The sequence below is a fragment of the Purpureocillium lilacinum genome, assembly GCF_023168085.1.
Source record: "Purpureocillium lilacinum CBS 284.36 DNA, scaffold_2, whole genome shotgun sequence".
Taxonomy (NCBI): domain Eukaryota; kingdom Fungi; phylum Ascomycota; class Sordariomycetes; order Hypocreales; family Ophiocordycipitaceae; genus Purpureocillium; species Purpureocillium lilacinum.
Genome location: NW_027072112.1, coordinates 2802199 through 2868245, shown reverse-complemented (window position 1 = coordinate 2868245; position 66047 = coordinate 2802199). Strand labels below are relative to the sequence as shown.

The following is a 66047-nucleotide window of genomic DNA, read 5'->3' as shown; positions in this document are numbered from 1 at the left end:
TGGCCGTTTCCGACCGATGCCAGGCTAGGGAGACCCGCGCGCTTTGCCGAGGAACAGGCACGGCCGAGAGGCGCGACGATAGCCGTCCCCGGCGGGCAGCTATTTTCGGGACAAATCGATGCGACAAGTCTTCGTCACAGGCCCTGGATGGTCGTTTCGTCCCTGACTATTTTCGCCTCGCGCCCACATGCGCACGTCGTCGCTGCGGGGTGAGCCGTTCGTCCCCGGCCGCATCGACCAGATGCGTCTTTGGCGTTCCGATCTGCCACTTATCTGGGGCTTCCTGCGATGGGCCGTGTCGTAGCCTTGCCCGCCGCTCGGGACTTGGAGATGCTCCGGTCTCGAGCCCCTTTTGCTCGTGAATTTGCAGTATAGCCGACGGCAACTTCCCCATGCCCCGTCGCCCCAGCCCCATGTTCTCCAGGAGACTTCCGAGAAGCCATCCTCACACGCATTGCGCAGCCCAGATGCTAGTACTCTTGAGGTTGCCGCTTGTCCCCACACGGGTTGGCCTGATGACGTCTGGCTGGCCAGAGCCTTGCTAGGCCGGGCCCTGTGAGGCGTCTGGTGATGTGCAGAGACTTCGTTGACGTGATTGGTATTCCCGTGAGGCACCGACTGCCTTGAGGTACACGCCGAATGCCGCCAACGGCCGGTTCGTCTGTCGCATTTCGGGGTTGACGGCCACCACCCGCCGCCCGCCCGCAGTGGCTGGGTCTGTGCCGTACCTTGCCCGTTGGCGAATGGCTCCAGTGGACATTCGAACTGGTGTGCTGATAAGGACCAAGCTCCGACCTCGGCTCTTCCCCAGAGTCACCCAGCAAGCGTGCTAACCCAGAAACCGTCACAGTGGCCCCGGGAACAATATCCGCAACGCCTGGATTGGGAAGCAACGGCAGTGGGCAGCCCACCTGTCCCCCACGAGTCCCTGATGATGGGACTCGCAAGTCGCAACTTTTTTTTTTTTTTTTTCGAAGTTGACGTTGCGGCCATCAAAGTGGGTACAGCGATTGCAACCTGTCGGGCTTCAGTACCAGTCGCTTGTGGTTACCTTTAGGTACTTGGCGTTCACACGCACCACGTCGTCAAACGAGTGACCAATTCCTCGATGGCAGCCTCGGAAGCAGTTTGCAGTGTCCTTCGTGCAACACTTGTAATTAAGTAAGTATATGAATGCGGAATGCCTGAAATTCGTTCGACTTCAAGCTCCTTCAACGCGCCCCTCTTGTGCGCTGCGGCCCCAAGCCCGTATCCTCTCACCCCAGAGCCATAGCACCACGGGGAGCGCAATACAGAGAGCGGCCCAGATCAGACCCAGCATGGTGTTGCCCCAGCCGTAACCAAACTTCTCATACAGACGAGGCGCAAACACAGGAAATGCGAACCCCAGCACGTACGACAAGATGCGCGTGGCCGCCCCGGCAGACGCACCGTGCCCAACGAACTCGTCCAGCTGATACGCAGTGAGCATCTATATCACCATTATGCTTCCCAGCGCGAATACCGCGGCCCCGGCATCGACGACCGGCCAGGGGAGCGTGTACTCCGCCGCCCAGCCGTAGAGGATGACGCCGAAGCTGAGCAGGATGACGCCAGGCATCATGTATGGCGCCCGGTACTCCGGCTTACCCCCCTCGCCGCCGTTCCTGCGGTGGCTCAGGTATTTGTACAGACGGTCCATCAAACGGCCGCCGACCTACGCGGAGATGGTCGCCGCGACGGCGATGGTGATGTAGTGGAGTGCGCTGATGGACTGAGTCTGCCTGTACCTGTCCATGAACAGTCGCGTAAGTGCCAAGCAGAAGCGTGTATATGGCAAAGTTGAGTCCCAGTACCAGGGCGATCAGCTGGATCATGGGCCGGGTGAGCAGCAGACGGATAGGCCGCCAGATTCCAATCGCCAGGTGACGCATAAATTCGAACCAGAAGCGTCGTGTGAGTAAATCCTTGGCTGTTTCCTGCGTGCCTGAGAAGTTTCGTCGGGCACTTTCTCATTGAGATATTCTCGCAGAGACATTTCCGATGCACACAATTTCTGGTAGAGAGTTCTTCCTCTGAGAACGACTGACACCTTAAGAGACTTTCGCAGGAATAACTAGCTCGCTCTCTACAAACGACCCGGAGTGACCTCCCGTGCACCGGTGCAGCCGTGAACAAGGCATGCTGAGGACAAGAGGGCCTTCAATAACGGTCGTGGCGACTTGACATCTTGAGTAGCTTTTGACGTGCTTGCTATGACCGTACGCTTCAGTCGACTTGACCAGCTCGGTCTTTCTCGGTCTTTCTCGGTCATCGCGGTCATCGCCAGTCGACACGGTGCACACGCTTGTCTTACTTATTACTCTGTGTACCATGAGAGCTCTCAAAAGTGTGACCCAAAACAGGACGACTAGTTTCGGCGTTTGCTGATTTTGGGGAACGCCTGAGGTTGGAATGGGTGGGATGGTCGGACTCCGATGATCTGATAAGATTACAGCGCAGGATGATCGGTGCGTAGAGGCGTGAATCCCTTGGATCATGAGAGCCGAAAGAGGCTACGCTGATTGACCTCTGGGCTCACTCATTTCCACCAAGATTATACCAGCCTTGTGCACAATAAGGGTACTGCTGCCGCCCTGAACCGGGTTCAGTCTAGCAAACAAAGGACGTAGGATGCCATGAATGAAGCTTTAAACCGTTTGAGCGTAGCAGGGTGGCGGACAGATAACTGGAACGAATAGACGGAGCCAGATGGACAACTGGAGCAACTTGCACCGGTATCTGCCAGCGGTAATCGTTTCACGCGGGGAAGTGATGTATATTCGGGTACGTTGTCATATGGTAGTCGACTTCTACGGCTACTACACATGGCCACAACCTTTCATGTTGGCGTAAAGCCTCTATACCTCGCGTCACACACATGCGCGCCTCAATTGACAGCCGTTGCGCCAAGGTCGGGCGCATATGCTCCAGCGAGCGCAACTCGCATGCCCACACCATAACATTTACCACTCCTTACCCACAGTAAGATCCTTGACCAAAGCCGGCCGGCACTGTCTATGATGTTCCCGAACGGTTCTCATCTACCCGAGGTTAGCCAGGCCACCTTGGCGTCCCAGAAGAGTCGTCATGCCTTCTGGAAGCCGACCTGCCGCAACCACGCAAGCAAGCAAGCAACCAGGCGGCACGATGGCGTATTACTGAGCTGCACCCGGACGTTACGTACGAGCGTCTCCGCCGCATGTCGCGCGAGGCACGTCCTGACTCTGTGGTTGGCAAGATCGACAATTCGGTTGGGTAACAGTGTGTGGGCCGGCGTGTCATGCACTTCCAGGCGGTCGCTGCGTCTAAACTCCAAGAGGTCAACCATCACCGCCCAGCCGCCGCAAACCATGGCAGGCTCCTCCATATGTGCAGTTTTGCGCACCACATGACGGACATGACGGGGCATGCGCGCGATTATTCCCGTTGACAAAGTAGCGAGTACCTCTACACGCTTCGTCAACAGAGCGAAGGAAACCAAGGGCGCGAATCATGCACGAATCTATATTCTTCCCGCACAGTATGGCCACCCCCCTCAACGTCTGCACCGCCCCGACCAGGGCCATGATGGTGAGGTGTACAGGTAGTAATAAGGATGAAGGTGATGATACAATCGCGGGCCTAAACCCATGGCGAAGCCGGCCTCCATGCACAGCTCGCAGGAATCGACCACACTGGTCGTCCGGCCCAGCAACAGCTCAGGCACGGCTCCCCTGATCCGACATTGAGACCTCCCACTAGACGACCGGGCTCTCGGGACTGCCCTATGTCATCGGCAGTCCAGTCGCTTCCCCTTTTCAACCTCCTGGTAACGTCTCCGCTGCTTATTTGCTGAGAGCATCCTTGGCTCGGTTCTCGACCTTGGCTGCCGTGTCCTTGGCCGCCACGAGGCCCTTCTCCAGCTCCGCCTTTTCCTTTCCACCCCAGTTGTGGTACGACAGGTATCGGTATCCTTGCGTGAGCTGCGCGCACTCGTTGACGAAGTGGCAGGCGAAGAGGAGGTAGTTCTTGGGCGTCACGGCGAGGGAGTAGCGCATGAACGTAGCCGAGTAGATGCAGAGGGCACCCGTCATCTGGCCAGAGATGCTGCGAACGAAGTGCGTCAGCGACGTGCCAGCTCAAGCGATGCATGCCGGATCGGCCGGGGGGGAGGACTCACAGATCAGGGCTCTTTTGCGTGTCCAGAACAGCCGCAACGGGGATGCCAAAGTTCGACACGGGTCCCCAGAAGTCTGCGGCATCGAAAAGTCAGCATCATGCCTTCGTACGCGGCCATCCCGTAAGCTCCGATTTTCGGGGCAGAGTCGTCCTGGGGGAGAACCGCTCTCCAGCGCAGCCATTCGAGCGACAATTGCCGTCGCGAACGCGCGCGAGCAGCACCTGCAGCAGCTCTGCCTCTTCACCGCACGCGACGCCATCTATGCCGATGTCGCCGGCGAGCTGAAGCCGGCTTGATGGTTGATTGGTGCGAGATGCAAGGGGCCAAGGGGCTGGACTTACGAGTCGAGCAGACATAGTCGAGCATGGGGTTTGCCCTGATCTTCGCGTTGACCGCCTTGATGAATGCCGCCATCTTGAGAGCTGCCGAGTCCTCGGTAGGTAGATACCTGGTTCTGCGGAGGGGCGAGGGCGAGGTCGACGTCGAGGTCGGGGTTAACAGTGTCAAACTCCAGCGCTGGATCTTGAGTGACGGGCGATGCGCCGAAATTTGGCGGGTACACCAACGAAACCAGACGGGACGTCACGTGCTCTCAACGTCCAACACCTTTGTTGGCGCGCAACACCCCGTCTCATTTCTCCGCTTTGTGACGCAGAGACTCGTGGATGCAGCTTACATTTCAGGGAAACGTAACACGAATTGATTGCTTGTAACAATCAATTAGGGCTACGATTGGACTCTGGCATTCAGTGTTTCCAGGACCATTGACGCCCCGACAGGTAGGTGCGGAGCCGGCCGACCGGCGACAGCCCGTATTGTTTGTCGGGCAGTGGGGCGCGTCAAAGCTCCGTTTCTGCAATACCGTCCTTCCAGACTCCAGGTCGAGGAGTCCAGAAGAGGCCTACTATAGTCTCCTCAGCCAATTCGATATATCGATATATTTGGAGCTATTCGACCTACTTCGCATCGGAAAGTATATATGATATACTTGACATAACGCATTTCACGTACAGTCAGATGGTCATCGCCATGATGAGGCCCGTTCCAACGCTTCAATGTGCCTGCTACGGAATTAAGTATTGACATTATGACAAGCGTATGTCGATGTTCGTAAAACTTACCGAAATTGAGAAAACGTGATATCGTTTTTATATATAAAACAACAAGAAGAGTTGTTCCTCCTGGGACTGGAGTTCCATGTAATTGATCACGGGGAGATTCACTACGGCGACACACCTCACTGGCCGTAGTGCACCAACGACTACCGCAAAGATCCCTTCACCTCCATCGAAGACGTGAATGGCGGAGACGAATTTTATGATGTAAATAGGAGGACGAGGATGACCGCAATAATGACATTGTCGATCTCCTGGTCTGCGTGTAGAGCAACAGCATAAGGCACCTCGATGGACCACATCGAGTCACCACACAACCAAGAAGATCAACGCCATCATCAGCACCGCTGCGAGAGCTACACAAACGACTCCCGAAATGTCGAGGCGCGACTTCCGCGGCCAAGTCTTCGACCGTGCCATTGGCCGAGTCGTGTTAGATTGTGAGGATCCAGCAAAGGCCCAGCAGCAAGTCGAAAGAGGCAACCCGCAGCCTGTAGCAGGCGTCGTTCAATAAGCATGTGAAAGGCTCTGTGACGATGCAATTGATCATCTGGCGAGGTTCAGAGTCCGACGCGCAGTATTGGACAGTTCTTGGACGTGTCGTCTGGCGAGGTCGGTCTGGAGTTTGGCTATGTAGCCCAGCGGGAGTGCTCTGATTGATGGACGCGGTACGTGGTGGGGAGTCAAAGGATTAGGGATTGTGAAGCATGCTCGTGCGAGAGATGCAAGGGAATCCTTGTCTTCCAGTACAACTAGAACTGGCTCAAGCAGCGAACGTTCACGACTCGTGAAGAGGGAGTCTATGTAGCACTGCCAAGTGCATGCTACAGGTACCGTCAGGTAGCGTCGCAGGTAGATATGTGTGAGTGTCTTGTGTCACCGCGTCTAGGGCCTGTGGCTCTTGGTCCAAGAAACCTGTTCAATTGAAGTATGTTGCCATGAAGATTATGAATTATTTACTAAATCAAATGCCGTTCGACTGTGTAGTCGAGAAGTGTAGGATGAGTGACGAGCGCAGTCCATCTAGGTATGACCTATACACTTCTCCATCCTGTTGGCAGCCTTCCGTTCAATCGTTACGTCCCGGCCTTTCGTTCCTACACACGCCGACGTATCGCAGCTTTTCATTATAATCAAGTCGCCTCAGACGCCTGGAGTGGTGAAGCCGTCACCCTTGGGCCAGTTGCCTACTTGTGCTGGGTCACCACCGATTCGGACAAAGACGCCGACGGCAGGAATGCCTCCGTCCAGGACGAAGAATTGGTACCAGCCGGGAGGAGCAATGTACTTGCCCGGTGGTGCCGTCACCGTGCAGGCCGTACCGGTACACGACATATCCGGGAAGAGCGTTCGCGCACCCATCGAGTTTCCGTGAGTGCTCGAGACGGAGCCGAGCAACGATGCAGTGATGGCGCCGTTGCGAGCAGCGGCACCCAACGTGAACGTCACCTTCTGGCCGTACGACCAGTCAGTGTTGGACACCTTGAAAGTCGGGCGAGGCTTGTTCCTGAGCAAGTAAGGGGGCGTAAACGTCTCGACTCGGTATTCCTGAGGGTTCACGCCATCCTGGGGGTCGGAGCCAGACACCAGAACGCGGCCGTCGAGGAGGGTGATGGCCTCGGAGTGGTAGAGGCGAGCCACCGTGGTGTTGGCCATGATGGTGATGCGTTGCCCGATGGGTTTTGTCGGGTCGTAGTGCAGGGCGTTGAGGTTGGGGTTGGAGCCAAGGCCAAAGCCCGCGACACCATGCTGGGCACCATTGAGGATGATGTAGGTGCCATCGGGTAGAGGTGCTATGCATGACATGACACGTTGTGAGGGCATACGCTCCAATGTCCACTTGGGGTTCGCGGAATCCGGGTAAATGCTGACGCAGTTGTCGAGTGCGTTAGCCGGGCCTTCTGTCGAGCCACCGCAGATTAGAACTCCAAGAGGGTCACTGTACGGAGCATGCTGGGGTAACAAGACGGCAGTGCCCTCAAGAGGGTACGTGCGACCGCCCTTGGGGTCATTGACGGCGCCAGGAATGTTCGGCAATGTCTTGATCGTTGCAAAGGTGTTCTCGTCCAGGATGCGAGCCTCGTTCCAGTAAGCAACGAAGATGCCGCCTGACGGGAGAACACAGACAAAGGGGTACAGGTTGTTCGGGTCGGTCCTCTGGAGCCAGTCCATGTACAATGGCTTCGTGCCGGTCGAAGGCAGGATTTCCAGCGTGGGCACGGGAGCGCCGTTGGAGCCTTCCTCGCCGCCAATAACAAGAATGGAGCCGTTGGCCATGTTCATCGTGGACGGATACCATCGACCATCTTGGAGCTTGAGCACGTTGACGTTCTCCTGCCAGTCGTTTTTGCCTGGGACACCAGGAGAGCCATCTGGAGTGTACAGCCGGACACCATACGTCGAATCGCCTGACCACCCGCCGACGGTGAGCTGCCGGCCAGCCTTGTCGGGCAGGGTCACGCCGCCCGCGCAAAAGATGTCCGTCTTGACATGCATGGGACGCCAGGCGGCGGTGAAATCGTTGAGCAGCGAGAGGTCTAGCTCGTAGGCGCCGGTCGAGTTTGGCGGGCCAGTACCCCATTTCTCCAGGAAGGTAACCTTTCCGTTGACGGCTTGCGATGTCATGAGGGGGATGCAGACGCCGCCGATGAGGAAGTCGTACGACCCGGCTTCCGCTGTGCCCTTCTCCGGGAACGACCACTGGTAAAATGGGTCGCCCTCCCAGAAGTAGGTAGTGAGACGGCTTCCGCCACCGCAGATAGCCGATGCGTTGCCAGAGCAGGGCACGCCGCACTCCTTCTCATCAACCTTGGCGGCACCGGCGGTCTGGATGTTAGCCGGGTCACCGCAGTAGCACTCCTTGCCGTACTCCATGCCCGCAGCCATGTATCCAAAGTTGCCACAGAGGTCGAGGCAGGCCTGGGGTGTCATGTTGTCCTGGAAGAAGTTTTGCCAGAAGAAGGTGCGCTTTTGGTTGACATTGTCCTCATAGCAGCCCTTGTACGTCCAGCTACCGACGTTGGGGATAGGAGCCGGAGGTTGAAGGACCTGGGGCGGGCCCTTCGAAATGATGCTCATCCTGCCTGGTCCGCCGCAGTTCTGCGTGCTGTCACCGCCACAGGGAGTGTTGCACTCGGTATCAGAGGTAGCCTTGACGCCGCCGTTGACGATCTGCTTGCCGCAGAAGCACTGCGTGTGATACTCCGCACCCGCGATGGTGTAGCCCTGGTCAGCACAAGTCTTTGCGCAGGACGGGACAGTCAGGTCTGGGTTATCGGGGGCCTGGTAGTTAAGAATACGGCCGTTGACCCCGTCAACCCAGCAGCCATATGACTGCCAACCCTCCGGGAGGCCAGTCGGCTGGGGACCCCCTGTCGCGGTGGAAGAAGGAACACCAGGAGTCGTGTTGCTGGGATCGACACCACCCCCCAGGGTGTAGACGGACAAGCGGTTGCCTGCCCCACAGTACTCGCAGCTGGAACCCGAGCAGATCATGCTGCACTCTGAGCCCGGGCGCTGCGTGGCACCCGCATTGAGTTTGTTGCCGCAGTAGCATTCACGGGAGTACTCCACGCCGAAATACGAGTAGCCGGCGCAGAAGGTGGCGCACGTCTCAAGCGTCATGTCGTCGCTCGCCGTGGTCTTGGCTGAGAGAGCCCGCATATTAGTAGCCTCCGTGTAGCAGCCGTACGATGTCCAACTGCCAACCGTCGCCGGCTGGCCGGGACAGTTGGACGGAGTTGGCGTCGGCGTGGCTGTCCCGGTACCGCCCGTAGGGGTGCTGTTCATCGTTGTTTCAGCAGCGGTTCCACCGATCTCGAATCTGTTTCGGGCAATAACTCTCAGGTACCCGCATAAACTCACCTCGTGGGGATCTGATAGACGTTCAAGCGGCCCGGACCGCCGCAGTACTCCGAGCTGTTGCCATTGCAGGGCATGTTGCAGCCGCTGGCTGCGGGCTGACCTCCATTGGAGATTTTGTTGCCGCAGTCTATCGGCATCTCGCGTTAGTTTCCGCTGCCGCCTTTCGTAGATAGGCTACAACTTACAGCACTCGCCAGCATATTCAACGCCCGCAAAAGTGTAAGAGGCAGCCTTGCAAGCTGCCGTGCACTTGGCTACCGTCATCTGGGCATTGGGGATGGTTCCAATTCCCTGCGTGAGTGTACGGCCTGTCGTGCCCTCACTGTACGTCCTAGTCAGTCGCAAGGTACTCTCGCTAAGCTTCGTAACGCAGACTCACGAATAGCAGCCGATCGAAGCCCATCCATCAACCCCAGGGTTCACCACCGGCCCTTGGATGGCGGTAGTGAAATACAGGGTGAGACGGCTTGGTCCGCCGCAGGGCTGCGTCGCGTCTCCGCCACATGGTGTGCTGCAGTCACTTTCCGCGACCTTGACGCCGCCTGTCGCCAGTGTGTCGCCGCAGTAGCACTCGGTATTATACTCAGTTCCCGCATACGGAAAGCCCTTTCCGTAACAAAACTGCACGCACTTGGCGTTGGTCATGGCGGCATCCGCCGTAGCGGCGCTGTTGATCGTACGGCCGACGTCTCTGTTCTTCCCATCAGCATCCTTGCACACGTATCGCAGACATAGCATTGGGTATTAGTACACATAACAACCCTGGTAGTTCCAGCCATTGTCAAACCCGGCTGGAGGTGTCAACGCGCGTTTCTGTGGAACAGCAGCATGGCCAGGGGCCAGGCACGAAAGGAAAACGAGCGACAAGAATGAAGAAGCCTTGGAGGGCGCCATGATCACGGATTGGAGCACCAGAGGCGCAACAAGACCGCGAACCACGAAAATAGGGGTGACTATGAGCGAATGTGAGGCTCCAGGCTGGAGATGAGAAGCAAGACCGAAGGATTCGTGACGGCATCGAGGGCATCATTTCCATATATTGCCTGCGGGACGGGGCCGCCGACTGTGAGCCGAGTCCCGTCATGCTGGGCTGGGCCATCGTCGACGGCGTGGCGAGCCGTAGCCTCGAGGCTTGGCGTACCATTCATCCAGACCCCAGACATCAGCCCCATGACCCTCCGGGAGAACCCCCATGATGGAGGTGGAGGGGAGGGAAGCTCGTGCGCTGGCAAGTTGCCTGCATAACCGAGCGGGCAGGGGCACAATCGCACGTTGTCGACATGGGCACCTTGTGTGTGAGCGGGAAGGAGCTATACCAACAGCGGTAAGCAAAGGGGATCGAGGACTGAGGCGCCAGCGGATGCTCGAGGAGGACCACAACAGCCATCACCGTTGGGTGCTCAGCTCAAAGTCGAGACCCCCATCCCATGTGACAAGGGTCTTCTGGACGGGTGGCACAGCTCGACGCAGCAAGGTGCCATTTGAAAGAGGCCGTGATAGGCGAGGTGGTGATGGCTGTCAGGGGTCGGGCTTTGGTCCGGGTTGTGCCAGAAGAAAGTGGAACCTGGCGCCGGCGGCGACGGCGTGCTAATGCAAATGCGACTGCCTGCATCGCTGGCGGCTCCCGGAATACGAGATGCCTTTGGGCGCACCCAGGAACAAATTCTGTCAGACTTGTCGAGGCCCCGTCACGGCAGCGGCATGGCCGTCCTTCTCACCGGCCTTCGGGTCTTCTCGATCATCCAAATCTGATCAACGCGCAGAAGTCCCAGATCATGCCATGCCATGGCCGAACGGGGAAGACGCATATGTTGAAGGGCTGCCGCGGCCCTCGGTGAGCATTTGACATTCGGAGAGCATCCGTCCGACGCTACACTGCCCCGTGGTTGCCGCTCGGCGCAAATTGCCGGGGTAAACGGGGTCTCAGGTTGACGCGAATCGTCAACATCTCTTGACGACGCCTCCCACGACCAGGAAAGTACTGTAATGATGGCGCGTCTCAACGCCGAGATCTGGGCTAAGGCCGGCTGATTGGGGAGTGAGGCTGATTGTGGCGGCTACGCAATTAGTCGCTGGGCCGACGGCGCGAGAAGACGCGCCTCTGGAAGCCATCAATTCTCACCGTTGTGGCTGTCAGTATCGTGTGTCGGCAGACCCCCCGGGTCGCGATGGGCGAACAGGAAGCGTCACCGGCACACCAAGACGATAAAGCCACGGAGTGGTGGGTGACCCCTGGTCATTGTCGAGATAGGCTCAAGACAAGCTCCATGAGACCTTGTCAACTGCCAAACCCGCGTGACGACAAGCCATTATTTTTTGTCTGTTGTTGCGACAGATAGGTCGCGCCGGGAGACGTGATCATTGCTGTCCGTTGCCTCGGAAAGGGATGTGAGGGTTCAGGAGGCAGACAGCCCGACGCCCTGGGGATTGCGCGCAGCTGGCCATCTCGCTCTGGTCCAACGCGGATCGAGCCGGGGCCCCAGTCGGCTTGCGGCGGATCCGCTTGGCCGGCCGCCGAGTCTCCATTTGCTTCTTGTCACGGTTCCTGGCAACCTGGGTGGTCAATTGGTCCGCTGCGGGGAAGGCTCACTTGCAGGACGACCTCAACCATGATGCCCCTTGTAGCAAGGTGTGGGCGGCGACGGCCCTGGACTCCTGGACTCCCGGACTGGGGCTGAAAAAAAAAATCCAGGTCCCGATGACTGCGCTCTGAGAGTTGAGGGCCGGAACGTTTGTTCGAAAAATCGCACCTGCAGCGATCGGCGGGTACGTACTTGTAAGGGGCTCGACAACTCTCCCGAGGAAGGAGTCCGGGCGGACGCGCCTCCTCCGCCTTTCACGTCTGCATTGCCCGTCACGATGGCTTCCCTGGGCTCGCATCCCGCGACCGCTTCTCGATCAGTCGACTGTGCATCTTGAGAGGGGCAGGCTTACCCCTTGCGATGCGACGCAGCACCACTCTGCTTGGACCAAACCTGCGTGGCGTGCCGGCGCAAAGAAGGAATCGACAAGTCACCACAACGCGAGTGCCTTGGCGTTCCTCCTCCCCCTCTCTCGCTCGAGTCAGTCGAAATCATGGTGCTTGCAAAAAGAAACGGAGAGCATTGCCCGCGAACTGTTCCGGTTTTGATTCCAGGGGGGTTGCATGGCGCCTTGGTCTTGCATCTCGTATCCACGGCGCGAAGCCGCCCGCCCTCCAACCGGGTCGACGCGCCGAGAATTAGCTTGAGATACTGCAAAACACAGCGCCCGGACCGTTCACGGTCTTCACCTTTGTCGGCCGATAGGGAGACCCGGGCCGTCAGCGCGAGACTGCCATGGCGAGCCATCGCCTCAGCTGCATGCAGAGGCGGCGTGCGGCTGACCAGCAACCCTGCCCATGGGGCCACTCGCATCACGCCCGAAGCTGGCGCTTGCCTTGCCCATCAGTCCATGCCCGGGCCTTCTCCGAGCCGTCGTTGCATTTTTCAAGGGCGTAGGGCTGTCATGACCATCACCACGCCTTGGTGGTCCAGAGTCAACATGAGCCCCCATGCCTCGCCACACATCCATTGTCTGGTTGCATCTGTAGTTCCCCGATGGCCTGCAGCAATCGCAGCACATCTCATTTGAGGGATGGTGCTCCAGATGTTGGGCTGGGATGCCGAACATCCGATATGTCGGGCAGTCGTACCAGAGTGACCAAGTTTCTGTGGCTTTTGCCGTTGTCGCCAGTCAATGCAAGCAGCCTAGGCAATGAGTTACGTTTGCAAAGCAATGTAGATGCATCCAGTGCATACATTTTCTGACCATGATCCTCGCATGTCAACTTCAGCAAACAGACACACCATGTGTTGTCGCGCCAAGATCTGACAACTCGGCCTGTCTGTCGTGGTGTACGCGCATAATGTTCTGTTTGGCAATTGCTGCCAAACCGAGGCATTGAGTGCGACGCTCCACTTCTAACATCCTCCTGGTAAATATCACGAGCGAACCTCAACATCTGACAACGCTCATTCGCACCCTGAGAATGTCACATGGCGATGGTGAACAGTATCTATTGAGCATCATGTACGAAACCTGTGGCGGTTATTCCCTTAGGACACTCTGTGCTCTTGTGAATCAGTCTGTGATGCACGTAGGCTTTGAGTTGAATTGACGAAGTGCACGACCGGCAGCTGTTTGCGAAAGCCAACAGTCATTAACCATCACGTTGCCGTACGAAGGATACCGAAGCAAGAGTTGAGCTAATGGCCTACTAAATTGTCATGGGCAGTGCTTCTGGGCTGCGTCGACTTTGTCGTCGGAGTTGTGGTATAGGGTAGCCCAGATGCACTTGGCGTGGGCAGCCCAAACCCAGCTTGCATGAGACGCTGGACAGACAATTGTGGCCTCGAGGAATTTAGCTGCGAAAACCACAGGCATTGCGATGTAGGGTCCAAGACGTGGCAAGCAAAGAACTACCATGCGGTCCGGCATTGCTTTGCACATTTGAGAGTATGAGGCACCAGGTTGCACAGAGTGTACATAATCTTGGAGGCCTGCCCTGGTAACTCTTGACAAGGCAGTCGGCAAAGTAATTCGGGAAACGGCAGCATTTTTTTCTACTATATATTCACCACGACGTGTTCAAGGCCTGAGAGAAACACCATACTAGACTTGCCTGGCGTCCTCGAGGATGCCGATGTTTGGGCAGCAACCGCGGCGGAGTTGGACAAACGGGCCTCGGGTTGGTCGAGCAAGCAGAATTCGTTCAAATGAATGATGACAGCGTCGGATTGGGATCAGCCGCCGCGGGGCTTTGCCGGGAGGCCGTTGTTGCGAATTCCAAAGTCCGTTTCAGACCAAAACGCAGAAAAGGGAAGGTTCGCGTGTTGTATGACTCTTTTTTGCGAGCATCACTGCAGATGGTTCAGCGCAGCGACCACCGACCATTGGTCAATTGATGCTCTGGCGGCCTGTCCGCTGGCAGTGACTCATTCTGATGGGTTGGTTCAGGCCTTTGTCAGCGTGGAGCAAGGCGTTTTGCTGCTTTGCCACACTGGGGACCCACGCCAGGGAGGAACGCCCCAGACTGGGGCTCGACTCGAAGTTTCGCCGGCAGTAGGTGACATCCAATATCAAAAAGGCTTCAAAAACGTCACCTGGTGCACTTTTGGTTTCTCACCAAGCGTTCCGAACCTCTTCATTTTCGCGCCGCGGGCTCATCATCTCCAGTCCACGTACTTTCGCCAGGCTCACGGACCCTGGCCACCGCAACCCGCTGCGTCAAGCGCCTCGTAACCAACACATCGTCAGCGTGGCTGGTCCAACCACGTCGCCCCAGGCCTCGGCATCGCAGGTTATGCCCGACGCAGACACCCCGCAAGTACGGACTCAGTCCCAAGATCCAAGCAGAAGAGGGCATCATGGCCGTCGCAGAGCTCGCGGCGGCAGAGCTCGTGGTCCAGTAGATGGCTCCCATAGAGGGGGCAGCAATGCCCCCGGTGACGATGTCGCCTCTCAAGCCAGCTCACCCACACCTTCAGCCCCAAGGACCTCGAATGAACCATCTAGAGCATCGGGGGAGCAAAGGGCTCGGAGAGGCCGCGGCCAAAGAGGCGGAGGCCGTGGCGCTTCTGGCCGCGGGGCCGCACAACCTCCAGCTCACAGAGCATTTGGGGGACATTTAACCACGGGAACAGACGATGCTACGCCTTCAGCCCGGACCTTAAGCGGCGATGCCCCAGAGTTCGTCCCAGGACAGCCTCTTGCCACTAGAACGTAAGGATGTTTCCAGCTGTGGAATTTCAAACGCTGACTCTTTCCCAGTAAACGCCCGAAAGCTCCAGTCTCTCAGGAGCCACATGTGAAGCAGCCAAAGTCCACTGCTGCTGACCTTGGAACAAGGATACATGACGATATTAGCAATTGGAACTACGAATGCGCCATCTGCACGGACGATGTCTTGAGGACATCGCACGTGTGGTCCTGCACAGTCTGTTGGACCGTTGTCCATCTCAAATGCGCCAAGAGATGGTATGGCAATCAGAAGAAGCAGGATGACCTACAGTCGTCGGAGCCACAGCGAGAGTTTTTGTGGCGATGCCCCGGATGCAATTCCAAACTCGTCGACGACCCCGGCTCTTACCATTGTTGGTGCGGCAAGGAAATCAATCCATCACCAACCAGCGCAGCTTTGCCCCCTCATTCATGTGGACAAACCTGCTCGAAACCCCGGGCAACCTGTCCTCATCCCTGCTCTCTCCAATGCCACGCCGGACCCTGTCCCCCCTGTGGTTTGGTGGGACCAAACCAGTCGTGTTTCTGCGGCAAGAACGCTTCCCAGAAGCTATGTCGGGAGACGGATTATGAAAATGGTTGGAGCTGTCAGGAGACATGCGAAGACTTGCTCCCGTGCGGCGAGCATCTCTGCTCACGGCCCTGTCACTCCGGCTTGTGCGGCGAGTGTGACGTCAAAGTCGAGGCGAGATGCTACTGCGGCCGTGTAGACAAGGTGATTCCTTGCTACGAAAGGGACGAGCTTCAACAATCCTACGATACGACCAAGGGCACGTGGTTTGAGGGGTCCTTCAAGTGCGATCAGCTATGCAAGCGGCCCTTCGACTGCGGCATACACACATGCAACGAGACGTGTCACACGCAAGAAGAGCTGCCATCGCATTGTCCATATTCGCCAGACACTGTTACTCACTGTCCCTGCGGCAAGACCCCGCTTGAGGAACTCTTGGACTCACCTCGACAGTCCTGCGAAGATGATGTCCCTCATTGCGACAGACCGTGCGAGAAGCTTCTTCCGTGTGGACACTTGTGTAAAGCAAAGTGCCATGTAGGGGACTGCGGCTTTTGCGATGAGACAATCGATATTTCCTGCCGATGCGGAAGGACGACAACGAAATCGATGTGCCACCAGGGAGACCTACAGCATCCCTTGTGCATGAGGACCTGCCAAGCAAACCTCAGCTGTGGCCGTCACAAGTGCGGCGAGCACTGCTGTGCGGGTGAGAGAAAGGCCACAGAGAGACAAGCAGCGCGGCGGAAGAATAGGGCGGCCGCAGACGTCAACTCCATCGAGCCGGAGCATATCTGCATCAAGACTTGCGGCAGGCCCCTGAAGTGCGGCAGCCATGATTGTCAGCAGATCTGTCACCGGGGTCCTTGCGGGAGCTGTCCCGAGGCGGTATTTCATGAGATCAGTTGCAACTGTGGCCGCACTGTCCTGCAGCCTCCTCAGCCTTGCGGCACAAGGCCACCAGAATGTCGGTTCAACTGCCAGAGGCGTCCCGGCTGCGGCCACCCTGCTGTTGACCATCACTGCCACCCAGACGACATCAGCTGCCCGAAGTGCCCATTTTTGGTCGACAAATGGTGTGCTTGTGGGAAGGAGAAGCTCCACAGCCAGCCTTGCCATCTTCAAGAAGCCCACTGCGGCCGCCCCTGCGGGAAGAAGCTCAAGTGCGGGTACGTTGCAACCAGGCGAATCTTTTTTGGCTATGTTACTAACAGGCGGTTCCAGATTACATACTTGCCGCAAGCTTTGCCATCGTGCAGGAGAATGCGAAGATGCTAGCTTGACTGGGACTCATTGCGAGCAGGTCTGTGGCAAGACCAAGCTATTTTGTGAACACACCTGCCAAAATACTTGCCATGGACAAACCCGTGAGTAACAACACCCGGCTATTTGAAATCCAGCTACTAACTGTTTATTAGCCTGCAATGAGACCGCGGCCTGCAGTGCGAAAGCGGTAGTTAGCTGCCCTTGTGGTGGGCGGCAGCAGGAAGTCAAATGTCTTGCCAGCAGCTCGAACCCAACTCCCACAAGGCCAGAAATCAAATGCGATGATGAATGCCTCCGGTTGGAGCGTAACCGACGTCTCGCAGCCGCCCTCAACATCGACCCCTCTTCTCACACCAACGACCACATACCTTATTCGGACGCTACCTTGAAGCTGTTCAAGGAAAACCTCTCCTGGGCTGAGGCGCAGGAACGCGAGTTCCGTGTCTTTTCCAAGAGCCCTGATGAGGTAAGGATGAGGTACAAGCCAATGTCGGCTACATATCGTCAGTTCCTCCATCTACTAGCCGAAGACTACGGCCTGGAGAGTCGGAGTGAGGACTTGGAGCCATATCGGTATATCGTCGTCTTCAAAGGTCCTCGTTTCGTATCTGCGCCGAGCAAGACGCTTGGACAATGCGTCAAGATTCGGGAGACACAGGCGGCGGAGGCAGCAGCAGCCGCTGCCGCTGCTCGGCCCCCGAGCCCGCCCATGCTAGCGGCGAGCGAGCCGTTCAACGGCTTCTTATTAACGTCGCCACGGTTTGGCCTCACAATTGAGGATATAAACCAGGCTTTTGCGGCCGATTTTTCTACACAGCCCTCGGTCCACTTTGCAATCAGCTTCTTGCCGACAGAGGAGATCCTCCTCCGGGCAACCTCAAATTATTCAGCGTTCTTATCTCCTGCCGGGATGGAACAGGCCCTGACGGCGTTGAAGCCCCGTCTGGCCAAGACCGTGGAGCATGTGGACCTGGCTGGCAATATCTTGCTATGCCACATTGACGCAAACGATCATATAGGACGGCGCGAAGACCTCAGCAAGAAGGACGCCCTGGGGTGGAGTGCGGTAGCAGGACGGGCCGCGTCTCGGTCAGGGACTGCCACGCCCACGGAGGAGCCACCGACTAGGGGTGGCCGTAAGCTGCTGGGGCTCAAGAAGAAGAAGGTCGACAAGGAGATGGACAAGCCGTGGGCTGCGCTTGGTGGAGATGTCGAGTGCTGAGCTGACATGGGGTATGATGGGATTGATATCTCGTGAGGAACGGGTGATTGGCAAGCGAGCGCCTCGCCGGGGAGTTGCAAACGCGAGATTCAGCATGTTTAAGGACCGCCAGATGTTATGGCGGACTGTGCATATCGTGGAGCTTTGTTATGGCATTGCATTGAATTAAAGAAATACTAGGTTCTCGACGCATAGCTCTCATATTGAGACTAATGTTGGTACTTTCTACTACAGAGATGTCCCCTGTCCGCGAGGACCTGGTTCCGCAGAACGCGTCCATCCAGGCTGGTCAGGTCTGGAATGGTGGTGTTTATTTCTCGCCTTTGTTTGCCAAAGTCCTTGCATCGCAGTACCGCGTGAGCATAGGTAGGTACCTAGGTAGTCCAAGGGTGCTAGGTAGGTAGGCATATGGACGAGTCGCCAAAGGCACTTCTCATCTACCGCTTCCCCCAAACCACCACCCCGCTACCCGGGACTGCAGCCGCTTCGAGAACCCGTTCCCTCGTCAGTATGGGCGTCTCTACCGGCTCAACGTGGTGCAGCAGCCCACACCCCGGAGCGAAAAGGACGTCGCCGTCGTACTGCCCCCAACGTCCGGGGGGCCACACAAACCCCGCTATCCGGGCGAGGGCGGCGGTTTGACATCACCGCCCACCAGTCCATCACGCGACCCCACCCTCCATGAGCTCCGGCGCCGTCACATGGACCATCTCGAGAGTTGCTCCCCGCTTGCGATGTCGCCCTTTGTGCAAGGTTGCGAAGCATTTGTCTCACTTTGAACTGGTGGGCTGCCCGTGGGGGCCGCGCTCTGCCCGAGCATCGCTTCGCATCTGTCAGACTTTGTGGCTTCGTCTGTGGCCTCGCAGACCAACGAGCTCGCTCGTACGTATCAATATATATCGTCATTACGGAGTGGGTATCTATCAATCATGAGGGCAGAACATCATGCTTCCGCTTGCTGCAGCTGAACGCCGGACCATCGTCTCGCCTGACGATGGTTCCTGTCTAATCTATAGCCGCACCTTCTCGGCGTCCGATCCGCTGGTAACTTCGGCAACAAACTGGGCCATCGCTTCAAAGTAACCTTCTTCCAGCACGCTTGAGTTGTGGTCGCCGCCAGGCAGGGGTCTCCAGGTCTTGCTTGGCGCTTTACAGAGCTCGTAAAGTTGGCGCATGTGACTCGGTCTAGTTCATCGTCGTCAGCGAACCGTCCAAACTTTGACGCGTTGGGCACAGAAAGGCATCAGATCGGGATCTTCGTCAGACTTGAGAGATGGTGTTCAAATCAGAACCGTAAAGGCTCATATTTTGTGGGTGTGGTATTGTTCATCACGAGATCCAAAAGCAAGAGCAGGGGGCAGGGGGGCACACATACGGGACGATCTCATCCTGCAACCCGCTGAGGAATAGTACCGGCACGCTCTTGATGCTCGGCAGTATCGACTCGCTGGGCCAGACCTGGTGGCACAACAGGGTGAGGTACTTGGCAGGCGGGATGACGGACGGGATGAGCTTGCGCATGGACAGGAAGGTGTTCTCGAGTATCAGCCCAGCAATGTCGCCAGCGTCCTGGTTCTTGGCCACAAGCTTGATGCTGACAGCACCACCAAGGCTCTGGCCGTAGATGACAAGCTTGTGGTCGCGGGTCTCTGCGCGCTGTCGCAAATAATTCAGGCCGGTTTGTGCATCGATAGTAAGGCCGGCTTCGTCGGGTTCCCCCGTAGAAGTGCCGTACCCTCGATATTCGAGCATGAACACGTTGCAACCAATGAAGTTGATGATCATGCGGGCGATGGGAAGTCTGTGCCCGATGTTCCCGGCGTTGCCATGGAACATGAGCACAGTAATGTTTGAGTTTTTGTTGCCGCGCGGGCCGCGGATGTAGAAAGCGGAAAGCTTCTCGCCATCGTCGGTGGGAATGACCAGTTCCTCAAAGTCTCGGATACCAAATTGTGACGGGCGCGGAAGTTCGGTCCGGGAGTTGGGTGGCATGTGCGAAGGGTAGATCAGGGCCCTGTTCGCAGCAACGTTAGCTCCCTGACCTCGCTGCGGGACATAGGTCACATGGGACCTGCGTCGACGAAAGGGTGGCAAGGACCACGAGATATGACGACAAAGCAAGAGAAAAGCAGGCTCGGGGCCGGGGGGAGTGGTGAGGGGTGGCGTACTTTTGTTTAAAGTAGAGCAGGGAAGTGAGGGCGGCGGCAATGCCCTGCCATGCACATGGTCAGCCTCCATTCGATGGAACATTGATGGCGCGGTGTGGCGTGGAGAGGAAACTCACCGTCGACGCCAGCGCTGGGAGACGCATATAGGAGGCAGCGGAGCTCAAGACGGAGGCGGTCTGCTCCAAGTAGCCGGCGAGGGTAGACGATGGAGGAGCGTTGGAGTTGGACATGGCTAGAACGACTGGACCCTCGGTCGGCCAGGGACCGTTTGCTCCTTTTGGTCTCTGTCTTGCACGGCACAATAGTACCAGCACGCAGGGAAGACCTATCCGTGCGGCTCGAAGGGCCCGCTCGAACGCCCTGCTGTCCTTTCGTCAGGCCACCAGGGGCCGCGGGGTGGAACAGGACCAGCGCAGCGCAGTGCAGTGCAGCACAGCAGAGCGCAAGCAGGAGCGCTCGCCGAAGTGGCGAGGCGGCGGCTGCACCCAAGGTCAGACAAACGCTGCGCGGTTGACGGGTCGTTGACCGATGCGGAACGCCGGAGGAGAAGCCGGGGCGGATCGCTGGCACGAGGATCCCGGTCGTTGTCCCGTGGCCGTTTGTTGGCTTGCCGCGCTGGTTACGTGGCTGGTGCCGAACAAGACGCGCGCGCGAGATGGCGAAGCAGTCACCGGTGGCCCATGGCTGGCGATGCTGGAGCGTAGCGAGGTCCCGTAGCGTAGGAGAGGAGCCGTGCGATCTGGATGGTCAGGGCACAGGTGGTAAAACGAAGGGAGCGCAATGCGCGTGCCAGGCAGCACGTCGAGGCACAACAAGGGGGTAGGTTGTTTGGCCGCGGAGAAGGCGGTCGGACGACAGCTTGGACAGCACAAGCACAAGCAGCGCTGGCTTTTTCGGGTGGTGGAGCCGAGCCACCTGGGTGGGAATCCTAGGGCAAGCTCGGCCCACGGCCCTCCTGCCACCAGTCAGCGTCTCCGCAAGCCCCCGCTATCACTGTGATGAGATGGAACGGGGTGAATCAAACGCTCCGAGGCCTCTTGTGTTTCCCCGTCGCCTTCCATCCTGAGATGGGGCTTTCAAGCTTCTGGCGAAGCTGCAGCATCTCATCTGGAACCGGGCACCGAAAAGGTACGATGGTACCACACACCTCAACCCAAAGGCACGCAATGCCATTGTATGTCAAAGTTCACCGTCCTAAGTAGCAGCACCACCGCTGCGCCCGAACAGGGGTATCAAGCACATCCCAGCCTCGCGGCAGCCGAGGCATGACAGACTGCGATATGTGCGGCCGGAACAAGAGGCTCGACAGGCAGGGCAGGCATCATGGTTAGCCATGCAAGCGACGATGTGACTTCGACGTATCTATCCTCCCCACAACATTAGCGCCTGATGAGCCCAAAGCGTGCAATACCCGTAGATGTCTGCCTGACAGACTGAGAGTCAGGTCTTGAATCAAGCAAGAATCTTTCTTTTGCACCAGATAGCCTCTCATTCGTTCCTTGTCGTGGCAGTGCCTCCGCGGCATCTACAAATATGAGGAGTGCGGCTTCATTTATTTCCACCCGGACGCTGAACCGAGATAGACTCTCTTCAATGGCACACAATCGTACCATGCCGTGAGCATGGCACTTCTCTTATCACAGTGAAATCGTGCATTCAAAGCCCGCTCGGCATGCTTTCAGGGAACCTCGGCCTGCCACACTTTGGCGTCCTAGCACGATGGGCAACTTGCGCAAAAGCAACCACCAAGGGTGGTCTCGCCTAACCAACCGGCCTCACACAGCAGAGCTGCCCCTGTGGCGTATCGACGAGCGCAGGTACGTACGCGTGTCAGCACTGGCCCCATGGGCATTGCGACCTCACGGTCGAGATGTGCTTGGGCCTCGGGAGCATGACTAAATGTATAGTACATTACTTCAGTCCTCTTGCCTGGCGAGAGTGACGGGCCAAGCCTCGCCCGGTGCGCGGGTCGGACCTTGGAGACACCATACGTGGCTCGGCCCCAGATTTTGGGCAGGAGGATCCTTGAACCGCTAAACGGTCCGCTGCCCGTGTACCAGCTGCATGGTCATGGTACCTGGATCATTGCACACGAGTCACGATTCAAGGCTCGGACCTCAATGCTCATGCGAGACACCTCCAGACCTCAAAGGGTAGGTCGGAGGCGGGCGACGCGCACACTTGGCGATGCGGCCTGAGACCATACCTCGCCTACCCGCTCATGCCGCTGTGCAAAGTGCAAGCCTAGGCCTGGGAGCAACTGTACCATTCCTCGTGGGCAGCGGGCAATATTTGTCTCCCGCGGGATGTGTCGCAAACAAGCCGTCGTGCCCATGGGACGTCGCTGAAACATGGCTTCTCCCGCAACCCATGCTCTTGGGGGAGAGATGAGGGGCTGTCGAGGCTCCCAGGTCTCTGTCTGCAAAGTACCTACACGGGCTCTGGGATGGAATATCCGCGCAAGTCCTTGACAGAGACAAAACGGACAAGATGCGAACACGGGCCTAATGTCTCATTCTAGTCCAGCCAAAGCCTCGTACACGGAACTTTGTATTGCTCTGTTGAGAGTTTCCATAGCGAAAGGGTAAGCATCCCGTCCCAAGATCGTCGCAACACACCCTCATCACAGCTCGTGGAGGGTGGGCGCTACGGCGTCAGGCGTTTCGTTTGGCTGCCACAAGCTTTCCTCCCGCGTTGGCCCTTCCGGTTGAAAGGTGAACCAAAAAAGGGGACGTGACAGATCGTCAGGTGGTTGCGGCCTGGAGATTGGAGACACGAGCGAGCCCTCATGCAAGTGCGTAAACGCGCGTCACCATCGCAGCAGGCATTGGGCTGCCCCTGCAGCAGTTGGCAGGGCGAGGAAATGCGTGGGCATTTGCCGCCCTAGGAGACTGCGGATGGCGCGAGTGCATATGGACTACGTATGGTATTCCGATCGTGACGGCAACGTTTAGAACTGTTGGCCTCATCAATGTCAAATGTATTCATTGGGCGGCGGAAGCATGGCTGGACGACGGACCGAGTGTGTCATGTCCTCTTGCATCCCAGCCCACCAGCCCGGGCCCGATGGCGGACGCCCGCAGCCACCGCAGAGCTCGCGACACGGCCGTAACGCTCCTCGCCGTACGTGATTCGCAGCCACAACGGACTGTGGTCGGCGCGATGCCCGATAAATCGCCTGCCTTGTGCTAATGTGGCGTGTCAGAGAGCTTCGCCTGGCCCATGGGCGGACGCCGAGACGGTGCCCAGAAAAAGCAAGCATGCAGGCCTAATTTTACCATCACCAGGTAATCCTGGCATCCGAAGCGTCAGCTCGGCGCAGCATTCGCGTCGCTGGAAGGCGACAGGCGCACACACACAAGCTCGCACATGCGCGCCGCAGAGGGAGCACACCACCCTTCCCTTCGGACGTCCTGGGTTCGCCGGGCGCCAAAGAGCATCGGCGGCACTTGGTGGCCGGCCTCACATGATCAGGTACGGTCACAAGCCAATCATGGCGCCTCGCTGGGCACCGCAGGTTTGAGGATCCCGTCTCTCGCGTTTTGCGTGGTTGCCAGGGCGCGTCCGTCTGGCGTAAAGCAGCTCCGGGGGGCTGCGGCAGGCGGAGGGGCCGAGGGATGGACGGAGGGGGGGGCGTGGCCGCAGACACCGGTACGCAGAGCTACCTGAGGTGCGGCGGTCCTGTATCAACGTCCGGCGCGCGCCAACCGGTGGCATCAACACTGTTCGGGGGCGCGGGCGCGGCGCGTGGGTGCGGCGCGCCCATGGGCAGCCGAGGGAAAGGCGTTGGGTACCACCTCATGGGAGTGGGCGAGGCAGGGCAGGGCATTTGGCTGGCGCTGATGTTTGTGAGGCTGTGGTGCTGCGCTGGCGGCGAGTCCAATGGAGATTGGATTGGATGCGCGACTGCCCAAGCACATCCAGTCATTTGTTGGAGTCTGGAAGCCGTTTCTGACAGGCTCCGCATTCATAAAAGAACTGTATCAGTCTCCTGTTTGGACTGTTTCCAGCATTGGGTGGAGGGCTTGGCTGTGGAGATACACCAGTGATTAATGGTGTTCACTGTGCAAATAGTAGACCATGCCCTTTGTTCCCCTTCAATGGTCGCCCCAGCGCCGAGAATAACATCTAGGAACCGGCGCCCACCCCCCACTTTTCCATCTCCCCCAGCGCTGGCTAGCCTTTGCAGGTTTTCTTTCTTCTCGACATCCACAGACAGCGTCGCACAGAAAAACATCCATATCACACGGCAACACGGTATCGCGCTCGTTGCGCTGTCAACAACACGACCACCTAAAAGGACTCGCGGCCGCCGCTCCGTCGTCGGACCCTGCTCAACACTCGTCGCATCTTGGACCGGCGAGCACCATTTGCTGTCGCCGTTGGACCTCCCGTCGGCCCCGCGCTGCCTCGTTGCCTCGACTCGCCGCTGGCGTGTGGGAGTTTTTTTTCCTCCTGCAGAGGGACTGGACCCCCCCATTCCTTGACTCTTTGCGCCCGCCCCCCCATTCCACCCGGACGTCCTGAACGAGGGGCTCATCCTTACGCCGCGCCTGAGACGCATTCCTCCAAAACGGAACCCCTTACTGCTCGGCCCCCATAACCTCGATTCCTCCCCTTGTCTGGCCCCCTGGCTCGGCCACTTCAGGAAGCTCGACCTCCATCTGGAACTCTGCTGCAACGCCGTTGCTCTACTATTCCCCGGACGGACGCATCGCCAAACGCAGTTGACGGCCGCCCCCATCCAAGTCGCAACGGTCCCCATCGTCGCCGCTTTTGCGCGCTTCGTCGCCGTCCATTCAGCCGCTGCCTCTGCTGTGCTGCTCTCCTGCTGCTGCTACTGCTGCCGCCGCTGCTGCAAATAAGCCCCAGAAGACTCACAGACCTCTCCGTCAAATACCGCGGCCACTCAGCACCCGAGTTCTGCCCAACTCGACACCCAATCACCAAGGCCACGCCACGGGTGCCACCGTCAAGATGGTCTCCTTTTCCTGTGAGGTAATGTCGCTCCCTTTCCCTCCCAAAGCCCACCCAAGTATCCCCGGGTCACCCTGCCCCCCATTCCTCCATGCCTTGGCCCTGCTTCATTCCCTACACCCCTTCACTCCCGGCCATAAGGTACCCAGGTATCCCACCCACACCAGCAACACCACCCACCACTACCTTTGACATCACTCCCGGCGCTCTCGCCGCCCCTCTCGAACAGCCAAATACCCTGTTGATAGACTGCCCTTTTCTTGTCCGCTGATCCCATGGCCCACTCGCCCTGTCTCTCATCATCCTGCCTGCCCCCCTTGTATGAAGACCTGCTGCTTCGACTACCTCAAATACCAAGCACACTCCACCCCGCCGCCCATTGGACGTCTACTCTCTTCTGCTGCAGCATATCGTTCATCGTCAGTCTCCTAACGCGACAACACAGGCGTGCGGCGACGTCTTGACCAAGAAGAAGCTTGACCCTCACCGAAGCCGCTGCCACGGGGCCTCGTTTACCTGCATCGATTGCATGGTTCACTTTCAAGGCGTCCAATATCGCTCTCACACTGTGAGTATCATCGTCGTCGGCCCTGACTCGAGCCCTCTTTCGCTTACAAGAAGCCAGTCGTGCATAACCGAAGACCAAAAGTACCAGGGCGCCTTGTATAAAGAGAAGAACAAGAAGCAGAAACACCATCACGACAAGCCAGCCGAGCAGAAGCAAATCGAACGGCCCAAGAACATGGCTCAGCAGCCATATGTCGAAGATGTCGGGGAAGATCGGGAGTACGAGCCGTGGAACGACTCCGCGGGACACACAGAAGACGAGCGATCTCCCGCTGAGCCGCCGCCAGAGGCTCCCACCCCTCCCGCCGCGGCAACCGAAGAACACGTCAACGTCTTCGACTTTTTGGTCGCGACCGGCCAGACGCCAAATGCCTCCAACATGAACCTTCCGAGGGACCAGATGGGTCCTGACGTTGGCGACAGCACCTCGCTTGTGCGATACGAGTACAACGCGGAGGAATATCTCGACCCTACCTCGTTGATGGACGCCGACAACGAACCCCTTGTTCAATACGGCACCGGGCCGGTCCCCTCAGGTGCATTCGTCACCCCTGCTTCCAAGAGTGAGCGACGAAAGACCAAGGACAGCGAGGTCAAGAAGGACAAGAAGCGCAAGCGGCTGCACGTCGAAGTCCCCGGCGACCAGGTCATGACCGACGCCCCTCCCGTCCTGCACTCCGGCTTGACAGGCGGCCTCAAGACGCTCATGCGTCCGACGCTGCCCCCCTCTCCCGACTACTCTGGCGGAGACGTCGCCGACAATTCGCCGGCAAGCCCACTCAAGAAGACGAAGCATTCCAAGCACGCCAAGAGCACCCACGTCGGCAACAGTCTCTTCGATATGATTACCGGCGGCTCCAAGTCCAAGAGCCACAAGAAGAAGTCGACCTCGAAGAAGAAGTCTCATGGTCACAAGGAGCGCAAGGAACCCAAGCTCATTGAGTTTCGACCGCAGTCCAAGGACGGCAAGTCCGACAACCCAGACGGCCAAATGGTTGTATTCAAGCCGCGCGCCGATGCCTTCCTCAGCTTCGTCAACAAAGGCCCAGAGAGCGAGCGCGGCTGCAGCGTCAACAAGGCGCTCAAGCGCTATCACCGCGAGCGCCAGGCATCGGGCACAGGCGCCGGCAAAAGCAAGGAAGAGAAGGAGCTCTGGAAGGACTTGCGACTTCGACGGAACGAGCGAGGCGAAATTGTGCTGTTTTCGATCTCGGAATAGGAGCCGATGCCATCAGGCACAAACGAAAAACATGGGTAATTCAAACGGTCTTTGCTACGACCACCAACAATTCATCGGGGCCATCGGAACGTCAGGGATATTACAGGAGTTTTACGGTGTTTCGGGCAAATCTACGGTCTGTGCAAGGCATCTCGCTATCTGCTTCGACAATGTCTTTACTTTCTTCTTTGCCGACGGTGGGCTGGAATAGACGGGTCTTGTGGAGCTTCCTCGTTGTATAACTACATGGCAGAAGCTCTGAGCTGGACTCACGGCACGGAGGGGTGAGGACGATGTACGATGTTGGGGCGTGAGGAAGCCCTACGTGGCTGCTGACTCTGCATGCAGTGGGCGAGGCGACCACGCGCGAGGCTCGTGGATTTATGATTGGAGAGGCATAGCAGAGCGAGCGAGCAAGGCGGTAATGATTGGGAGGGGCAATGATACCACGGATAGGCATAGCATCTGCATCGAATGAAAATTTTTTAGTCGTCGCCGTCCATTGGGCCACGTTCTCGAGACCTGAAGCCAAGAGTTTGCCTTGCCTGTTGCCTCGAGACAATGACAATTCTATTGTGACATTTACGTCACTGCGTTGGTTACACCACGTGGACAGCCGCCCGCAGGGCTTCCTGATATCATACATGACGCACTCATTACATGACGCGCAGCGGGAGGATGTGCTGCACCATGGCTTCTCGGCGACACAGCGGGCACTCGGGCTTCTCCCTGACCCAGTCGCCAATACACTCCCAGCAGAAAACGTGGCCACACTGCGTGGCGGAGGGGTCCTTGAGCTCCTCGAGGCAGAGGGTGCACTTGCGCTGCTGCGAGCCCTTGATGTACCCCATGACCTTGTCGCCGTCGGCCAGGTTGTATCTTGGGGCGGTGGCCACCGGGGTGTGCGTCGTAGCGGCGAGGTCGACCCTGCTCGCCTGGGGGCCCCGGCTGCCGAGCTCGGTCAGGAGCAGGTCGCTGTTGGCCGAGTAGGAGTTTGTGTGGTCGAGGGAGACGTCGACAGTGCCGGACTGGAAAGCTGCGCGCTCGCGCGCGGGGACACTGGCGGAGGAGAGAGTAGAGCGGACGTGGAGGTACGTCTGCACGGCGAGCTGAACGATGAGCAGGACGCCGAGAACCTCGTAGCCGGCGCGATCGGGGGTGTCGGGGACTGTGCGAGTAAAGACATAGCGGAGGGAGAGAAGGCGCTTGGTGAGCTCATAGTAGGTGCCGTTGAAGTAGAAGAGGGCGAGAGTGACGGCCTGGACGGGTGCGGCCGACGTGATGCTCGACAGGTGGCGCGCAATGTACTCCCACACACGTGCCTCCTTGCTGTCCTCCTTGCCCTTGCGCTGGAGCGAGCCCAGTCGCCGCTCGATGAGTTTCCGTAGCCGCGTGCGCAGGCCCGGCAGCGCGCGGCTGACAAGGTAGGGCAGGACAATCGTGCCTGCTATGTACGCAGCGCGGGTGCGCAGGGCCGGGAGTCGGCCCGTCGGCGACTCCACCTGCACCAAGTCGCAGTATTCCTCGCCCAGAGTGCGGTTGCCGGGGAGGGTGGTGAGGGCGAAGTAGAGGATGGCGGCGAGGGAGCGCAGCTCCGGGGCGAGGGCGTGGGCGGACCGCGCACCGAGCAGGCGGCGGTGGAGGTCGGTGAGGGTATTGGCGAGGTGGCCCGTGAAGTACGCGTCCTTTTGATGGGCGCGGACAATGTCGGGCGCTGAGGCGAAGGGATACGGCGACGCGGTTGAGGATGGTCGCGGCTGTGATTGTGAGGACGAGGACGCCATTGTGTAGGTGTGTATGTGTCTGGGGCCGAGCCGCGGAGCCCGGGGGGCAAGGGCGCGAGGAGAATGCGCGCAGTCGCGCCGGATGGATCGCGAGAAGGCCTGCAGATGGGTGGACTGTTGTGCGTCGGGTTCGGCGAGCAGTCAGAGCGGCCGTTGTATTCGTGCGGTGCGGTGCGATGTGTCGAGGTGGTGGTTGATGATGAGGAAGTGAGGTTCGGCTGCGACGGGGCCGGAGGCCGGAGAGGAGCTGGACCTCGGGACGAAAGCTGGGGTCGGAGGGGCCCATGTGGCTGCCCGCTGGCCGGCAACGGCAACGCCCAGCGCTAGCGCTAGGAGCCGACAGGCGCATGGAATACTCGGCAGCGCAGTGATCTCTGCTGGCCGTGAACTTCCATGGCGAAGAGCATTTTGCGCCTGGCTGGATTTCGTACTTTATTTTGAGTTGAAAAGGTCGCTGAGACTACGAATACCGTTAGCAAGTCTGCAGGGATATTGTAATTGCAAGCACTGGGTTCTGGTGACGTACCAGTCAGTACTGCGTGCGTGCGCCTGCATCGCGAGTCGCCGACTTGTCGCAGGCCTCAAGCATGCATCTCTTACACGCTGAGTATCTAGAAACAAGGAGAATTCATCTCGAAACTGCGTAGGATGTTGGCCGATACGTGCACCTAGCCTTGGCGCAGAGCGCTGCGAGATTGCCGCGGGCTGTGACTCGCTGACGATGACGGGAACAGCAGCCTGATGGTGGAGCGGCTGGTGGGGTTGACGTAGCACGCGTAGGGAGCCAAGGGAGCTCTTGCCCCTGAAAAAAAGTCTGGAAACGGCACGCGGCCATGCGAAAGCAAGCTATCGACCTTCCACATTCCCGTCCTCGTATTGTCTGTCTGGCAACCTACGTGCTCCCTTTGCTTCGACCAGGCGCCGTCAACCCGCGTCGCTCCTTTCGATCCCTTTGTCTGTGATCTACTCACACGTGCCCGGCGCACTCTTTCTCGCCTTCCCTACCAATCGATGACGACTCGTCGCAGCGACAATGGACGGTGACCCTGCTGTCGAGCCGCAGCTCGACCCGTTCAGCCGGGTGTTTCCTTTGCCGTACCGCGTGGGCTTCATCGTGACGCTCGGTCAGTCTGCTGCGCCGTCCATGGTGTTCCTGGGCTAACTTCTGGTTGCTGTAGCTGTCTGGGGTTGGGGCCTCAACCTTCACGGGCTCTACCTGCACAAGATCGACGTGCCAGCGCTGATACGATATCCCGGACGCACCTCGCCGCATCATGTCCCGCACCACCACTCGACGTACCGGCTCGCCACAGTGCTGTCGGTCCTCTTCGGCGTCTCCATCCTCCTCTTCTGGCTCGTCACGTGGAGCGTGCCGGCGCGCGTTGTCGCCTACGACTGGATACCGATGACATACCTTGTCGCCGTCGTGGCCATCTTCGTCGTGCCCCTCAGGCACCTTCCAAGCGGCGGGCGACACCGATTCCTCGCGACTCTACGCCGGGTGAGCATTGGCGGCATAGCTGAAGCGCAAGACGGCAAGTTTGGGGACATCTTGCTTGCCGACGTGTTGACATCGTACGCCAAGGTGTGCGGCGACTTATTTGTCACCGTATGCATGTTTTTCAGTAGCGGAGGGTCGTCTACGGAACGACCTGATCGCAATTGTGGAGGCACTGTGATCGTGCCGCTCCTCATGGCGGTGCCAAGCGCGATTCGGTTCCGGCAATGCATGATCGAATACTTGCGCGTGCGACGCGCGCCATACAAGGAATCCGTTGGCTGGGGAGGGCAACACTTGGCCAATGCACTCAAATACTCTACGGCGTTCCCGGTCCTCATCACGAGCTCGTTGCAACGGAACGCACAGGGCGACGCTGCCAAGGCCGCCTACAACAGGGCGTGGCTGGTCGCGGTCCTGGCCAACTCCCTCTACTCCTTCTACTGGGACGTTGCAAAGGATTGGGACCTGACCCTCTTTTCCACGCGGCGAGCGCGCACCTCGCCGCATCACCCGTGGGGTCTGCGCGACAGGCTCGTCTTCCTATCCGCGACCATCTACTACGTGGTAATCGGCATGGACTTGATGCTGCGGTGCAGCTGGTCGATGAAGCTGAGCCCGCACCTCGACCGGTTCAGCGACTTTGAAAGCGGCATCTTCCTTATAGAGTTTCTCGAGGTGTTTCGGCGCTGGATCTGGATATTTTTCCGCGTGGAAACGGAATGGCTCCGGAACTCGTCGACGGGCCTCGGGGTCGACGACATCCTCTTGGGCAATTTTCAGGGAAAGGACGACGACGACGATTAGACCGGCGACCCGCGAACAAGACCGACCGAGGCCGAGCACGTGGCGTTTAGTGTGCGAGGGATGGGGTTGTGCTGGGTTGGTACGATTCCGCGCGCCGTCCGCCCGCGGGAGTACCCCGGAGAGTTGTCGTCATGCGTGGATTGCTGCGATCCGAATCGGTGGGAGACAAGTCAGATGGCTGACGGGAAGAGAATATTGGCCTCGCGTCAATGGTCCGTCACCCACCACCGAGAGGCCCGCGCCTGGTGGGTGGCCAAGGACTTGCTCTCCGCTTCTCATCGGCAGGCTCACCCTCTGGCCCCGGATCCGAGTCCAACAACCCAACAAACGCAGACCACGCCTGCGTGAGATGATGTGATGGCGCCCGAGATGTGCCGCCCAAATCCCGCGAGAAACACCGGTGAGCACCATGGCCAGCCCAGGTCGCCTTTCGCAGCATTTCGTCCTCGATCAGTGTCGGAAAGAAGACATGTCTTTGCCAGGCAGCAAGACAAGCGTTGGCGGCCTTAGGTCAGCCGCATGGCGAAGATGCGCCGAGCTGGCCGGCCGGCCCCCAATCCTACGTCGCCCGGTCGCGCGAGAGGAGACGGATGCGGTGGGGATGGGTTGGTGGCGCTACCGTCCACTTGCGTGCCCCAGGAATCCGTCGCACGGCGCACAGGGACATGGTGGCCGTCGATCCCCGTGGAATGCCCTACCGTGTCTCACTCCCGCCTGGTGTCGTACGGGCGGTCAGCGAGGTCTCACGTTGCAACCTGCCCAGACGGGACGTCTCCGTCAACTCGCTTTCCCGGCCTGGCCAAGGGACGACCTATGTGGAGATATAGGATTGACTGGTGTGTCGTGTCTCCAGGCCTGCAAGCAGCCGGCCGTCTAAGTCAGCAGGGACGCAAGCGACCGGCAACCCCAAAGACTCGATACCTTCTTCTCCCGTAGCATCCTGTCCCATACAGTACTTTGCTGCTCCTTCATCTCTCAGCCGCCGCGCAGCGACTCGTGATTGCTTTCGTCGTCGCCGACTACAGTTCGGAGCAGCCTTTGTCGCAAACACGCAGCCGAGAGGTGTCTTTATCCTCCCCGTCCCTCCCCCATCACGCGCCATCCATTATCAAAGTCGTCCTTGTTCTTGGCACAAAGCACTTTAAAGTGACTCGAGATCCTCTTTTAAACCTGAAACGGGTTGTTGTGCCTCCTCTACTCGTGACAATTGTTTGCGGGGCTATTGTTGGTGGTGTGGGCTGGCAGCGGGTGACCCAGTCGAGATACTGAGCGCGCTCGCGCTTTGCAATATATCCGCAGAACCACGTTGCCTTCAGTACGCACGCCGTTCACGACATCAATAGCGACATCGACAACGGCATGATGGGTCGGCCACAGCGGCCGCCTCCCGCTGCGTTCCTGGCGATCGGAAGAAGCTGCGAACCCTCGATCCCTTCACACGTCACTGAATATGCCAACAAGCCACTACCGCCACTACCACCGCCGACGTCGCACCCAAGACGAACGGGGACGTCTTCGTCAAGGATATCGCTCACTACGGCTGAGTTGCTGGAACAACTCTCGCGTCCTCCGACGAGCATCGTGGATACTGAGCCGAGTACACCACCTCCGATTCCTGCCCGGTCAGCCCTTCGACCCCGGTGCCCCAGCATCTCGACCAAGTCTATTCTCAGCCGCCGCCGGTCGTCACGAAAGATCCAGCAACTCACGGGCTACGACATCGATTTCATGGCGGAGAGTCCGGTCGCGCCTTGCTTCGCCGATTCAGACGCATCGAGCGGTAACAGTATGAGATGGGAATCGGATTACAACGTCCTGCCGCCACTCGAGGAAGACATTGGCGGGGATACCAGCAGGGGCAGCTCCTGGGAGCCGGTGTCGCCGCCGCCAGGCATCATGCCAGCACCGCTATTCATCTCGAAACCAGCCACACGCGACGGAAGCGACTCCAGCCTGGGAAAATACGGCTCTGCCACGTCGCCGTGGGACAAAGAGGAAATGACACGCCCCTGGGACCTGGGGTACGGTCAATTCAGCGACGTGATGGCAGCGGGGGAATATCACCAGTTTGCGACACAGTTGGCCACGCATCACCGGCGGCAGTACAGCGCAGACAGTTACCTCTCAGGGCCGACCCCGAAGCAAAAGAGATCATCCCTCAAAGTGAACTTTGCCGCGGGAAAGCTTGTATCTCGACGCAATACTCTGCAGGCTGGGGACCGGTCGATAGCACCTTTGGTCACGAGGCACAATTCGCACAGGACGCCGAAGATCCTGGCAGCCTCACCGGTGGACCGCGCGGGCTCGAAACAGATGCCCGTAAGCGCCTTTGACAGCGACTCAGACGACTCAGACGGGGGCATTGGACACGGCATCAAAGGGTGGCTAGGGCTAGTGACTGAAGAGCCTGTTTCCTCGGAGAGGCCGTATGCGCACGGCGTCAAGAGGCACCATGCCCTCGTGGCGGCTGGGTCACGGGCGTCAACTGGTGAGCATATGCGAGGTCTTTTGCATCACGCCAAAGATAAACTGCAGATGAGTAAGGAGGAGAGGCGACGAGAGGAACTTAAACGACACATTCGTGCGGCCGCAGCATGATTTGGGAGTTGAGAAATGGAGACGGGCAAGAGCCATGCGATCAAGGGTAATCAAGGGCGTGGCGTTTGGTACACAATCAGGCGCTGAGAGGTTTGCCTTTGGCGTTGGAGCGCGGGAGGACACGCACATGTCTGCTCGGGATGGGCGTTTGGCTTGTGCCTTGGCTTTGGCTATATGAGACCGCTGCTATACTGATGCTGGTCTTTCATGTGTTTAGACGCACTTACAAGAGAGTCGCGCAAAGGGAGACGACGAATTTAACGATGTAACCATACCGGTACATCATCTTTTGATTTCATCTGACACGTGCTTGAGTGACAGGAGAGCTGTCGTCTCTTGTCTCAACGCTGCGCGCGTACTTCGTACTTGTACGTGGGAGCATCTCGAACCGACGCCACACCAGGCGACTGGCCGGGCAGGTCCTGTGTGGGGGATCGGAGTCGGGATTGAGGAAACGCGGGGGCCCTAAACGGGCCGCGGGCCAGAGGCATTGATCACTAACACGGGCATACGTCGGGCGCTGGCGGGCAAGCGTCGCAGCGGGCTGCCTGCCGCGATAATTGTTAGCGACTGGGACAAGTGCCGCCGCCGCCATTCGTCCGAGCCTGGCGCCTCCCGCGGCTTTTGCTCTTTGCATCCTTTCTCGCAGCCTTGCAATTTGGCATCTGTTCAAGGGCTGATGCAATAAGGCTCGGAGGCAAGTAATCCCCCCACTCCGAAAGAGAAAAAAAAATGTCGACGGCACCGTCGTCCGCAATCGACGGCGGCAGCAGCGGCGGCATCAACGGGGCTGCAGATCCGGCGAGCAGCAGCGCTGCAACCACACTCGTCATCATCGACGAGGGGGAGGACGAGGAGCAGGAGCAGCAGCAGCAGCAGGAGGAGTCCGGGCGAGAGGCCGGCGTCGCGCGCCACGCGGACGTGGGCATTTCGGAGGGTGACGTCGCCGATCTCCGGGAGGCTGCGCGCCGGGCCTCGGCTGGTGCGGCGGCGTCGGCGGCTTCTGCTGGCACGGCTGTGACGCACGTCTGGGGTCCCCACGTCGAGCAGCAGCAAATCCACCAGGAGCAACCGCAGCAGCAGCAGAAGCACCACCACCACCACAGCCACCACCACCACTACGACCAGGACCAGCAGCGCGACCGGCAGCTCGTCCACGAGCTAGACCTAGACGCAGGCGCCGACGCCGACGCCGACGCACAAGCAAAAGGCGGAGAAGCGTCGCAGGAGTCGCTCTACTATGAAGCGTCCACGATGGCGTCGCTGAACCCCTTCTCCGTGGTATGTCATGTCTTCCGCTTCCCCTCCCTCCCTGTCTTGGACACCCCATGCCCCCGACACCGTCGTGATGCTCTCGCGGCGTCCCATTGCCTCGTCCCCGTCTGTCCCTGGCCGTCTCTTCGACATGCCTGTCCCCCCTTTACTTGTTTCTCCATGAAGTGTCTCGCTTCCGCTCCCTCCCGCCGTCGCTGCCCAACCCTCCCCTCTCTGAGAAACGCGCGCCCGCCCGCGCGCAGGCTGGCGCGCTGCGCCCACCGCCGCCGGCCATGTATCCCTGCGTCATGGCCCTCGCTCACGCTCTCTCCCAGGCCGCCATCAACCGCCTGCGCGCCTACAAGCCGCCCGCTTTCCCGCTGTGGGACGCCCTGCCCGCCCGCCGGCGCGCCGCCGTGCTCGTCCTGCTCTATGCGGACCGCTGGGGCGACCTTCGCGTCGTCATCACGATGCGTGCTGCCAGTCTCCGGAGCTTCTCGGGACATGCTGCGCTGCCTGGTGGCAAGGCCGACCACAAGGACGAGACGCCGTGTAAGTAATCCTGCTTCCTCGGGCCTTTGACCTTGTTCTCCGGGTTCGTTGTGGCTGACGATGCGTGCAGACCAAATCGCGAGGAGAGAGGCATATGAGGAGATTGGTCTACCCATGGACGACGCACGCATCCCTCGCCCCTTTAGAATCGAACCTCTGTGTACGCTCCCGCCCTCCCTGGCCCGCACCCACCTCGTCGTCACGCCCTGCGTCGCCTTCCTCCACGCCGACCGCACGTCGACGCCCGAGGCGCCCAGTCCACTCGTCGAGGAGTCCATGATACCCCGCCTCGATGCCCGCGAGGTCGCCGCCGTCTTCAGCGCTCCCTTCTACAACTTTCTCAAGGCCGATGACCTCCCGCCGCGAGCCGGCGCTGCCGCTCTACCGCCAGGGCAGTGGTACGAGGGCTCGTGGGTCGCATGGAAGGACATGCCATGGCGCGTGCACAACTTTTACGTGCCCGTCAACAACCAACGCGTGTCCAAGCCGAGCCGTCGCGACAGCGCACAGGGCAACTTGGCCGAGAAGCTGGGCGAGGAGCAGGAGTTTGAAGGGCGCTTCAAGGTCTGGGGCATGACGGGCCGGCTGCTTGTCGACGCCGCCCGGATAGCCTACGGGGAGGAGCCCGAGATCGAGCACAACGACACCTTTGGCGACTACGACATTATCCAGCGGGCTGAATCAGAAGGTGTCTTCAAAGAGATTATGGAACAGGACAAGGCCGCTGCCAATGACGGCAACGGTGCGGCCAAGATGTGAATGCCGTGCCACGGGCTTATGAGAAATGGCTGTACATATCACGGAGCGAGACGAGGTCCTCTTCTGACCCTTACGTGACACGGTTGGATTAGAATGCCGTCGCACGGCTTTGACACGCTGGCGCTGTATTGCATATGAATTTACGAACATGCGAACGAGTCCGCCCAACCGGGTCCTGCAGGTGACCGACAAGTGGCGGCAATCGCCGAGCGCATGCTCCTAGTGACACGCATTGTCCTTTGTCGCCGAAGTCGTCTGCCCAAACACCAGATATCCGAAGAAGGCGCCCAGCGACACGGCAATCATGACCCAGCCGTTGTACGTCATGAACACAAGCCTGGGACGAGGTCATTGAGCAAAAGGGGGTCGAGACAACACGCGGGAACGGGAGAGTGCGCGTCGGCGCGCGCGCAGAGGAAAAGACAGGCAGAAAAACTTACATGAGCATAAAGGCGTAAAAGTTCTGCAGCGCGTAGAGGACGGCCTTGACGATGTGGCCCCGGCGGGCCGTCTCGTCCTGGAGTTGCCCTGGGCGCAGGAAGGGAGTCGTCTCAGTAACAGCAACGAGGTTGGAAGGTGGGTCATCGGCACGACGACGGGTATAATTATCATCATCGTCGTCTTTTTGCGTCGGCGGCGAAGAAAAGAAAAGCACGGGCCTCAGCATTGGCCGCAAATCCCATGGGGAGGCGGGGAAGATGGGCACAATAGGAGGAGGAGGAGGAGGAGGAGGAGGAGGAGGAGGAGGAGGGAGGGTTTCGTTAAGAAACGGGGAAGGAGGAGGAGGAGGAGGAAAGGGGATGGGGGAGAAGCTCACTGGGCATGGCGGAGATGCGCTTGGCGAGGCTCGCCTCGTAGGCGCGGGAGAGGGAGCGCAGGGCCTCGTAGCCCATGGCGAGGAGGACGACGGCGAGGAGGGAGACGATGAGGGAGGCGGTGGAGCGGATGTGCCACTGGCGGAAGACGATGCAGAGGTTGGTCGTGTCCCAGGTGAAGAGCATCTGCGCGTTGGATACCAAGCTCCGTTAGCTACGTTGTGGCCGTTCTGGTCGATGGGGAAAGCTGGCCTGCCACGTACGCTCATGCTGCACATGTCGTCCATGCCGCCGTGGCCGCCGCCGCCGTGGTCCATCCCGGCGTGGTTCATGTGCGAGTGGTCCATGTGCGCGTGGTCCATGGCGAAATCAATGGATGCTGGCGGCGCGGCGTCGCGTCAGACGCCCTCGTTGACGTGGACGGGGTTGGTGTCGTCGAGTTCGAGGGCCTAGGTTACAGCTGCCGGGAGGATGGGGGGGGGGGGGGGGGGGGGGGGGGCGCCTTCGGTCGGGGTGTCTCGCGGCGGGAGCGGTTCGCAGAGCGACAAATGGATTATTGGGAGAGCTCGGCGGGGGTCGTGGGCGAGAGGCAGTTCTAGATTGAGGCGAGAAGAGGTGAGGTGAGGTGAGGTGAGGTGAGGTGAGGTGCAGGTTATATGCCTGGGGTCCAGGGCAGGGCAGGGCAGGGCAGGGCAGGGCAGGGCAGGGCGGGTGACGCAGGGAGCTTTGTCTGCCGTTTGAGCACGTTTCCAGTGTTGGACGGGATGCCGCCGGATGGCGCCATGAGGCGCGCCTGGCACTGCACCTAACCTCCAGCTGGAGCCTAGGTGCCCAGGTGGGCTGGGCCCCGGGGGGTAGCTGGCGGGGGGCACGCGCTGTCAGCGGACCGCCAGGGGAGCTGGAGGGGCTCACCCAGGCACCTCATTCCTCCAACGGTTCCCGTCCCGCCTCCTAGCGCCGCAAAAATGCCGCCAAAAGACCTGGGCCCTGGGCTGGGGACTTGATGGGGCCCTGGTCTATGATGCCGTTGGGGGATCACGGCAGATGCAGGGACCTCGGGCACCCTGACGCTGCAGGTCTGCCTGTACTTCGTAATCCCAAGTTAATTCTTATGCACGCGTCTGCCGGGAAGCAATTGAGCACGTTTTGCGCCTATCAGCGAGGACGCGGCTCCCCCATGCGCCGTCCGATGAGTTGAGCCTGTCTGGGCTTGCTGGGCCCTGTGTTGCCGTTACACACCCAAACAGGCCTTGATCATGACGACCGAGCCGCCATCTCATACATGCGTCGGAGGGTCTTCGCACCACCGCCTGAGTGAGTAACTGTATCTCTCAATTCTCAAAGCTAAGCTCAGCAACCAAAGAACTGTCCAAAACTGGCCACCAACGATGGACGGCCCCCCCCAAATCCGCGGAGTAATACAACGTGCCTACCACGCATTTCTACAACCTGCAGCCGCCGCGACTGCCGTTCCGACCGGAATCGACTGATCCGACGTGCGCGCCCTTTCGTCACTGATTTGATCATCTTATCTCCGAGAATCGCGGCACCGTCGGGTCACTCGCGCGCCTCTTGCAACCTTCATCGACGCAACGACGCTTACAAACGGGCCTGGTTTTGCACGAACAGCATTTTTTTTTTGTGACTGTCGTCGGGCGCGCAACCCAGCCTCTCACGTCACTTGACTTCAACATACAACTACATACAGCTCATCACAGCTTCAGCGCTCATTTGTGTCCCCCCGCGCGCGAGCATCAAGAGCAAGGGCAAGGCTAGAATTGGACCTCGGTCATCTGAGCCCCTCGGGCGTGAGCCGCCAACATGCTTGGACCGCCGCTCAACGTGCCAAAGTGGTGAGTCGACGAAGCCTCTCACACGGGATGCCAGACAAGCATCCGACAGTGCACTCACTCAGTCGCTCACTTATCCAAGGCTCGAGGAGAATGGTCACCTGCTCAAGCCGCCCATCAACAACTACTGCGTCTACAATGAAGACGTCACCGTCATGGTCCGTCTGCTCCCGCCCCCCCCCCTCCCCTCCCCTCGCCGAAGCCGTACTCAACAACCCCCTCGCCGTTATAGATCGTCGGCGGCCCCAACGCGCGCACCGACTACCACATCAACCAGACGCCCGAGTGGTTCTACCAGTACCGCGGCGCCATGGTCCTCAAGGTCGTCGACGAGGGCTCCTTCCGCGACATCGTCATCCCCGAGGGCGCCATGTTCCTGCTGCCCGCCAACACGCCGCACAACCCCGTGCGCTTCGCCGACACGGTCGGCATCGTGCTCGAGCAGCGCCGCCCCGTCGACTCGGTCGACAGGATGCGCTGGTACTGCGCCGCGTGTCCCGCTGCGGATGCCGTCGTCGTCCACGAGGCGGCTTTCCACTGCACCGATCTCGGGACCCAGATCAAGCAGGCTGTCGAGGACTTTCGCGCCGACGACGCCAAGCGTGCGTGTGGTCGCTGCGGCACCCTCGCCGACTGGGCGCCGAAGCCGGGGTCTATTCCGGACCCGAACCTCCAGCCGGAGGCGTACGGGCTGGGGCGTTGAAGCTGGGCAGTGAGGTGAGGTGGCACTGGGCGAACGGGGCGTTGCGGTTGACAAATAGCGGTTGAATGTGAGGGCGATGATCCGGCTTGGCCGGGAGGAGAGCAGTTGTGCGTGCATGTACTCTATTGACGTCTCCATCTCCATATTTATTTATATTTACAAATATACCGTCTCTCTCTCTCTCTCTCGCACGCGTCCGTCCATCCTGCCTCACGTCTCGGCAAACACGTACGAAGACGGCGACTCCTCGACCCTCACCTCGAGCTTCCCCTCCTCGAGCTCGCGCCCGCCCACGCGCACGCCCGCGCGCATCACGTCGCCGGGCGCCACGGGCCCGACGCCCGCGGGCGTGCCCGTCAGCACAATGTCGCCCGGGTGCAGCGTCATGACCTTGGAGATGTCGCTCAGCACGCGCGGGATGCGGTAGATCATGAGCCCCGTGGACCCGCGCTGCCGCTCCGCGCCGTTGACCTCGAGGAAGAGCTCCACGTCGTGGGGGTCCGCGATGGCCGCCTTGGGGATCGCGCCGCTCAGCGGCAGGAACGTGTCGAAGCCCTTGGCGATGTCCCAGGGGAGGCCCTTGCGCTTGGCCTCGTTTTGCGCGTTGCGCGCCGTCATGTCGATGGCCACGGCGTATTCTGCCCCCGGGTCAGTCCCGTCCGTGGTCAGCAATCGTACTTGCACAAAGCTTTCACGCAAGGCCGCTCGCCGCTGAGGCGAGGGCAGGGCGAGTGTCCGGGATGCCGAGATGGTCGATCGACCGGGGTCACGTACCCTTGATGGCGTCGAGCGCGCCCTGCGTGTCGTCGGCGCGCAGGTCCCTCACCATCTTGCCCATGACGAGCGCCAGCTCGACCTCGTAGTGCATGTCCACGCCCTTGGGCCGCAGGCACGGCCCCTCGCCGGCGAGCAGGATCGACGACGTGGGCTTGAGGAAGAAGAAGGGCTGCTTGGGCTTCATGTTCTTGAGCTCCGCGATGTGGTCCCTGCGTGCGCCATGTCAGCGTTCCATGTCCTCGTGGCTTGGGATGGCGCGGGCGGGCGCTGTGTCTCAGTGACATGAATGGATCGAAACTCACGCGTAGTTGCGCCCGATGCAGACGACCTTGCCGGCCTGCTTGAACGGCGACCCCTGCGCGGCCATGGTGGCCATTGTCCGCCTGAGCGCAAACATCGTGCCGGAATTTGCTGCGAATTCGTGCCTGACGGTTGCGATTGAGACGGTGCTGTAGAGCTGTCGTTCCGATGAGAGGGAGTATACAGTGGTATTTAGGTTCGTAATGCGGCGCGTCTCAGTCGTCGGCGGCCGACCGTCGGAGGGGGAGTTGCTAGCGTTGCCGTCGGAGCTTCGGATGCCACCTCGGGGCCTGGCGCCGAGGCCGCAAACCTACGCCGAGCCCATCACTAACAGCGCGGTAACGTCCTCCGCTGGGCTCCTAGCGCTGTTGGCTCCCGACATCATGGATGGCGGCAGTCTTCAACTTTTCGCCCGTGTTCTTTATCGAACTGCGCGCTGAAATGCCCTCTTTGATCCAACATCTTCTGTCAGACATTATTGTCGCAATGTGCCAGGCTCAACGAGAGCCTCTGTCTATATTGAAATCGGGCTTGCCTGCTCGACCAACTCCTCAATCTACACCACCCTGGACCAAATCGCCTCTCCGAGTGCTTAGGCCAACCTCTGCTGTTCCAAATGTACCATTGCGCCGTTCCGCATGCAAATGCATCCCATTCCTTCATTACTCGTGAGCCCGAACCCCAACCCGCCGAAGGTAATCACGCCACGTAGCGGTACATGGACGGCGCGCCCTCCTCGTCCGGCCGCTCCAGGTACTCTCGAACTATGAGGTCCTCGATGCGCTTCTTGATCAGTGACACTTCCGGTTTGAATCGAGACGAGAGCTGGCTGAGGACCTCGCTCACGAGGTTTGCGTGGCTGAGCTCCTTTCGGGACCTGTTTGTAGAGTTTGTCAGCGATAATTCAAGGAGACAGTGTAGGGCAGCAACGTACTTCATAATTCTCACAACGGCTGCGTCGATGACGTGAGCCCTCGTCTGGTTGTTCTTCTCCTCCGTCGTTTTCCTCTCCTGCAAGTCTTCGACCTTGGACACCGCGTTGATGATGGGCGCCTTGATTCTGACAGTCTTGCTCACAAAAGACGCGTTGAATGAGAACTTGTCGCTTGCCTTGACCGACCGGCTGGCCGGGTCTTTGAGCAACACGCGCGACTTTGGTGCCACCGCAATCGCCGTCAGAGTCTTCATCAGGTCCTGAGTCGAGATCCCGGTCTTGTCTTGGATCTCCTCAAAGGATAAGCTCTGGTTATCTTCCAGCTCGTTGAAGAGCAACAGCACCACCATGCCAAAGGTTGGGACGTTGATTTCGTAGCGGCGCTCTCGTGCCAACGGCCCAGACTTTCCGGGTATGGCAGGGAAGGTGCATCTGACGTCGGCGCTGCCCGTAGAACCGATCCAAGTTAGTTTCCGGCCGTTGCGGTTTGAGAGGTAGAACTGCTCGAAGCTGGCCTGCACCCGCTTCAGGTCAGGCGGGTAGTTGCACGACACACGGGAGCCCTCCCCGATGGCTGCGCTGCGTCCCATGATCTCCTGAGGCCAGTAGTTCGTCGTTAGAACGTTGACGTTCAAGTCGATGGTCTTGTCGCCGCCGCCGACGTTGTTCATGTGCTCGCGGTACGTCGCTGTGAGCTCTGACGACGTGACGAGATCTCGGAACATGCCTTCAAACTTGGTTGTGAACTGCTGACCCATCTCTTGCTTCATGCGAAAAATAATCTGCTTCTCGACATCATGGCTCTCAGACTTGCCGTGTAACAGCCTGCGGGCGAGATGACGCTGGTAATACGTCTGGAAAAGGTCTTTGTCCAGTAGATAGCGGATGAGGATGATGGCCTTTTCCAGCACTGCGTCGACTTCAGCCTCTGTCTTGCCCCGGATTCCCCTTTTCAGGTTATCGTCGATGAACAACGAGACATACTCGGACGCTCGGTTGAACATGTTGATGAAGTCGGAGAAGCTCTTGCTCAGTGATGTTTGCATCACGAGGTCGTCCTGGAAGCACTGTCTCAGTATGGTGTCGAACTTGTCCTTGAGTTTGAGAACGTCGTCCACCCATTTGATTGCCGCGGCCGTTTGTTGTGCTGCAGGGTTGAGTACCCTGGTCTTTTCGCCGTCGCCTCCGTCCTCTCCCTCGCCGGCTTGAGCTGTAGAAAAGTCGGTGTTCCGTAGGGACTGCTCAATGTCCAGACCGAGCTCGACGATCCTCTTCTGCAGGGTTTCCCTGAGCGCAGTCTTCTTCTCGTCGATCCTAGAAATGAGCTTGTACAGGATAGCCATATTCTCAAGCTTGTCGTTGTCAACCATCCATCTCAATCCGCTGCCCTCCATGGTGAGGAATTCCTGCAGGTGCTCTCGGATGAGCGCCTGATCGATGACGGCCAGGACGTGGGGCAGCGACTCCAGCTCAACGGTAGTCCCGCATCGGTCAACCTCCTCGTTCAGACGCTGCTGCGTATGCCTCAGCCACGTGCTCGCATCGGCGTCTCTCAGCAGACGCTGGCACTCTTCCGTATAGAACTTTTCGCTGTTCGCCAAGAATCGGGGTTGAAAGACCGTCAAGTAGAGCGTCTGGCTCTCGCTCTCGTCTTCGGTTTCGTACAGGCAGGAAAACATCCGACTGCAGCTGCGTATGAGGTTTCTATCGATGATGTCACCCTCCCGCTCCATGTTGATTTGGTCAAGCATGACAGAGATGACAATATCAATGACAAGCTGGCTGGTGTTTTCGTTGAGACAGGAGCGCAGGATATGATCCCGGAAGAGCCCTATGGTTGTTGCGAAGATGGGGACGCGGCTGGCATCTTGCTGAGTGTATCCTCGGTCGAGGTACATGAGGATGTCTGCAGTCATGTTCATGGACATGTTGTGATCTTCCCAGGTATCTCGGACTCCCTTGAGGAACTTTTCGCCCGTCTGTCGCCTCTCGTTGGCGGAGCTCGATGACTGGCCCATCCCGATACTGATGAGGCTCTTGGTCACGAGGACCTCGATCTTGGGGATGACTCGCTCGGCGAACCATTGCTCTTCAAACTGCTTGACGCGATCGTAGAGCTCCTCGCCCTTTTTCTTCAGCACGATCTTGTACGCAGCTCGGTAGAGCTCCTCGAACGATAAACGGCCGCAGCACTTGTTGTGTATATCTCGGAGGGCCTCCTGAAGCATGCGCCAGCATTCGTCGAAGTCGCTACTGTCACCGTTGGACTGCAGGAGAGGAAGAACGTCAGCAGGGCCGCTCTGTCTTGACTAAGAGAGGGGGGGGGGGGGAAAACTCCATACGCGTACGAAGCGACGGGGCGGTCGGATACGGCCACCGCGAGCGCCCGAGCCCCCTCTTCCAGAAATCATGTTGCGCTGACGGCCGTGTGGCCTTGTCCGGTGAGCGTCGCGCCGTGGGGAAGTCGTGGATCGTGAAGTTGGCAGTCGAGAACGATGCGACGGAGGCAGCGGCAACCAGGGCCAGGGACCAAGTCCGTGCGAGACACCGAACGAACAGAAATGTTAGCCCGGACGAAGCGCTGACTCAGTGTGCTTCCTGGCCCATCGCAGGAGTTTTGCCGGGGTGGAAGCCTTGCGCAGCGTCGGCAGACCGTTTGCTAGTTGAGCGCTCGTATAGAGGTTCGAGTCAACGAGGGGCAACTTTCCGCAGGTGCCCACACCCGTCCACCTAGGTCGCGCCGGCCCGCGTCCCCTGCCGAAGGCGCTGAAGGGGGTCTTATCGATAAGGCTAGTTGGGCCGCCAGATGGCGACAAAAATAAAGCATGCAATTCCTCAACTACACGTTTTCCGCGACGCAATGCAGGCAGCAATATTCATTAGATGCGTGAGAATATAATTTGAGAGACGAAAAGCGTTGCTTTTATTTCAAGGGGCCCTTTTTTGGGGAGCAAGACCCATGTCTGAAGTAAATTACTGGTGTGACGTTGATGTGCTGAAGCGCACTGCACCTCTCTTTATAGGAGGGCAGCTGCCTCTCACCTCTCACCTTGCCCACGTGATGGAGACACTGGGTGCAGTCACGTGACTTGGTCCCTCCGCTGCCAGTGTTTTTCCGACGTACAATTTCGAGAGGCTACCACTCGAGGCTACAGACAGCAGCTCCGCCAGGCACGCAGCTGGAGAAGCCTCAAGCGACAGAGGTCATAACCCCAGCAACTTGCACCACCACACACCCGCATACAAACCCTCAACACTTCAAGTCGCCAAGATGAAGCTCGTCAGGTAAGCATCTCGCAGCCGCGATGTCCGCGCAGCTCCGCCTGCAATGCCCGCGCCCCCTCCTCGCGAAGCCTGAGCTTCTCTGACGTCGCGCGACCAGATTCTTGATGAAGTGCGCCAACGAGACGGTGACAATCGAGCTCAAGAATGGTACCTTTCCTGTCCCGCCTGATCCCCGACCTTGATCGACCGCTCGCGCGGCCGGCAACGAGGGTCGCGTCGCTCGCATACTGACCCTTGCCCGCCTACAGGCACCATCGTCCACGGCACGATCGCAAGCGTCACGCCCCAGATGAACACGGCTCTCCGCACCGTCAAGATGACGCCCAAGGGCGGCAGCCCCGTCTCGCTCGACACCATGAACATCCGCGGCTCGACGATCCGCTACTTCATCCTCCCCGACTCCCTCCCCCTCGACACGCTGCTCGTAGACGACGCGCCCAAGCCCAAGAACAAGGCCCGCAAGGAGACGGACCGAGGACGTGGCCGCGGCAGAGGAGGCGGCAGAGGGCGCGGTCGCGGTCGTGGCCGTGGCCGGGGCTAAGGCAAACGGGGGACGCGGGCGATTGAGCAATACTTTGGCTGGACCTGCGGCGCAGCTCCGGCGGCGGCAGTGCGGGCGGCCTCTTGCGCGCAGGAAGGCGGATTTCCCGACGAATCGCATATAGAGACGGCGCGGTGGTTGTCACGACGATATCGCAAGGCGACGGGTTTGGCGTTTTTGGACGTTTGGTCACTCAAAACTGGAATCGATTCTACACGCGATGCTGGCACTTTGCTTGGAGGACACAAACGGGGGGCGAGCCAATACGTGGCTCCTGAATACAGACTCCGCATGCCCAGCAACACACTATTTTCTCCTTTATCTCGCCTTGTGCATGTCATGATGTACCTGTAGTATCTCGCCATATTCGTATGACTTGAAGCTTCTCCCAGCCGGCGGTCTTGCCGCTCGATCCCACCGTCAGCGCTCTCCATTCCGGGCCAAACGCCTCTATCCTTTTCTTGACCTCGTTCGGCTTGTTCTGCGCGCAGAGAAGAATGTACGCACAGCCTCTCGGGGAGAGTATCTGCGGCAAGCGCTCAATCAGCCGGTCCGTCGTCTCCATGCCGTCCATCCCGCCCGCGTACGACAGCGACAGCAGGTACGAATCGTCGTCAAACGAGGGCGTCTGCCCGGGCGCCGGCACCGCATCCGCCCAGTCCTCCGGACGCGCAGGCATCTCCGGCGTCGGCACGTACGGCGGGTTAAAGACGAGCACGTCGACGCACCCGTCGCGCCACGGCGCCGCGAGGTCCCCCATGCAGGAGCCCAGGTAGACGCCGTGGGTGGCCGGGTTGTCGGCCTGCGCCCTGCGGGCCGTCGCGACCGTCGCGCGGCACGCGTAGGCGTTCATGTCGACGCCGGCGGTGAGCACGCGGCGGGTGCCGAAGAGCGTCTCGGCGTGGGCGTGCACGAAGGCGAGGACGACGCCCGAGCCGGTGCCGAGCTCGACGACTAGGGGCGTCGTGTGCGAGAACTCGTCCCGCAGGAAGGCGCGCTCTGAGTCGGACGAGAGGGTGTCTAGCAGAAGGAAGGAATCTTCTGCGGGCTCGTAGACCCGTTCATAGGGGACGTGTGATGTGTCGGGCGTTGGCAGCATGGTGCTTGCGCGATGTCTGGTCGTGGTGTGTCTGGGGCGGGCAGTGGTGGATGAGTTTTCCGGCGAAAGCCCCTCGCGGGGAGACACGATTCAGTCCTCGCCCGACGCGCTTCTTGTTTTGATATAAATAAAATCACCCAGGAGTGAGACCAAGTGCTTCCGAATTGTCGTGTCGTGTTGATGAGCGCTGTGTGAAGTGTGTGAAATTTGGTAGTGAAGCGTTGGTGTTGAGGGGCTGGATGAGGATCCAGTCTCCATACAAACGCCCAGTAGTCTTCACCTTCAATACATCACCACGATCCCCCATCATCAACCCAAACCACCATCTCCCCAAATAAGTTCCTAACCCTCATTCCTTACAGCACGACACACCCATTGGAGAATCGTATATCAACGCCCCAATCATCCTCGTCCGGACCACACCCAAGCTTGAATCCCCACCCCATGCGTCCGACCATCCGCACAACGTTCTGGTCATAGGCCACCACGACTTCGGCGCCCAACATCGGCTGCGTCGCGCTACATCGCGGACACGGTCGCGTTTTGGTTTTGTGCAGCCGGGGCGTCTCCTTGGTTGATCCGTCGCCGATGTTGGGGCATGTGGCGAAGCCCATCCCCGGGCCGCAGGGTTCAGTTATCGTGGCCCATGTGTGCTTGCAGCCCTTGTGCTGGAAGAAGGTGACGGTGCACATTGAGTATCGTAGGTCGGTATAGACGCTCGATTGACTTGTGCTGGTGTGCTGTTTGCACACACTGCCCGTGCTTTGGGCAGAATCTCGGTCGTGGGAAGGGTAGCGGTGACTTTGGAGCTGTGCGGTGATTCAGTGTAGAATGGTTTGTAGTTGGAAGCTGCGGCAGTTGCCCGGCGGCAAGCCTGAACAAAGTGTCACTGGTTTTCTTATATTCGGCACGTGGGCATTCAGACAAAACACAGGAGTTAAGGTGGCAACAGACAAGCGGCTGATTAGCCACATATATCCCATTGTATGGCAACTCCGATACAAATCCGACAAGGGCACCAGACAACGCCATGCTTCATATCATGAAATCACGTCTGTCCCCGGTACGCCGATTCTGTTGTGAATCCGTCCCCCTCCTTGAGCGTACTGCTCTCTCCCATCTCATCGGGCGACTCGTCATCCAGAGCCTCCTCTTCCTCTGGGAGCAGTCTTGCCAGCATAATCTCCATGCGTCGCATGGACTTTTCCATGGAAGCCACTCTACCCGCCATGCCTTCATAATCCTCGCTGCCCTCGGTAAAGGAACCTCGCAGCTTAGTGGCCAGCCCCGGAAACATCGAGTCCCTACGCGAGGGCTTCCGTGGGACCTGCGTCTGCGCCGACGTCTCACTGGTGAATTGTCGTCGGATGAGGTGATGCGTGAGGTCGTCGTCCACGGCAATGTCGTTGTGCACATCGTCTGGCGGCGGCACCTGGAACACTGCGCGGAGGTACCGATGAGCCGACAGCTGCCACTTGCGCCAGAACCACTTCCGTGCCCGAGGATAGACAGTCTCGGTCTTGGAGCCCGCTCCCCAGAAAAAGCGCCGCTCTGCCATGGCGATAATGAGCAGCAAGGGGAGATTCACCAGCCGCACCATGGCGACGTGGATCTTATGGAACCACCGCGGGCTGACTACAAATTTGAGCGGGAGCAGAAAGAACACAGCCAACAGATTGAACGGCGGCTGGTAGGCAAAGACGGCATCGGCCTTGACCCCTTCGAGCGTCAACACTGCCCGGCGGAACTGGATCTCGGCCGTTGCGTTGCTGGAAATGTTGCTAAACGTATTGGACAGCATCGAAACGAGGATCGTGAGGAAGAGAGTGTTGCCGAGAAAGGCGAATGCCACCATGAGACTCGGTCCCAGAAGCCAGTGGAACTCTGTCTGAATAATATGTCAGTAGAGCCCTATGAGACAGGCCGATATAGCTTACCGATCGCTGAATTCCCGTGCCGTCCAGACCAAACCAGATGTATATCATCCACTTTGATATTGTTCTGAAAGTGTCAGCGAGCAGTCGGCCTGGCGAACAGGCGTGAACTTACACAAGAGGATGTGCCCCTTCTCCCAGCCACAGCAAAGACAACAAGAATCCAAAAAAGCACCACGCAGACAGCGCTGTAAGGAGCATGAAGTCTGCCATCATCGACCTGAGCGCGAGGAATACCAGGTTGTCAGAAAGGAGGTTGAACGCCAGCCGGGGCACCAGGACAGGCGCAGCCAAAGCCAGGACGTCAAAAGCCTGCTCCGCCGGCCCAATTTCACCAACCCGGAGGCCGTGCATGCGCAGCAACAAGTATACGAGGTAGATGAATATGAAAGCCACGTCGAGAAACGACCACAAGTTTTGCGTGTACACGCCCCTGGATGCTTGTTAGTGATGATGAAAAGGGCCCCAACGCGAGACCGGGATCTCTTACCATCCATGGGCGAGGATTGTGGCAAATTGATCGAGGCCCCATCCGAAGGCGTATATGGCAAAGGCCGCCTCCAGGACGGTGAAACGGTCCTTACTCCTGGCGAGCATGATCCCGACATACAGGGCAAGCAGGATGGCGAACTGGATCGCCTCGAGAATGCTGCGCGTGCGGGGTACGATTAGTCGATATTGGTTCAAAAGTGGCGACTCGCGAGGGTCGTATATGGATATCGGCTTCAACTTGTAGTGGTCAGGGATAATGTCCCAATACGTCGACGGCGTGTAGATGATGCGTCCTTCGTAGATGGCTGTGACCACTCGTTGGCATGTTGTCGAGCTCAGAAAGTGCTTGCTCTCCGTCAGGATGGCCACCTCGAGCGCGGGCAGCGTGCGCTGGTAGGTCCACGATGTGTGCGCCTCGGCCTCCTCGCGAATGTGTGGAGGTGCATTCTGGAAGGGCTCGAAGCCGGCGACGAGAATGTGCGCCAGGAGAAGGAGCCCGTCCGTGCCGTCATAGTCCTCGCCGAAGCGTCGGAGGATGCGCGTTGCGATGAGCTCACAGAGGGTGGCGCGGGTCCAGTTGACGTTTTGCCGATTACTCGAATGGGCTTCCTCCACCAGAAACTGAGCGCGGTTCACGAGCAGGCAGTAGACTGAGCAAGATGGTCAGGATTCACGCATACGGTTAGTCCGAGAGCAGGGGAAGCGCACTGATGGAAATGTCATCAAGCTCGTAGAACTGATCCACCAGGGGCCTCACAACGGTGACGTTGATCCTCACATCCCTCAGCTGCTCGAGGCTCAGGTAGTCCTCGACCACGCTCGTGATGTCGCGCCGTATGCGATGGATGTTTGTATACACAGGCAAGTGGCTGTGCGGGTTGGTCATGCAGCTGTAGACTCTATCTCCGTCGTCGCCATGGTCGGTGTACAGGCGGCTCAGCAGCGGTCGCCTTTCCTCGGCGGGCGGCGGCAGGGTGATGCGGCGCCGCCGGGTGTCTGCCGCCATGCGGACGCGTCGCGCCGGTCAGGGATGAGAATGAGAGCAGGCTTGGGAGTCGTTGACGGCGAATTATGGCCCTTCAGGCCGTGGAGCGCAGAGTTTTCGACGCAGGTCTGCAGATGCTGCAAGTTGAGAGGTGGCGGAGGTCGAGATTGGTTGGTGACGGGGATGAAACGAAAGTTGAGTCTCGTCAAAGGTCGGCGGTGAGTGTGACAGCAGAAAGCAGACAGGAAGACACAGCCCTGGAGTGGCACGTTGGCGTCATGGCAGCAGGGGTTTCAGATTCTCGGGACTGGAGACGGCAAGTTACCTCATTGGCGCCCCCACAGGCAGGCGCCCAGAACGCCCACGAGGCCTGGTGCCAGCAGCGGTCGCCCAGCGCATGCGCGCTGTAACTTTAAGCTCAGTGGAGAGCTCCACCTGGGCACTGTTCCAAACTTCCAACCTAAGGTCCAGTCCCATCCGTGGATCTGTCGGGTCCTTCAGGCCGCCATCATCAGTCGGTGGTCGGCCTCCACTCCAGTCGGCACCCGCTCCGATGCCGAGGATGCCGGCTTCACGCCGGACAGCCGACGGATGCTCGCTTTCCAACTGATTTCAGCATTGTAATGGTTCGACCAGATTGACAACAAATTCTAAATTTTTACACAGGGCCTCTAGGTAGATTCGCAATCGAAGACATTCAGGCTGTCACTTCAGGGAGAACCTAGGAATCGCCGTCCCCAGCTCGGTTCAAGGCTGAAATACTGCCCGTCGAATTCACTGCCACAGAGTCCCCCTTGCAAGACAGCCCCCTTCTCTTCGCCCCTTCGCCCGCGTTCTACAGCCGCGGCCCGTCGCCCTTGGCTTCCTGCGCGAGCTGCCACGCGAACTCGGCCAGCGGCCGCCACGTCTTGGTGTACTGCTGGGCCTTGGCGCTGCTCGCCTGCCGCCGGGCATATCGCGCGGCGATGCCCTGGCACACCCCCGACAGCTTGAACACGTTGAACGCCATTCCCCAGTTCAGCTCGCTTGTCGGGTCGTAGCCCGAGATGGCAGAGTACCATCCGAGGATCTGGTCCACCGTCGGGAGACCGGGCGTGCGGCCCGGCAGGAAGCCCAACGCCGATTCCGGCGCCGCGCCCTCATGTCGCACCGTGAAGTACTGCATCAGGAGGTTGCACACGTCAGAAAGGGGGTGCCCGACCGTGGACATTTCCCAGCTAGATTGTCACTGTCAGCATTCTGGTAGCTAGAGAAAGCGTCTCGCAAGGGCGGGAATCGCGAAGGGAACAGTGTGCGACAACGTACTCGAGGATGCCAATGACGCGCGGTTCCGTCTTGTGGAACACGAGGTTATCGATCTTGTAGTCGCCGTGTACCAGCGTGGCCCGGTCCTTGGGCTGCAGCTTCTCGTTCATGAAGAAGCCCACCAATTCCTCAAAGTGAGGCATCCGGCCAACCTGCTCGTCTGTGTCCACGTCGCGCACCACCTCCTGGTGGGCGGAGATGGTGCTCCACGTCTGGGTCTGGCGGCTGTAGAAGCCCGCTGGCTTGCCAAACCTCTCGAGCCCGACGGAGCGGTAGTCAACGGCGTGGAAGCGCGCCAGCGTCTCCACGGCCGCACGCCACATCTGCGTGCGCTCCGCCGGCGTCACGTCCGGAAGCGTAAAGTCCTCGATGATCCTGCCGTCAAGGAACTCCATGATGTAGAAAGGCGTTCCGATGATGGTCTCATCTTCGCACAGGCAGTAGGTCTTGGGGACCGCCACGTCCGTCTTCTCGAGCGCGTGCATGATACGATACTCGCGCTCGACCTTGTGAGCCGTCTTGGAAAGCAGCTTCCCCGGCGGCTTCTTGCGCATGACAAACTTTTGCCCGTCGGCGCCTGTGACCTGGTACGTTGGGTTCGACTGCCCGAACCCAAACTGTTTGCGCGTAGCAGTGGTGAGCGGAACTGGCCGGCGCCCTCGAGTCGGCTCAGAGATCTCACCTGTTTCAGCTCAATTGGCGTCTTGATTTGCGGGACATTTTCGGCGACGAACTTGCTGAACGCCGCCTCGTCGATGGGCTGCCGTACAACGCCCGCCATGATGATGATGATGGCGGTAGTGCTGGTCGATGATGCCGAAGACGCTCGATGCTTGCACCCAAGGCTGTGTGTGTCTGCACCGGTCGCGTGACGAAGAGCAGGCGGCCAATTGAACGCAGCCTTGCACGTCTCTCGGCCGTTTGAATGGGTTATCAAACAGCTGGTATCTCGCAGCAACACAGGGCCTGGCGCAGAAACTCGATGGGGACGTCCAGAAGCCGTTCAACGTGACGTATCACGGAATAGAGGAGGTCCCCTCTGGTTGATGTATGTTGGTTCAAGGAGCCCCCGGCAAGCCGAGGTCCAGCGAGTGGCGCCTCGGGACCGGCTGGGGCCTGGGGTCGCCCCCACCTGCACCCAGACCCAGATTTGGCCGGTCCTAACTCAACCCGATGGAGATGGAGGCGGCCCAGGCGGCTTGCGAGAATCCGGGCCGACCAACCACAAATGTCTGTCGGGTCAAACAAGGCAATGCCGGCCCGCGTGCTTCATCGCCAGGGCGAGGCTTTTTGCTCGGAGGGGGGTCGGCGACCAAAGCCCGAGTCATTTTACGGCACGGCTTCAATCCACTCGGCCTGGGCGAGCAAGGTGTGTATGATATCATTCAAAAATACTAAGGTAGGTAATGACCTTGAGAGGTAAACGCAGGCAGAAGACATTCTCCCGTGTGATATCCGGCGACGGACAGCCTTCCCCTGATCTATATCCATTCCTCAAAAGTTGAGCAAGTCGTCCAAGCGTCCCAACATAGTCTTCCCTCATCTGAGAGGCATGTAACTAGATGGGTACTTTGTTTTCCCTTTGGGGGTTTTCTGTAGCCATTTATCAACCTTTTTTTTTGTATGTTGCTGGTTGTTTTCTTCTGCCTGGTCAACACCCCTGCCTCGATCTTCGCAAGTCACACTACCCCGGCGACCTGCCGCTGGGGAATGCTCAGCACAAAACCATGGATCGGGCTCGGAATGGCAGAGCTAAAATAAGGTGGCAAGAACGCGGAAGCGAAAGTAAATTGAAGCGATAAAAAGGGAAGCGGGGTATCCATCGTGTCGAATCATCCATGCATTCTGTCCGTCCAGTTGTCCTGTAGCCCCACGCGTCGAGCGACGCGCAGGTTTTGCTGTTGCCAGTCCGATTGTGTATTAGAAAAAACAGCTTGGGAAAAAAGAGCTCCCGGCGTGGCGGACCTCGCAGCTCGCCGCGGTCGGCGGGCACGCGGAACACTCCCCCGGAAGAGAAAATCGAAACAGACCCTATACCGTGGACACCTCCCCCAACCCCGACACCTCGCCCGACACGATATTGGAACCAAAAGTAGACACAATGGAGAGAGGCCGGTCGCCCCCTTCTGCCGTCATAAGTCATCGTGAGCTCGCGGCCCTGCCGACCACCGTAGGTACGAGGAAGCTGGGACGAGCTTTGGTCCCTCAACCGTCGTCTTCGCCGGCGTCGTCGGGGCTATTGGTGCTTGTCTTCGACTTCTTATTAGGGGACCCAGACCCGGCTACAGACTTGCGCTTCGTACCTGCAGAGTCCGTGGATTTGGCAGCAGCCGCATCTCCGCCCTCCGACTTGGCAGCGTCGTCGCCGCCTTTAGCGTCTCGCTCCATCGCTGCCACTTCCTCAGCCGTCAGGAAGCGGCCGCCAGGCCCGCGAGGCCGGCGCATGGCGTGGTTATGGCGCGACTCATGCAGGTACGGCTTGCGGCCCTTGGATGTCAGCCGCAGCTGCTCTTCCAGGCGTTGCCGCGCGACGCGCCGCTTCAGGATGCGATGGAACTGCTTCGCGTTGACATATAGCGGCGACTCTTCCGCGCCGCCGGAGGGCATCTCAGGAGATTGCGGGTGCGGCATGCCCGCGCCCGGGGGCATCTGCGGTGGTGCCACCCCGGGACGCGGAGCGCCGTGGCCCATCATCCCGGGGCCTGTCGGTACGCCGGGACTTGTGACTTGGCTCATTCGCCGCCCTGGTATTTGAGACATGCTGTTCATCCGAGGAGACTGGCGGTTGTCCTTCTTAGAGCCGTCGGCCATCCTCGGTGAGGTCTGGGGCATGTTTGGGTCCGAGTGCATGTAGGGGTAGTTCGAGCCAGACGCGGCGGCCGTTGCAGCCATTGCCGCTGCCTGGATTCCGGGCATGCCGTATGGAACCTGCTGCATGCCCTGTTGGGGCACGCCATATTGAGGTTGATACATGGCGTGTTCTGGATGTGGACTGAACTGGATCGTCGTCAAAGGTATTCGTCTGCGTCTTCTTGCCAGGAGTGGAGCTCTAGGGCCAGAAGGGATTGTGCGGCGTGTAGATTGCCGTTTTGGTTGGTGAGAGGTGCAAGACCGGCGGTCGCGCCCGCGTTTGCGTAACCCGAATGTCTTCTTGCGGGACCACGAATATGGTGCCCTCCGTCAACGCGACAACGCGACGGTGCTGAAGGTATCGCGAAAGCGTCGCGCGTCTATGTGGGGTCCTCGATGTTATTCGTTCACCGCGACCTCAGGGTCCAGGTCCACGAATGAGGTCAATCGTGGGATAGTGGAAGCAGCCAAGGAAACGCAGCGGGAGCGGATAACGAATAACCGTTTGGCACAGGCCCTCTAGCGAATGCTGGGGTTTAAAACGCACAAAGGGCTTGGGTATGGTTGGGCACGCGGGTTGGGAGACTGTCGGTCCCTGTCGGTTTGGGCTAAGCGGCGGCGACTGCGCGGAGAGCTGTAAGGGCACCCAATCTGTCGGGAAACCGTGGATGAGCTGGCAGATGGTGGTGGGATGTGGCCTCCCAGGGTCGGCCAAGCTGGCTGCACGCTGATGTCGAGGCTGCGGGGTGCCGGCGAGATCGGTGGTCCGGCCGTGGAGGAATGGAGAACCACGTGAGATCCGACCCGGGCGCGAATCGACTGTGCGACGACGACGGGAAGAAGCGAGCGAGACAAAGCAATGCGCTTGTTCCCACGGCGGCCTCTAGATGGAGAGCTTGGGAGATCTATCCAACCAAAAGCGTTAGCTCAGCTGTATATAGGGCAGTCGGGCGGCGCAGCGACACGACGGGAAGGCCAGGGCTCTGCGGACGGTGGACGGGGCTGGCGGCGCCTGGAGCCACACTCGCGATGCGTTGGCAGGCCCATGCATGACGGAAACATGCACAAACCAGGCCCACCATGCCATCAATCGCGGCACCCGGGCTACAGGCTCGGCAAGCTCGAGGTGCAGGCAACCAGGGGAGGGGGCCTCCAAGAGAGCAGCACAGACTCCATGCAAGTCCCTTTGTTCTCGCCTTCGCTCCATACGGCCCGCGAAGAAGACGAGAGGCAAGAGCAAGGCCATGCGCTGGGGCAACGGCGCGCTAGAACCGCGGCTGCGTGCTGTGCATGATGACTGAAGACCCGTCCGAGGAGGAGCTCATGGGTGGTGCCCGCGAGGACGAGCAAGAAAATGGTGTCGGGCGCGTGCATGAGGGAGGGTGTGAATCAGGCAGGTCGCTACCTCTAAATGCGCCAATTCGGCGACGTGGAGGGTGGAAAAGGAACTTGACAAGGCAAGTGATGCAAAGGCCGGGATGGAATGATTCAGCACTTGCCGACGCGACGAAGGACGAGCTGCAGCGCAAGTGGCAGAGCAGAGAGCAACGTTTCCGTATAAGTGCTCGAGGTGGTGGCGGGTGCTGAGCAGGCCATCGGACGCGGGTGCCGCTTGGACATTGCGCTCGCAGCACCTGGGAGGGTACCTCGCAAGCGCCCAACTCGAGGTGAGCGAGACAAAAGGTGGGGAGGGGCAAGTCCCAGGCCTGCGCGCTCGGGGCACGTCTGAACGAGACGACGTCAAGCACCCGGCTATCCCGTGGTTCATTCATGCAGCGGCGGCTGGGCCAGGGACAAGCGACGCGGAGGAAGGGGTATGTATCGAAGGATATTGCCAAGTGGCTGGAGTCTTCAGCGTACGTACCTTTGGCGTGCAACCAAGCAGGTGTCGGAACGGCGGGCGGGAGCTCGGAGCTTATGCGGCGACCGTTTGGGGGCGACGTCAGGGCGCGACGATGCGCTCAAGGGCCTCTGATTGACGGCACGAGCAGAGGCAGGACTGAATGCCGCAGGCGCGTGCTGTCACCTGACGGGGAGCACGGCCAATGGACGAGGTGATGGAGAGGCTGGCGACGATGATAGGCCTCTGTGGTGAGAGGTAGAGGCTTGCGATGGCAGCGTCAAATGGCGACGCGCGAAATACGGGTGCTGATTTGCTGGGGGGGGGGGGGGGGGGGGGGGTCCGGCCTTTTGGGTGGCCAAGAGTCGCGGAGCTCCAGCAGAGAGCTTGCCGGTAGCTCAGGGAAGCTACCCAACGTTTGCTGCTGGATGCCGGGGGGAATTCCGTCGGTGCCGGGCGTCCGAGGGCGGGCGGGGCAGTGATGGAAAGCCGTGCGACGAGCCTGGTCTTTTTTGCAGAGCTTCCGCGGGATGCGAAAGACGAAAGCAAGGTGGCACGGACGAGCTGGGTAGCTGAGGCGCGACGATGCGATGCGCGTGGATGCAGGCAGGCAGTCAGTCCAGCTGTTGCTGATGGGGCGCGGCCCTGTGTGCTGGGTGCTGGTGCCGGTGGTGCAAAGAGCCGGCGATGTTAGCCGGGCGCGGTGCAGCGCGGTGCGGCGCGGCGCGGTGCGGTGCGTTGCGGTGCGGTGGTGCTGCAGGCTGATGCCGATGCGGGACGCGACGATGGCTCGCTCGTCGTTTCTTGCGGATCCGCGAGGGCACAGACAGACAGGCGCGGGTGTCGGCGGGATGGGCTGGCAGGCGGCTCAAGCTCTCTCTGGCCTGGCTTTCCTGTCGCTGGGCGCTTCTTCGCGGCTCCGGCTGGCGCGTGCGCGACGAGGCGATGCGAGGGCTGATGCGAAGCTGGTGCTTGCTGGCTTGCTGGCTGGCTGGTGCTTTTTGCGGGCGAGCGGACCGAGCTCGACGGCGGGCGAGGCGAGGCGCTGTGAATGGCTGGCTGGCTAGCAGCTTGCGCGCCCGGGGCAGCTCGAGCTTGTCTCTTGTGTTTTTTGGGCGAATCTGGAGGCGCGCACGCACGCGACGGAGGCCCTACTTTTCTGCTGCTTGCTTGATTCCTTTCGATCAAGTCTCAGCGTTTGAGTGGAGGAACGGACGAGCTGGATTGATTGGCCGTTGGGAGGAGAAGGGAGAAACTCGAATCGAACCGGCCGCAGCGAGGGACGAGGGAAATGCGAGGATGTGATTTGATTTGAGGGGCGGGGACGCTGAGTCTTTTAACAGCTGTGACTGGCTGATTCAGCCCCTCCGGTGGGGCCGCCGCGGTGGCTGGCGACGCGCCTCGATGATGATTTGCTGGGAGATGACGTGATGCACGGACCATCCAAGGATGCGTCTCTCGACCAAGAAGGAGCTACAGCCATTTGTTGGGGCGGGTACTTGCCCTCTAGCGCAGACGTTGGCGCAACGGCCGCGTACCGTCGCGCGTACAGGTACCCGCACGAGTACCTCTGCCCGACCAGCACAGTGCTGTACCGGTTCGGGGGCGGCGTGGAGCTGCCTGCCACGCAAAGGCCGGCCAGCAGGGCATTCATGGGCCCATGGACTGGCTGGCTGGCTGGGCTGGCTGGCCGGGCGGCTGTCCGTCAAGTCTGCATCATCCTGGGCCTGGCTCGGCGCCGACCTGCACGCGCCGATGGCCCTGTCTCACCCGCGTCTCTCACACGCTGCCCTGCCCTGCTTGGTGCCAGCGGCCCTGTTGTTTCTCATCGTCACCTCTCACTGCTCACCATCCTCCCGTCGTCACCAGAGCAATTCTCCTCTCGTCTTCGTCACACCAGCACCAGGTCGTGGTCATCCGCAGATATAATATCGGCTCGTCGGAGCGCCCCAGACCGCGGCGCCGGCGATGGCATGAAGACCTGCCGTCCGTCTCACGGGAAGCGTTCGTATTTCCCGTACCCCCTCCATCCCCCCCCCCCCGGTGCCCAACCCCCATTCCCCTCGGGGACCGCCTCGCAAAATCCCTCTGCCGTTGCTCTCAGCCCCCAATATTATGTCTCTTCAGCGGCCGCCGCGCTTCTCCGCCCCACGTCGCGAGTTCCGAGCGTGGCGTGACGACATGCGCGCTGCGCCGGCTCGCCTTCGAGTACTCACGCACCATCAGCATCGCCGCGACAGTCGCGGAGTCTTGGTCGGTTTTCCCTGCTCCGTTCCTCTCGCCCTGCTCCACACACCTCCTCGACCGATCGCCCGCGCCTCAAGGTGGTGGTGGCGTGTGATTGTGTGCTGGCAAAGTTGGCACCAACGCGCAGTGAGTGCCCAACATGAGGAGAGCCCGACTTACACATGGTGTGTCCAACAACAGGCTCTCCCCTCTGTGCCCAAGATGTTGCGACTTTTGTCCAGTTCCCAAGTGAAGTGAAACTGGAGCCCACACTCGCCGAGAGTCTGTAGTCAGCACCTCCTCATGCTCCTCGGGTCGTATGTAAACCGCTATATTTAGCCGGGCTTGTGGTTCCCCTCCCCGTCACCCTCCCCTCCGGAGATGCTTGGTGCGGTCGTATGACGAAGGGATCAAAGAGTGCCCGCGAGGTGCGAGACAGCCCAGGTATGGGTCGAGCAGCGACATGATCTCCTGCCGCCTGGCGGCGCCAGCATCGTGCTGCCTCGTCCTGCGAGACGTCCACACACGGGCGAGAGCTTCGCGGGCGGAGCAACCTTGAGCGCCCTCGAGCCAAGCATGAGGCGGTGACAGTGTCAGGAGTCAAAGATGTCCCAGGAATTGGACGACAGGCCTCCCCCGTCTGCTCCGACACCGACACATCAATGGCGCAGTGCAGGAGAGCCCACTTGCTGCGGCGCTGACGAAACACTGCTTTCAGCGAGGTGCGGGTCAGCACGTGATGTAGCGAGGTTCAAGCTCGGTACCAGCGTCCGCATGGTGGAACTCTGGCCTGCCACGACGAGCCATGGGGACATATGCTCCAATGCCTCCACTAGCTTCGGCGACCTTGTAGCCAAAAGTCGGTGTACGAGCTCCCACGCAGTCTGGCGCGCGATGTTCTTGAACCATTGACGCGCGGGGAGGCTGAAGCAACGTCATGCCCGCTGACCCAGCTTCTGCCTCACTGACGCCTCGATGTCTTACCGGCCAGGGTCCCAGGACTCCAAGATGTGCGTTAGTTGTTTCGTACTTGGTAGAGAAAATGGCACAGCTTGGCGGATTCCTCCTTTTGCACTCCGCAGATGACCTGCACCTCACCCTCCTCTTCCCAGTCGAGCTGCAGCTGTACAGGAACGTTCGATAAACAGCTGGGCCTCTACGACTGACTCCGGAAACCCCGCAGGCAGCAGCAGCTCGCGTGGGACTGAGCCGTTGTGGTTGCTGCGGGCATGGTCGGGCAACCGAGGCGAATCAAGTTGGCCATGTCTGCCCAACGCCACTCGAATGCCGGGAAATCCGTCCTTTTCTGGGCGCCGGATTGGACTTGGGACACTCCTCGAGCTATGGACGACATCCCCTGAGCACTTCAGTGACAGGAGGAAAAGCATTCAGCGCTGTCTGTGCCTTGATTATATTGCTTCAGGGGTGGGAAAGTTGTAACCAGTCTGCCCCGCCAGCGTTGCCAGGAGATCCCTTGTTCGGCCATGTCCAAAGACTCATGGCCCCATCGAAGTTCTTGTCAGAAACTTCATCCGAACATGGCACCCAAGGTCGGAGACCCGGAGGCCTTGGAAATTGAGAGGCAGTCCGCCAAGACTGTCACGGCCAAGTACATCCGGGCAAGCCACTGCCAGTAGCTTCGTTCCAGGTGCAACCCAGAACCTAGCACCGAGCCGCAACTTGGACAGGGTGACAGCCATGCATCACAGCAGGACACGCAATCATCACCACGTACTTCGTACTCAAGTCGGTTTGTTTGCGCGGAGCACTGCAACGCCGTGCCACGGACTTTGGGGATGTCGTATCACCATGTTTGGGCCGGGGGACCAAGAGCTCCCCTCGGCCGTAGCATGAAGTCCCGCCGTCTCCGTCAGTCTTGATAATCTTGGCCCGCATCGCGACGCAATAGCACACAATTATACATGTCGCCATGGAGTAAGAGACGGATCAGGCCCAATGGATGGCTGCTCGTACGGTAGCCCTTCCTCGCGGCTGTCACATCCCAAGCCGTCGACTCCCTGCAAGTGGGCACGGCAATCAGTCGCAACGCCTGGCCGATGTGACCGGGAGCGAATCGAACCGCACGGTGGGAGATTTGGTGCTCCTGTTAGGCTGATGACGGCGGGTACTGCCGCGACGGGCCGTCTTGTCGAGCGCGCGTGTGACACAGTCCGATCCGTCTCTGTGTGATAGGTCTTGAGGTGCCACTGCCTGCCTGTTGGCGGTTGCCATAGGTGCCGTGACGCAAGGACTGCTAATGTCCACGAGCGTGGGTGGCACATCTGCAGCAATATCCCTCCGCGTCGCCCGCTGCCATCTTAAGATTGCATCGCCGTCACTGCCCAGGCCGATATCGCGTTTCCTCTCCGATGTCATCATCATTACGTCTTTCTGATTGCGTTGCCTACCTCCGTACAGGCGCGAAGCAATGTAACTCTCCCAACTGCTTACCATCATGCCGTGCTACTGCTTTTTCGACCGACGCATTACAGGCCGGCACCAGGGTCCTTGACGACACCTCCGGAGACGGGAGTGTGGGTATTGACTGCTCTATTATGTAGAAGGACATTGACATACTCCCCATGTGTATGAAGAGACAGCCATGATGGCCAGCCAACACACGTGTTGATGTGGTCGCAGACTTGATATTTGATCCTTGCAGCGTTTCTCTCGGTCCTCTGTCCCTCTCCAGGCTTGTCTCTTGCCAGAATGTAAACACAACGTGCAGGGGCATCGGTGTTCGCACATTTCGATCATCGTCTTTGGCAAATATGGAGTCGACATGGACGATGACCGCCCCTCAAACATACTAAGCAGCGCCAATGAAGCGTTGTGCTTGGGGTTTGGCGTAAAACCAATCTCTCCCCCACGACAGAGTCATTGTCCGCAATAGGCCCTTGGTCAAGTAAACATTGCAGTCGCAAAACAACCTTTTTTTGTAGCCTCGCTAGGTGTGGCCCGGTCCTTTATCCTGGCGAGCATAGTATGGCGCTCTCGGTCATTCTTGTTTTTGCCGTTGGGCCCAGTGTGCGATCATGTTTCATTTTGGGTAGGTCCGGTCCCAGGCAGCTGAGAGTCATGTCGTGGTTAGAAGTGTATGGGTGGTGAACATTGGTTTCTCGAACATTCCTGAAGGCCTGGATATTGCCTATCAAGCGCATTCTGGAACGCCAACTTCCATCAATGGCTACCAGACCATCGCGCACATGTAGTGAACATTTGGCCAGGCCGTGCGTGCCTCGCCCAAGACTCCTCGTCCCCATTGTTCTAGGGTAGGCTGCATTACTAGAGTCGTCTGCACCCCGGCCGTACTCGCCTCAGGAGCAGTGAAGCCCGTTCAGAGACCAAACGAAAGACAAGGATGAATATGATGAACATAGATACAGATCTGTCAGTGAGACAGCCAAATCCCGAAGCAATGCATGATCGTCAGTCGCGGAAATCCCCAGTGAGTCCAACGCTAGATTCAACCCGACGAAGCGAAGTCCAGTACCGGTCGAGCTATGTCCATGATGAGAAACGTCAAATCCAGCTGACAGAAAGTCGCCTGGGTCCCGATGAAGCCTGACGCATGTCGCAGCTACACGCGCCATGGCTTGCATTGTCGTGGGTGTTGGCTTCACTGCTTGGCCAGTGCCAAGGCCAGGCAGACTTGAGCCTCTCAACAGTACTTGCATCGTTGCAGTGCTCCCAAAAGGTGTCTCGGGCTAATTCTCTTCCCATTGACGAGTTCCGCGGCTAGGGGATCGGATGAGTGAACGTACGCCGTCTCGATAGACTGCGCGTCATTCGCTAGATCCTCAGACTAACAGACGCGGGCATCGCACTCGCGTCCACCCACTTCGTGGCCAAGCCTGAGAGGCGAGTCGTGCGAAATGGAGGGTCGCGGTATCCATTCAGTGGTCCAACATTGGGGGTTGGCATTCGGCAGCGTGGAAAGACTCCTCAAGCGTATGCTGCTGGAGGCTCATGCGTTGGTGCACACATGAACTTGCTTTTCTCACGCAGCACCACAGGAGGTCCATCAGCAGCAGTGGCTTCAGATCATCCGCTCTCAAGTGTGAAGCAATACAAGCGCTAAACCTGCCAGGTTACGTCCAAGGCCGTCCGTTGCTCGCGGAGCCGCATTCACATAGATACCTTGGTGACTGACCGTAGGCTTGGAGACCACCCGAGGGGCAGATGACGGCCTCGAGAGCTTCAGGGTGTTAAGCAACCTTGGTAAATCTTGTCGTGAGACTTGCAGTACGCACCGTTGTTGGTGCGATACCCTCCCAGGAGTTGCAGAACGGGCAGCCCTCCTCTCGCAGGCCAATTGCGCTCTGTGTTTGGTCATCACCGATACTGAAGAGTGCCTGAAGCCAAATGGTATTGGACGGCGGAGGGCCAACTGTCGTGCACGTTGTTCTCGAAGATGATCTAGGCGGACTGAACTCTCATGCGGTTGGTCGATGAGCGCGAGAAGGATCCCGCGCGTGTCGGCGGCGCTTAAACAAGGGGTCTGCATTGGAGCCCCGGCTCACCAACCACCAGCGTCCGGGAATACAGTGGCAAACGACCAGCTTTGCACTCAATTTAGACCGCTGAATGTATGTAACTTCGTTGCCATATCAACCTGTCGTGGGTCAGGCGAGGCCAGTCTTTTGACTGAGAAATGAAGGGGAAGGGGGGCGGGCAAAGGCCTGCTGCTGTTCGCAATGTGCGCTTCCATACCGTCAATAACAAGTATCGACATCCAGTACCTTGGCTACACAAGGGTCACGATGCGGATAGAAGAGGGGAACGGAGCCTTCTGCTTCACGTGCCGCGCGCAAACAAGTAGCGGGCCTCGATGATATGGCCACACACCCGAGTCGGAGTAAACGCCAGCCACAGGCCGAGAAGCAATCGTAAGTAGCGGCGCCACAGTCCGGCTCGGGGCCTGGCAATGGCTAGCTTTCCTTGGTCCTTGAGGACCGGCTGCTGGGTTTGCTGAGCCGCGCGCTTTGCTGAGGCAGATTAAAACAAGAGCCACGACGGATGGCTGCAGCGGGCCGCTGTGTGTGCGCCGTTTGAATTAACGCGAAAGGCTTAAAATAAAGAACGGTCAACTTCATGAACGTGTAAGCGCAGACAACTGATTGGCGGGCAACATCGATGCAGAAGTTTCGCCATATGTTGTCGCGAAGTTCTCGCCAGGCCGCGCTGGTGGTGTTGACGGGGGGGTATTGAGGAGGGGCGCGAGCTCATGGTTGGAGAGGAAGGCACTGACAAAGATAAAGATCAGCCATCGCTCTTACCTCGAGCTCTTCTCCCAGATACAAAGTACAAAGGCAGCAGCCACAGTTGCGACTCGAGCTGGGACCTGATTCTGTCCTCCAATTCCCCTCTCCCCGCAAATACCTTACTCACCCATCCGCTGCCTCTGGAAGGCTTCCAATCGTCGCCTCACCCATTGTCGTATCAACTCCTGGCTTCTGCTGAGCAGCACTGCCTCGTCCGGTTGCACCGACCTCATCCCTTGCCACACACTCTGCACCTAGGCAATCTTCAAGCTCGCTTTTTGCAAGACAAGTCACCACGTCTTTCCGCTCCGGTTGATATTCATCTGCACCACCGGTACCACCACTGCCTCCACAGCTCCCCTGACGACGTCGGCCCCGTCTGGCTGTCATCTTCACGCATTACGTATCACAACTTTCGGACACCCCTACTAGGGATCAAATTTTAGCTAGCATCCGACTTCCTCGACCGCTCGCTTGGACAAGCATCGCGACACAGCCAATCTCCAACCTCCCCCCCCCCCCCCCCCCGGCAGCCAACAGCAGCAACAGCGGGAGCCGCTTGCCAACGACAGAACTAGCTTTCTTCTCTCGAGAAACGCCAAATTCCTCTGCCCAACCAGGACTCCCAGAGAAGGTCTTCGGCCTCGGCGTGGAATCTTCACACACGCGGCCATCGTCACGCACGACATCGTCGTGATCTTGGGGTCCATTTGACAGATTTGGCGCTGGGCTTGAGTCCGATCCCGCCCAATCAGCAGGCCAATTCCAGGTGTTCTTCACCCGTCAGCGGCATCGCCGAATCAGATCTGTCGCGTGCAACTCCAGGGAACCCGGCAGCGCTACGCTTGGCGGCCATCCAGCCCGGCCAAGATCCCATCCGTTGCTGGGCGCTAGCACCAGAGCAAGCGGGAAGCACCACGAGTCAAGTCCTCGATCCTCGGATCCTGACGGTCAGCCCATACGGGCGCAAGCGCGGGGAGCCACAAGACCAACCGAATCGACGGTGCACAGGGAAGAGCCGGCCGAGCGCAAGGCCACCCACACGTCGAGTTGTGCGCTGAAGCTTTCGGTCAACTCGAGATCTTGCTAACCGCTGCGCTGCAAGCCAGCGGAGCCTCTGCAGGCCACCCCTCCCATCCAGCTAGCTGCACACCCTCGCCGGCCTCACCCCTGTCCATCCTCAACCTCTTGGACCTCCGTCGTCACGCTCAACCCTGCACTCTTCCACAAGAACGAGCACGGCGCTTGGTCAATCCCTCGAGACACGCGCGCGCTCCTGTCTTCCCACCCTTGCCCAGGAGCTTGCGGCGTTCGCTCGCCCGTCCACCAGCGCGCCCCGTTCGACGTCAGATCCAGCGTGTCGGCGCATATCCAAGTGCAGGCTCTGTGTTTGCCGCCGGGCGCCCCCAGTCAGCCCTCCAACCAATCTCTCACATTCAACAGTCCTGTGTGCTTCACAGGTATCGTCTGCTCGGTAGCTGTCGACCCTCCGCTGCATCGTAGCGCCCACTCCTGCTACGATTCGTTTCCCACCCCTCTTACCACCAGCGCTCTTCTGCCCTCTTCTCCCTGCCTTGCATTTCTGCCTCTCTGCCTTCCCTCGCTATATTACAGCCAGCCCCCCTCGGTTCTTCCACGATTTAGCTCCGGAAGGGCTTTGTTCCTGGCGTCTTCACTCTTTGCCCACCCTCTGTGCTCTTCATCCACCTCCTCCCCTCCCTCCCCCTTCACAGCTGCGACACTGCAGGATCTTCAGGACCGGGTCGCTTGTTTGCAGGGAAGCGCCGTCGTCGTTGCCATTATGCCCGTCACCAAACCCAAGCTGGAGAAGCTCTCCACGCCGGTCACGGCTACATTTCCATCTGAGATTGCCTCGGCATCGACAGCTACGCCGCTGTCTGCGATCAACTTTCCATGCAAGCCTGACCCAGACTTCATCAAGACGCCGATCAGCCCGCCCTCAGCTTATACCGACTTCCTCACCAAGGCAATGTCTCTCAACTCGCCAATCGTGGCTTCCTCGGGCGAAACAACGCCAGACTCCGCATCTGGGGCCGCTCCTAGCGAGAAGTCTGAGGGCTCGTCCAAGGCAGGCGACTCCTCTCCCAGTTCGACCGCAAGCAGCACCAAGCCGTCTCCGCCAACATCAGCGCCCGTGGTGCCCCCCAGCCCTTACACCTCGTCGGGCCCTATGTCCGCTCCACCGACTGGTGCAGCTTCATTCCCGAGTCTCAAACTACCGCCGAGCCCCGCCATCTCCAACTTCGACTCGCCCCTCAGTGCCAGTACCGTTCGGTCGCCTTTCAGCGCCCGATCAGTGCATTCTGTTTTCGACTGGGAAGCAGCCTTGAAGGCACGATTTGCAGACTCCAAGAAGCACAAATCATCACGCACCAGCGTCCGTCACATTCGCGAGGTGGTAACACGGACCGTCACTTATACGCCGAGGATGGAACCGGCGCCTAGGGGCAAGCGGCGGAAGGTCGAGTGAAGCGAAATTCCCAATGGCGCCAACCAAAATGATACGGAATCTGTTCTCGACGCCATGGCACTGCGAATCTTGGATCCCCTTGTTCGGTTCGCCAGCCGGCTCACTCACCCGGAGCATCGCTTCTGTACATCTTAATGGTATCCCGGCGGCCAAACTTTCGATTTACATCTCTTTTGTCTATATGCACCGACCACACACTCTTTACTCACTGGATGGACACATAAAAAGTAGCAAGAGGAGGGGGTGCAGATGGTG

At 59.3% G+C, this 66047-nt stretch overlaps 19 protein-coding genes across 19 annotated transcripts; 8 read left to right on the top strand and 11 right to left on the bottom strand.

Moving 5' to 3' along the window:
* Positions 1–3845: 3845 nt before the first annotated feature.
* On the bottom strand, positions 3846–4594 carry PLICBS_002643 (pyruvate transporter mpc1; the record flags this gene model as incomplete). Its single annotated transcript, XM_018322338.1, has 3 exons — positions 3846–4107; positions 4181–4253; positions 4522–4594. 3 exons carry the CDS (start codon positions 4592–4594, stop codon positions 3846–3848), a joined length of 408 nt encoding a protein of 135 aa, XP_018179818.1.
* Positions 4595–6438: 1844 nt separating this feature from the next.
* On the bottom strand, positions 6439–9804 carry PLICBS_002642 (uncharacterized protein; the record flags this gene model as incomplete). The annotated part of the gene is made up of 4 exons (XM_018322337.2): positions 6439–9076; positions 9160–9286; positions 9345–9481; positions 9539–9804. The coding sequence occupies 4 exons, from the start codon at positions 9802–9804 to the stop codon at positions 6439–6441; spliced, it is 3168 nt and encodes a 1055-aa protein (XP_018179817.1).
* Positions 9805–16785: 6981 nt separating this feature from the next.
* Positions 16786–17918, top strand: PLICBS_002641 (FKBP12-associated protein; the record flags this gene model as incomplete). The annotated part of the gene is made up of 3 exons (XM_065600058.1): positions 16786–16797; positions 16860–16872; positions 17020–17918. 3 exons carry the CDS (start codon positions 16786–16788, stop codon positions 17916–17918), a joined length of 924 nt encoding a protein of 307 aa, XP_065456130.1.
* A 1010-nt stretch (positions 17919–18928) lies between these two features.
* Positions 18929–20316, bottom strand: PLICBS_002640 (uncharacterized protein; the record flags this gene model as incomplete). Its single annotated transcript, XM_018322336.1, has 4 exons — positions 18929–19103; positions 19294–19932; positions 20087–20130; positions 20203–20316. The coding sequence occupies 4 exons, from the start codon at positions 20314–20316 to the stop codon at positions 18929–18931; spliced, it is 972 nt and encodes a 323-aa protein (XP_018179816.1).
* A 4747-nt stretch (positions 20317–25063) lies between these two features.
* On the top strand, positions 25064–26849 carry PLICBS_002639 (uncharacterized protein; the record flags this gene model as incomplete). The annotated part of the gene is made up of 2 exons (XM_065600057.1): positions 25064–25084; positions 25509–26849. 2 exons carry the CDS (start codon positions 25064–25066, stop codon positions 26847–26849), a joined length of 1362 nt encoding a protein of 453 aa, XP_065456129.1.
* Positions 26850–27505: 656 nt separating this feature from the next.
* On the bottom strand, positions 27506–28633 carry PLICBS_002638 (peroxisome biogenesis factor 10; the record flags this gene model as incomplete). The annotated part of the gene is made up of 1 exon (XM_018322333.2): positions 27506–28633. One exon carries the CDS (start codon positions 28631–28633, stop codon positions 27506–27508), a length of 1128 nt encoding a protein of 375 aa, XP_018179813.2.
* A 1033-nt stretch (positions 28634–29666) lies between these two features.
* On the top strand, positions 29667–30938 carry PLICBS_002637 (protein-ER retention protein; the record flags this gene model as incomplete). The annotated part of the gene is made up of 2 exons (XM_018322332.2): positions 29667–29757; positions 29812–30938. 2 exons carry the CDS (start codon positions 29667–29669, stop codon positions 30936–30938), a joined length of 1218 nt encoding a protein of 405 aa, XP_018179812.2.
* Positions 30939–32300: 1362 nt separating this feature from the next.
* PLICBS_002636 (uncharacterized protein) lies at positions 32301–33536 on the top strand (the record flags this gene model as incomplete). The annotated part of the gene is made up of 1 exon (XM_018322331.1): positions 32301–33536. The coding sequence occupies one exon, from the start codon at positions 32301–32303 to the stop codon at positions 33534–33536; it is 1236 nt and encodes a 411-aa protein (XP_018179811.1).
* A 732-nt stretch (positions 33537–34268) lies between these two features.
* On the top strand, positions 34269–36101 carry PLICBS_002635 (uncharacterized protein; the record flags this gene model as incomplete). The annotated part of the gene is made up of 3 exons (XM_018322330.1): positions 34269–34817; positions 35126–35342; positions 35413–36101. 3 exons carry the CDS (start codon positions 34269–34271, stop codon positions 36099–36101), a joined length of 1455 nt encoding a protein of 484 aa, XP_018179810.1.
* A 219-nt stretch (positions 36102–36320) lies between these two features.
* Positions 36321–37278, bottom strand: PLICBS_002634 (uncharacterized protein; the record flags this gene model as incomplete). The annotated part of the gene is made up of 4 exons (XM_018322329.1): positions 36321–36438; positions 36542–36629; positions 36919–37102; positions 37180–37278. 4 exons carry the CDS (start codon positions 37276–37278, stop codon positions 36321–36323), a joined length of 489 nt encoding a protein of 162 aa, XP_018179809.1.
* A 1459-nt stretch (positions 37279–38737) lies between these two features.
* On the top strand, positions 38738–39469 carry PLICBS_002633 (3-hydroxyanthranilic acid dioxygenase; the record flags this gene model as incomplete). Its single annotated transcript, XM_018322328.1, has 3 exons — positions 38738–38769; positions 38849–38924; positions 38999–39469. The coding sequence occupies 3 exons, from the start codon at positions 38738–38740 to the stop codon at positions 39467–39469; spliced, it is 579 nt and encodes a 192-aa protein (XP_018179808.1).
* Positions 39470–39679: 210 nt separating this feature from the next.
* On the bottom strand, positions 39680–40613 carry PLICBS_002632 (uncharacterized protein; the record flags this gene model as incomplete). Its single annotated transcript, XM_018322327.1, has 3 exons — positions 39680–40107; positions 40244–40455; positions 40549–40613. The coding sequence occupies 3 exons, from the start codon at positions 40611–40613 to the stop codon at positions 39680–39682; spliced, it is 705 nt and encodes a 234-aa protein (XP_018179807.1).
* Positions 40614–41245: 632 nt separating this feature from the next.
* PLICBS_002631 (cullin-3) lies at positions 41246–43891 on the bottom strand (the record flags this gene model as incomplete). Its single annotated transcript, XM_018322326.1, has 3 exons — positions 41246–41423; positions 41481–43747; positions 43829–43891. The coding sequence occupies 3 exons, from the start codon at positions 43889–43891 to the stop codon at positions 41246–41248; spliced, it is 2508 nt and encodes an 835-aa protein (XP_018179806.1).
* Positions 43892–44751: 860 nt separating this feature from the next.
* On the top strand, positions 44752–45306 carry PLICBS_002630 (mRNA splicing protein smd1; the record flags this gene model as incomplete). Its single annotated transcript, XM_018322325.1, has 3 exons — positions 44752–44765; positions 44863–44912; positions 45014–45306. The coding sequence occupies 3 exons, from the start codon at positions 44752–44754 to the stop codon at positions 45304–45306; spliced, it is 357 nt and encodes a 118-aa protein (XP_018179805.1).
* A 337-nt stretch (positions 45307–45643) lies between these two features.
* On the bottom strand, positions 45644–46405 carry PLICBS_002629 (S-adenosylmethionine-dependent methyltransferase; the record flags this gene model as incomplete). The annotated part of the gene is made up of 1 exon (XM_018322324.1): positions 45644–46405. The coding sequence occupies one exon, from the start codon at positions 46403–46405 to the stop codon at positions 45644–45646; it is 762 nt and encodes a 253-aa protein (XP_018179804.1).
* A 1048-nt stretch (positions 46406–47453) lies between these two features.
* PLICBS_002628 (uncharacterized protein) lies at positions 47454–49837 on the bottom strand (the record flags this gene model as incomplete). The annotated part of the gene is made up of 5 exons (XM_018322323.1): positions 47454–48293; positions 48343–48406; positions 48455–48772; positions 48830–49481; positions 49540–49837. 5 exons carry the CDS (start codon positions 49835–49837, stop codon positions 47454–47456), a joined length of 2172 nt encoding a protein of 723 aa, XP_018179803.1.
* Positions 49838–50651: 814 nt separating this feature from the next.
* On the bottom strand, positions 50652–51902 carry PLICBS_002627 (uncharacterized protein; the record flags this gene model as incomplete). Its single annotated transcript, XM_018322322.1, has 3 exons — positions 50652–51033; positions 51122–51738; positions 51804–51902. 3 exons carry the CDS (start codon positions 51900–51902, stop codon positions 50652–50654), a joined length of 1098 nt encoding a protein of 365 aa, XP_018179802.1.
* A 1424-nt stretch (positions 51903–53326) lies between these two features.
* Positions 53327–54094, bottom strand: PLICBS_002626 (transcriptional activator; the record flags this gene model as incomplete). The annotated part of the gene is made up of 1 exon (XM_018322321.1): positions 53327–54094. One exon carries the CDS (start codon positions 54092–54094, stop codon positions 53327–53329), a length of 768 nt encoding a protein of 255 aa, XP_018179801.1.
* An 11008-nt stretch (positions 54095–65102) lies between these two features.
* On the top strand, positions 65103–65792 carry PLICBS_002625 (uncharacterized protein; the record flags this gene model as incomplete). The annotated part of the gene is made up of 1 exon (XM_018322320.1): positions 65103–65792. One exon carries the CDS (start codon positions 65103–65105, stop codon positions 65790–65792), a length of 690 nt encoding a protein of 229 aa, XP_018179800.1.
* Between the last annotated feature and the right edge of the window lie 255 nt (positions 65793–66047).